We start from the raw sequence: 72,089 nt of genomic DNA, 5'->3' as shown, positions 1-72,089 counted from the left end.
CTAAGTACTATAAAACAGAGAAAAATAAAACAGAGTACGCATTACATGCTTAGTAAGTTCGTATAACGGAAACTAAACTTACCAATCCTATTTATTAAATCTAAGCATACAAAGTCATGTTTTCCATCAACTGGGCAAAATTGCCTAAACACATGCAGTCAATCAAACATGTTAGTCACAAAACTTTCATATAAACCAAGTAATCATAGATGAGCTCATCATACAATTTCCCTTCAAGACATTATTCATTTCATCCCATAATTCTCTTATTATGCCAAGAGTTGTGTCCGTTGAATCATTGAAATTTTGATGGATATTCAAGTAGTACACTCAAGGTGTACAATTCAATAACCCATCAATTCTTATTCAAGAGTACCCTTTAGGGCATTTAATCAAAGAACACACTTTCGAGCCACATTTCGTATTACAAGATTACCGGTTCAGGCTAAATCCTTTATGTGATGTATGCTCAGAAGGGCTCAATTAGGATTACCAGTCCAGGCTAAATCCTATAACATATGCTCGAGAGGGATTATATCAGGATTACCTGTCCGGGCTAAATCCTTTCTATAATGAGATCAATAGGATTGCTCGTCCGAGCTAAATCCCATCAGCAACAAATGCAGGATCTCATTCATTTCGGGAAAGCACATATATTTATAGGAATTCAATATATTCAAACGGAGCTTAATCCCCTTTTCACTATTTTAAACATGTATTCAATTCCTCATCATAGAAGTCAAACAATTCACATCAATATAAGTCAAATTCCATACAAACACAACACACAATTTAACATATTTACATGCTTTACATGAACTTACCTTGACACTTGTTCACGTAAATAATCTACTAATCCGAAACCTTTCGTTTTCCTCGATCTAACCCCGAATTTGTGTTATTCGGATCTATATAAATAACTTTAATCATCAATTTCACACATTTCATATTCATTTGGACTCAATTTATGTCTTAGGCAAAATTACCATTTTGCCCTTAACTTTTCCATAAATTCCAATTTTGTCCCTAGGCTTAGAAAATGAAATGTATGCAATTTACTCCCTATTCCAAGCCTAACTGAAATTTCAATATAAAATTTACAGCATATATTTTCTATAAATTTCATAATTTTTCATCAATTTTCACAACTTTACATTTTAGTCCCTAAATCATGTTTCCTTAAAAAATCACATTGTAAAAGTTATTTATCTATCAACAACCTTTCATTTTCTACCATAAAATTCTAATTTTTAGCATATACATCCATGACCTAATTTCCATACTTTGATAACTCTTCAAATTGATCCCTCAAATAGATAGATTAAGCTATCCCAGTTTCAAAAATATCAAAATTACTAAAAACGGGATAAAGAAACTTACCCAATTAAACCATGAAAGTTTCTTCTCTCTCTCCTAGGGTTTCCATGTATTTTTGGAGAAGAAGATGAGAAAATAAGATGATATTTCTTTTTCATCTTTTAATTAATTAAATTATTTCAATTTCCAATTTAGTCATTGTCCTTTTTCTAAATTTCCATGGATGAGTCACCAAAATATCTACATACTTTTATTTAATGGTCTAATTACCACATAAGGACCTCTAGTTTTGAATTTCATAGCTATTTAATCCTTGTAGCTACTAGAATTCAACTTTTGCATTTTATGCGATTTAGTCCTTCTCGTAATTAAGCACATAATCAATAAAGTTTTCTTATTAGAATTTTCACATGACATTTCTAACATATTACAGACCATGTAATAAAATAAAAATGAATTTTATTTTCGGATCGGATTTGTGGTCCTGAAACCACTGTTCTAATTTCATTGAAAAATGGGTTGTTACAACACCCCAACCCAAAAATGACATAGATAGATTCTTCTCTTTTCCCTAAACTTAGATTCGACCTTTATTCCTCCAAAAGCTTCTTCATCGCAAATATGAGCCAATTTGTCAAATTGTTTGAGTTTTTGGAGCTTGTGATGTTGTTTAAAGAATTGGTATAGTAAATAGAAGGCTAAGGAAGAGAGGAAGACTCAATTGAAATCGTGGTTCGATTCATAGCCAAAAAAGTGAGATCTAAGGTTTAAAATTTTAAATTTTTTACTTTAAATTTGTGGAGTACTTTAGTAAGTGTTTTGGTGAAACCAATGTATACATTGGGTTTATGGGGTAAAGAACTATAAATGGTTTAAATGACTTGAGAGTTTTCAATGAAATTTCTGGACTGTAGGAGGCAACCCTTTTGAAAAAATTGCAAAATTGAGGAATGTGAAAGGCCAGAGTTTGTTTATTTTCTCTTGGTGTCCACAACTTAAAAGCTTCGAGTCTCTAATCCTTCAGCATTTGAAAAATCTGGTTGTCCTATTTACGCATCTAGAACCATTCCTTCTTGCCTTTTCCTCTGTCAAAGTACTTTTCTTAGTTAAATGTCTCAAAATAAAGATGTTCTCAATTAAGCTGCTACTACTGCTGCAACATATCATCAACTTGGAATGAGCCATTATTTTGGGTTGTGATCAAATGGAGGAAATAATGGAACCAAAAGAAAAAGAAGAAATTAAAGGCATAAGGATTATGACATCTACCAGAATTGAAGAACATTTGTAGTACAAATAGAGTAATGCTTTATAATTCTCTCCAAAAGCTTGAGATATTGATTTTCCTGAGTTGGAAAGGATTCCTCTAAAGCTAGATATTTCCCTTGACAATGGCAAAGCTGATAAGAATACATGCCAAATTACATAACCCGTGCTCTATTTTTATGCTATTTTATTTTGTTGTTATTAGATTCTAGTAGGTGTTTTGTTTTGAATCAGTCTAAGTTATATTTGATGTAACAGAGTAGATTCTTTAGGATATACTTTGTATATAAAAACCATGGCCATCAATACAAAATGGTAAGGAAAAAGATTCACAGAAAATATTCTCCTCTTCCTTACCTTTCCTCTTTATGGTACCAGTGAACTTTTATCATAAGAGCTTAGGTTTTTTTTCCTTGCACTTGCCTATTTAATTAAATTTTTTTTGCTTATCTTAACTACTTATTCTTGAATATCTGATCAACTCTCATCTAATGACAACTAGAAATACGTAGGCTATCCTCCCAAACACTCACGAGTAGTCCTCTAACCTTGGTCACCATCCACAACTCCACCAAAGTTACCTCCACCAATTATCTCTATTGGAAAACCTAGATCAAATCCATCCTCATAGGTTGTAACTTGCAGAACTTTATTGAAGGTTCACATCCCTCTCTTCTTGCCACCATCATTATCAACAATATAATTCCCCCCAATCCTACATATTAGACATGGTTGAGACAAGACAAAGTTTTGTTTGGAGCACTGGTGGGCACGATTTCACCCAACATTGTGCCATACATTACTCAATCAAAAACATCTCGTGACACTTGGAAAGCCCTCGCCAACACTTATACTCGTCTTTCTCGTGGGCATATCAAACAAATCAAAGACAACTTAAAAAACATATCCAAAGGATCACAATCTGTCACCTACTATATGCAAGCTATAAAGACCAAAGTAGACGAACTTACCACCCTTGGGAAACCACTTGATCATGAAGCCTTAATTGAGAAAGTTTTGGACAGTATTGATGACACCTTCCAATATGTTATTGATGTAATCAATAGTTGTGACACAATCATCACCTTTGATGAAATCCATGAAAAACTCATCAACAAATAGCTGTCCTTATGCAATTCATCACCCTCACTAGGATTTCCAGTCTTTGCTTATCCCATACATACACAATCCTCAAACTAGCAGTCACTAAACAATCGTTCATTATGGCATGATTACTCTCCAACCGTGCAGTCAGCTCCCCATTAGTCTAATTGACTAATACACCCTTTTCTAGGCAAATGTCAGTGGTTTCGTGCTCAAAGTCATGTTGTTTCTTAGTGTTCTCTTTGTTGGAAAATCGGGTTCTAAAAACATAGTGAAAACAGGTTTAAGGGAAAACCAGTATTTTTATTTTTTGTTTCTAAAAACAAGAACTTGGTTGTGTTATCTAAAGTAATAAACACTTAATCAATATTGCAACTTTATGATTCGTCTAAGATGAACGCTTCGACCGAGTATTCTTCTATGCTATCCTTAAGGTCATGTCTGCTGAGTCTGGGCTCGCTTCGAATCAGAATTTTTTTCACAAAATTACTAATTGAGCAATTTTTTAATTTTTATAAACTTCTGAGGTGAAGTTGTAAATAACAAGAATTTCTCTAGAAATTTTTTGAAATAATTTCTTTCGAGAAATGTTTTTCTACAACTTGTCTTGAATTCAAATGAATGAGAATAATGATCCATGCTCTCTTTATATAGGGAGAGCTTAGAGAGAGTTCAACTATGATTAGAATTAATCACATTAATATTAAATTAATAAAACATTATCTAAATAAGTATTAAATTAAATTTAATATCACATATTAATATTAAATTAATAAAATACTATCTAGATAAATATTAAATTAAATTAAATATTAAATTTATTAAAATAATATTTTCTTTAGAGAAGTTATTTTGAAATCAAGTTACTTGGTAGAGTCCCACTAGGAGTCTAATTTTTCCATTGCTCCACCATTGAAGAACCACCACCGCTGACCATTCGCTGGTCACTGAATCACCACTATTACAGCCGTCACGACCAATAGCGCCACAGCCAACGCGATTCTTTTGGTACCATCGTCGTTTTTCCCGAATGGGCCTGTCCGATTCAACTATTACTGGTTCGGTCTGGACCAGTGATGCCCCGACTAGTCTAGTCCAGCCATTGGTTGGACCATCAGCCCAGTTTCATGTAGAGGGCCCGGTTCAATAAGTTTTTTGAGTTTCGATCTCAGTTTTTGGTTCTTGCGTCCAATTTTTTTTTATCTCGGGTCTAATTTTCAAGTTCAATTACCCATTGGGCTAATTGTTTGACTTGAAAATTGATTTAAAAAAATATCACATTTATTTTAATTAATTTGTTCAATTTAATCTTGCTCGATCAAAATTAATTTTCCCAAAAATCGCTGAGATTTTCTAAATTAATTTTTCAAGAAAATTCTATAATCAAATCCTCTAGTTGAACAATTCTCACGATGCCTAATTTAATTCCACATCGAATAAATTGGCTTAACTAAATTATTTTCAAAGTCGTAGAATTTTTTTCTAATTCAAATACAGTCCAATCAAGCTTTTGTTGAGCTAGCGGAGGGACCAATTGAACACACACAATTAGGCTTAAGTAATTGTAATTATGTCCAAAAGTATTGTTCCGATAATTCACAATTTACTTAACCATGGAGTCAGTCCACAAGAAGTACCATGATTGAAAACTCTTTATTATATACTCTTTACGAAAGCAATTCATCCAACTCCTTTGTCCAATGACCTTGTCATGTGTGTGTTACCATCATATGATATCATTGATTCCTTTAAGTTAAACCCGTTCACTCAATATAATCGTATTTTATCTCATTGTCACCATTGTGTCTTCTTAATGATTAATATGATTATTGCCAACAAATGACTGTGATAAATTGCTCGTTCGAGAACCAGCAACCCGTGGCCACGTTCCATATTTATCAATCCACACGATGCTAATAAGAGGATATCATAAACTCTTTAATCGAGCTAAGAATTCTACTGTTGCTAGTAAAGCCATGCCATACAAAAGTCATGTACCCAACATACCGACTATGGGCTCGATCATCTTTAGAGCATAAACTTCCTATTATATCAAAGCACATGAGTTGCATATGCATGGTCAGTGTCTAACTCAGGACTTAGGCAAGTCACAACATGAACGTCACAAGTGAATTAATTTACAAATGGATTAAAAATTAATTCAACTTGGGTCTAATCCAATTTATCATCCTTCCAATGAGTACATTTACGTCTCTACCCATAGAGTCAACTGCTCTGATAGCCAAGCTAGCCATCTCCCTAATTGGAATTGTAGACGACATAATAATCCTTCTGAGTATTTGAATCAAATACTAATTTTGATTCTTTTACAAGATTAAAAACTAGTTTAGATTATCTATTGAAATAAGTTATCTTTCCCGCAATGTAAACATTCTTACAGTGCCACTTATCATCAGTTTGAACTTAGACAATCAACAAGCTAACATTTGTGATCTACCACAAATTGATGAGGCAAATTAGGCTTTCCTGACATACTTAAGGATCTTATTCTCGAGAAAAATAGCGTCTTTTGCATCATTTTTTTATTATTTTTTTATTTTAAGTTAATAAGTGAAAATGTCTCATTTTTTCCCATATTGTAACCCAATTTGGCCAACAGTGCCATTGGGAGGCCTAACGTGTGATTGAGAGATGTAGGGACGTGTTGGAGGTAAAAAATGAGTGAAAACAGCACCGAAGGCAAGGGTATCATGATATCCACCCCTTGGAATTGTGATACCTCCAACATGATGGAAGATTGTAGACACCCTTTACTGGTGTTGTAATAGCCCAATTTCGGTGAAATCAGAACAGTGGTCTCGAGACCACAAATTCGAGCCAAAAATAAATTTTATTTTTATTTTATAATATGGTCCGTATTATGATAGAGATGTCGTGTGAACATTTTGATACAAAAATTTTATCGATTAAGTGTTTAATTACGAGAAGGACTAAACCGCATAAAATGTGAAAGTTGAATTGTAGAAGATATAAGGATTAAATAGCTATGGAATTCAAAAATTGAGGTCCTTAGATGACAATTAGACCATTAAAGAAAGTATGTAGATATTTTGCTGACTCATCCATGTAAATTTAGAAAAAGGGTAAGGACTAAATTGGAAAGTGAAAATATTTAATTAATTAAAAGATGATAAAAGAGATATCATCTTATTTTCTCATCTTCTTCCCCAAAATAATACATGGAAACCCTACGAGAGAGAAAAAACTTTCATGGCCAATTTGGGTAAGTTTCCTTGGCCCATTTTTAGTAATTTTTATTTTTTTGAAACTGGAATAGTCTAATCTATCTATTTAGGGGATTAATTTGAGAAGTTATCAAAGTATAAAAAATGAGTCATGGATGCATATGCTGAAAATATAAATTTATGGTTGAAAATGAAAGGTTGTTGATAGATAAACAAATTTTAAAAAGTGATTTTTGATGAAAACATGATTCAGGGACTAAAATGTAAAGTTGTGAAATTGAAGAAAAATGCTGAATTTTTATGAATACATGTGCTGTAAAATTTGTAATGTGATTTTGGTTAGACTTGTAATAGGGAGTAAATTGAACAACTTTTATTTTCCGAGCCTAAGGACGAAATTGAAATTTATGGAAAAGTTAGGGGAAAAATGCTAATTTTGCCTAAGATCTAAATTGAGTCCACATGAATGTGAAATGTGATAAATTGACGTTAAATTTACTCGTATAGATTCGGATGGACCAAATTCAGAGTTATAACGAGGAAAAAAGGAAAATGTCGGATTAGTAGATTTATGTATACAAACAATTGTCGAGGTAAGTTCGTGTAACTAAAGTGTATATATTTTTATGCTTGAATTAAATGTTGTGTTTGTAAATTGTATAAATGCCATAAATATGTGAAATGATCACATACTCGTTAAAGGCCGATAAATGAAATGCCCGATCAATTATAATGCCCGACAAATGATAAATGATAAAAATGTAAATTTTATGCTTGAGTTGAATGTGAACATTTGAATTGAATAAATGCATAAATAAATGAGATTGACCACATTCTTGATAATGCTTGATACATGCTAAATTCTCTTTGAGTAAATGGAAAATTCGATGGATATGTGATTTCCCAAAATGAATGAGGTCCTGCATTTGTTGTTGACGGATTTAGCTCAGATGAGTAATCCTATTGACCTCATAACAAAAAAGATTTAGCCTGGATGGGTAATCCTGATATAAGTCCTCTCGAACATATGTTATGGATTGGGTTTAGCCTGGATGGATAATCCATATCAAGCTCCTTAGAGCATATGTCATAGAAATGATTTAGCCTGAACTGGTAATCCTGTTGTATATATACGTGGCTTAAGAGTGTATTCTATGAAATAGTACCTTATAGGTATCACTGAACATGAGTTAACGGATTCCGATTTGTACACCTTGGGTGTACTACATGTGTATACATCGATGTTCTAAACAAATTCAACGGGTAAAAATCTTGACATGAAAGGACATGAATAAGAAATGAGTTATTACACATAGTTGTCTGAAATCCATGAAAATGATGCTACATGACAATTAACATATGAAAACATGAGATGATGATAATTGTTCATGGTATTCTTTTGATGAATATGTTCGTCCTTGGTTATAGACTTTTACACTTTAAGTGTACTACTACTTGTGTGACATTGCTATTTCGAGTAAAATGTGTAAAGTTTTGGAATGAAATAATTTTAACACAAGATGTGTTATATGAAAATATACTTGAGATATAGTAATGTGAATTATACATGTTGTGGAAAGCATATGTGGATGAGAACTTAATTGTTATTGAACCCGTACATATTTCTGATGTTATTATGGAATATATGACTAATAAGGGCAATGAGGATATGTATGGGGCTTGAGGTCGAATTGAATGAATGTGCCTTACATAGTTACCTCAAAATAGAATAAATGGTAAGTTAAGTACCATGTTATACGAACTTACAAAGCATTTTATGCTTACTTAGTTTAATTTCCCTGTTTTATAGTAAATCAGAAGCTCGTTGGATTGGAAGCTTGGCGGAGATCACTCACACTATGGTAAATCAATTATGGTTGTAATGGCATGTAAATATAAATGATGGTTGTAATCTAACCATTGGAATGGCTAGTATTGGTTTGTTTTAATATACTTGTAATGTCAAACTATGGTAGCTACATATATGTCAAGTAGTTGACCAAGTTATGTTTTACTTGAGGGCTTAACTAGGGTAAGATTATAGACATGTATTCATGAAATGATATGCCATGATGAATGATGGAATTTTCTTGATTTGAATGCTTGAAATGGTTGGTATTTGGATGTGTGATTCAAGTGTAGGTTATGAGTGTGATTTTTAGTGAGAAATGAAGCTAGGAATGACTTTATTTTGTCCACACGTGCAGGCAAACGGGCGTGTGTCTAAATCGTGTGTGACACACGACTGGATACATGGGCGTGTAGTTAGGCCGTGTGTCCCCTACTCCCTAATTTTGAGAAATAGAATGCTCAGAATTGAGCACACGGGTAAAGACACGGGCGTGTGTCTTAACCGTGTGGGCTACATGGCCTAGGACACTGATGTATGTCTTGGCCATGTGAAACTTGCACCTAATTTTGAAATGAATTAATTAACCACACGGCCTAGCACATGGGCGTGTGGCATGGTCGTGTGCACAAGTCAGAGAGTTACACGGGGTCGAACACGGCTTGTAGCATGGGCATGTCCCAGGGTCACACGGGCATGTCCCTTAAACTACACAGGCGTGTGAGCCCTGTAACTTGGACAATTTTTGAAATGTCACAAAAAATTCTTAGAGTTCCCAATTAAGTCCCAGCTCGATTCTGTAACGCTGGGGTTTTTGCAAGTGTACACAGTCATTATCAAGTAATAAGTAAGTATCGATTTATAGTCTCCAGAGGGATTGTATTTGTTCTAAGTCGCTTAATTTGTAAAATAATATTAACAATTTGGTAAATAAATAACACAATTTAGTTGAGAAGTGATAATTGAAATATATTAGACTAAATGCAATCATCCCTAATGCAAATTAACCTAAGTATGAAAACTATATGAATGAAATACATTTTAGCAAAATTAAACACAATTTGTAACAATTATAACATAAATAAACTAGGACCATTACTTTAATTAAACTCAATTTATTATCAACATGCTTAATAATATTCGTAAAAACATTTCATGGCAACTCTATCTTTCATGAGTTTGGAAACCACGTTAGGTCCTTTCGGAATCCTTTACTTAGTAAATATGCATTTTACTGATCCTTATTTACTAATGGGTTCAAGGCAACAGGGACGTGTTAGGTTTGAAACAGTTTAATAACATAAATCTAAAAACTATGCAGATAACAGAGCCTGGTTAGGGTTGTTATGCAACCTGCAATTTAATCGGGCTAGGATCTACATTGAGCATGCACATTTCAATTATGCGTCCATTAACTGTTGTCTGGTTAGGATCGCTCATCTAATTCTGGTGCATTTCAATCATGTTTGAATGAAATACAAACTTGATTTTAATTGAAAACATGACCGATTGAGGCACAAACATTATAAGCATGAATCTAATAAATATTATTTAATCAAAGCAATCATCCTAGCTTATATAAAATTAAGCTAACATTGTTGTAAAAAAGAACAAAGAACACATAGCAAACATCTTTAAATTAAATTAAAGAAAAGAAAGATTAAACCAAATTCAGAGTGGCTATCACCCAAAACTCTGATAAACGAGGCTCCTTCGTTCCTTTACTTCGCTCCTTTGCTGATGGCTCTCCAAGGTGGCCAACAAGGGTTATTTAAGAGGCTCAAATGCTAAAATCTTTATGAAAAGATGATGATAGGCATGGGGAGAAAAGAAGAATGCTAAAAATAGGAGTTTTCATTTTTTGAAGCATCTTCCATGGGTGGCCAGCCATAAATTGAGGAAGTTGAACTGATTTTTGCTTGATTTTTGGTCAATTTGAGTGCCACAACAACTCAGGACTGAGACTCGGTTAAGTGCAAATCTTCAGGTAAATCTCTAATTTCTTCAACTCTTCAAGGACCTTGTGCAATTAAACCAAAAATTGGTTTGTGGACAACCATATGCAGCCAAATTTTGGGTTGACTTGGTCCCCAATTTGGATAGTTTTGTATTCCAAGAAACTATCGGACACGCCCGAATAAATTAACAAGTTAGAAGACCAAAGAATTAAATTTGTTCAATTCAATTTAATTAATTAATTTAAAACCCAAATTATTAATGAAATATTTTAAAATGAATTATTAAATATAATTTTAAATTTTATTATTTAATTTAATCATGCATGGCCCACTTTATGTCCTAAAAAATATAATATATTCAAATTAATATAAAATAAGCCATTTATTGCATGAAAACTATATAATAAAGCATAAAATCACATTTTAATAATTTCTATGTCCTAATTTCATATTTTTAAATATTTCATTAATTTATTATACAATTACTTAGTTTTAACAACAATTTTAAGTAAAAAGGTGGTAAATGACATAGGAAAAATCCTATATATTTTTCTGTTTGCAGATTCTAATGCTCGTTTTGGGCCTTGAGGGTCATTTCAAGGACAATATGAATAATCTCTGTTAATGAATAGAAATTTTATGGGAACTATCTGAAAATGTTCTGAAAGTTTCAGTAATGCTCCGAAACTCTATTCCGTTGACGGATATGGGTTAGGGGTGTTACATTTAGTGGTATCAGAGCTACGGTTTAGTAGGTTCTTGGACTGAATGTAGCATATGTGAAGTCTAGAAATACATGTCATTATATAACCTTTGTTAGTGTGTTATCTCTCGACTCTGATGAAAATTATTTTGCAAATAGACAGAGATACTTTTCAACTGAGCTAATTTTGATACTGCTGAAAGTGATACACATGTACCTGAGTAAAAATGTTGCTTATGAAAAAAGCGAACTTATAAAGGTATGAAGTAAATGTTTTATAATGGACATGTTAATGATAAATGTTAAGTGATATGTGTGTATTTATGAAAGTTAAATTTTGAGGCTTACGATCTCTACACCCTTACCAATATAGTTTTATATGATGAAAATTCACAAGATTTATATTGATTAATGATGTAGTCAAAATGAGAATGGGTTAGCAAGTAAAGACGGTATTAAAAGAGATATCAAATTTTTCTGAAGATTATTCTGAATATGTGATGTCATTGTTAAGGAAGAAGTTATTAATGAGTAAATGACTTATCCAGATATGATATTTATAGAACAGATTAGCTGAAAATTTTTCCGAATTGACTCTTTCAGTTAATTGAATAATGTAAGATTATTGATGACTTTATTAGTCAGTGGAATAGTGATGAAAGTGCACAGATAATTGAATGCAGCTGTTATAATCAGGGATATTACAGCAATATCTTCTAGGTACTCTATAAGTTCTGTTATTCTCAGAGGCATATGAAATTGTGCATGTTCAAATGCAATATTTATTGTATTGAAAGGCTGGCTAATTATAATAGATGGAATTACTAAAAGTCTGGTTGATTCATGAGCGATATTGCTCTATTTTTCTTGGGTTTTCTAATTTATCATGATTGATATAAGATTTGATGATAAGGTTCATATGATATCATTTTCTACTTTTACTGGTTGAAGCCCTGAATTGCGAATATGCAAGTTATATTGTCTTTACCACAGTTGTTTCTACTAAGTATGCGTGATATTACTCTTCTGAATTTTCTCTGAGATATTATCAATCTCTTGATCATGTAAACATGAGTTACTTGTGAAAGATATTGTTTGATCAAAGGTAATTTCATTTATCACCGTTATAAATATTAACTCGATCATGAGGTATGGTGATAGAGATCACAGATCATAGAAACTGTGTTACTACATTGGTTATTATTGGGGCCACTTTCGATTTTCCCTCTTTTAAATTGAGGTGCACTATTGATGCTAAAGTGTTGCTTTATCTATACAGCTAAAAAGTGAGTCATATTATTGCACAATGGTTTAAAATCTATTTGATGGTTGTGAATTTGGAAAAAAAACTCAAAGCTTCAGTGTTAATAATTGAAATAGCTACATTGATGACCCAGTTATTACAGAAAAAAGGTAATATTTGAAGACCAATAAATATCAGTAAAGTCTGACTAGTTAGAAGCTTTGTTGACCGAAGTATTAATTTTGGTTTAGCTTGAATCGAGTAAGGAGTTTGTTATTACATAGATGTATTATTGAATGGGATTAGATTTTGTTTTGATGTAGTAAGGGAAGGTAATAGCCTGTACTTTCAGACAGTTAAAAACCACATGGAAAGAATTACTCGATATATAACCTAGAATTGCTAGCTATTGTTTTTGTATTGAAATCTGACAACATTACTTGTTTGGTGAAAAATGTCATATATTCACCAATTATAAAAGTTTGAAGTATCTGATGTTGCGAAAAGATTTGAATATGAGATAGCGTATATGGTTTGAAATGTTGAAAGATTATGATTTGGTAATTGAATATCACTCGGAAAGAGCAAATGTGGTTACAGATATTCTGAGTAGAGAATCTCTGTATACTTTGCAAGCCATGGATACCGATTATGATTGTCTGATAATAGCTCAATTTTAGCTGAGTATAAAGCTAAACCAATGATTTTACGATAGATCAGTAAAACTCAGAAAAGTAATAATGAGTTGTAAGTTAAATGAATACAGTGTGAAATAATTTTTGATTCAGAATTTCAGAATGGATCTGATAAATGTTTGTTATTCAAAAACAGAGTCAGTGTATTGAAGAAATTAGAGTTTATACAGAAAATTTTACATGAATGATCATAGTGGTTCTATGTCTGTTTATCTAGGGAATGATAAAATGTATAATGATTTGAAAAGGGTGTATTAGTAGCTAGGAATGAAATATGGTATTTCTGAATCTATATTTAAATGTTGGATGTATCAGTAAGATAGAGATGATACTTTCAAGATGGGTATAGTCAGTGAAAGTACTGAAATGGAAATGGGACAAAATTACCATGAATTTTATGTCAGGATTATCCCTTTCTATGAAAAAGAAAGATACTATTTGAGAAATTGTTGATTGTTTGAAGTAACCTGTACATTCCATTTTGGAATGAGTGGATTTTACACTTGATAGATTGCTTGAATGATCTGTTTTCGAGATTGCTAGATTATTTGATGTGCTAGCTTCTGTTATTTCTGATAGAGATCTACAATTCATATTCTGATTTTGAAAGAAGTTACAAGAAAATCTGGGTATAGGGTTACATTTTAGCACCGTGTTTCATTTTCAGACGGATGATCAATCTGAACATATAATTTAGATCTTGGAAGATATGCTTCGATGTTGTGCACTTGAATTTGAAGGTAATTGAGAAAAGTATTTACCTTCGGTTGAATTTGCTTATTGTAACAGTTAACAGTCAAGTACAAAATTATATTGTACGAGGCTTTATATGGTCTCTAGAACAACGAAAATGTACAAGTGTACACAATCGCAACAAGTAATAAAGGGACAAGTAAATGTCGAGTTATTGTACTCATAGGGACTATGAAACGAATTATTTATCAATGCTATTTAAAACACTTTGGTGAAGAAAAATATTTTGTTTGGAGAGGGTGATTAAAAGCTAAGATTTTAACTAATTAAATAAATCTCAAATGCACGATTTCAAAATATGAGTTTAATCAAGATGACATAATTGTGTTAGATCAATTACATTTCTTAACTTAGAATTATCAAACTCATGTTTATATTGTTACGAACAAATTTACGGCAACTCGGTAATTTGCTAACTTATGAACATACTCACCTACCAAAATCCATTCATCTCTTGACTAGATCCCTATGTCAATCCATCCGATTAAACAAATCTTTAATAGGAAAATATGTTATTGTACATACAAATTTATTATATCGAAATGATCTCTTGTACATATCCCTATGTCAATTCAAACGATTAATTAAATCTAATGCATGATTTCAAAATATGATTTAAATCAAGATGACATAATTGTGTTAGATTAATTACATTTCTTAACTTAGAATTATTAAACTCATGCTTATATTGTTACGAATAAATTCATGACAACTCGAAAATTTGCTAACTTATGAACATACTTACCTACCAAAATCCATTCATCTCTTGACTATATCCCTATGTAAATTCAACCGATTAAACAAATCTTTAATAGGAAAATATGTTATTGCACATTCATACTTATTAGATTGAAATAATCTCTTGTACATATCCCTATGTCAATTCCAATGATTAATTAAATCTAATAAGCACATAAAAGACTGTGTGAGGTAACAAGGTATCCCTACATTGAAACAATTTAATCACAATAATCTTTCAAGTTATGCAAGGCAAATGTATCGTCAGATACCGTTGCTAATTTAACCCTTAGCTACCTTAGATGATTAAACATGCACTGATTAAGTACTGTGCCCATTAATTACAATTTCAATCCGTTTAAATAATTAATTCAATAGCCACCTCACAATTGTAATGTAAGGATAACTTAGTCATGATTTTACTTAATCAAGCATCTTACCGAGGCCTATAACAACATAAACACAATTTTAAAAATGTTAGCAAACGAAATTCAATCAACCTAACACGAATTAAATTCAAGATAAATTGATTAAATTAACCATTCCAACAACATAAATATCCATAGATATGTTCATCATAACTACAACAAAAATTAAAGAGATAGGGAACAAGAATCAAATCCGGTGTTTTTCTGTGGCTTGACTACTTTGCTCCATTCTTCCTTCTCCGTTGTCCTTGTCGACCAAGGCTACTATGAAAACTTAATTGCTGCTCCAAATGGCTGATGAATTTCCCTTTTCCAAGAGGAGAAATCGGTAAGAGAGCAAGGGAATTTGGAATGGAAAAGAAGAGAGAAAGTGGAGAGAAGATAGAAAAGATGTGAATGCTTGAGATGTGTTTCAAATGATCAGTTTGAGGGGTTTTTTATAGCTGAAGAGGGTTGCTAAAAATAGATAAAATTAGCAGCCAAAGAGCCCTCCCTTGGCTGGCTAGAGATGTGGCAAGTTTGATGATTTCAAACTTGCTAAATTAAGCTTGGGGCAAATCTAGAAAGCCACCATTTGTGGAGGGGTTTGAATGCTATTTGAACAAGTCTTCAAGGGCCTCTTTGCAAGCTAAATCATCAGCCAATAATCTAATTTGGGTCAGCACATGGGGTGGTTTTGGGCTGTCCATTACTTGGTCGGTTCGGTTCACTCGGTTCGGCTTAACTGGACCACTTTTCATAATTTATTAATAATAATTTATTAACCCAAATTAAAATGGATATAAATTAAAATTAATTATATTATGAATTAATACACATATTTTTGGACCGTATTAGGCTGAAAATTAATTCGCCTTGATACTTCAAATTGCTTCTCGGTTTTGTGCTTCTAATAGTGTCTGCCGAGCCGTTTTTCACCCTTTTTGCAAATCTGTCGAAAATAACCAAAATTCATCAAAATTAATTAAAAAATTAATTAAAATTCAACATGTTCATATTTTAAGTAAACTTTAATTATTTTATAAAAATTAATTATTTTTTGACAGGAATTTTATCGAAACTGCATGAATTTAAGTTAAAAAAGGGCATGAAAAAGTGTGTAAATTTTCTTGTTTCCATACCCCAAACTTAATTCATTGCTCGTCCCGAGTAATGCAAAAATTTGAAAAGAATTTTTCGAAAAAAACCTTTGAAAAACTCCTTCAGAACAACATTGTTCCCAACAATCATGAATTTGTTATACTTATGCTCAAGAACAAGAAATTCTATACTTATGCTATCTAAATATACATATCATTCAAATTAATCTCAATCATTCTTATGATAGCAAAAAATTAGACTAAATGTTTCCTAATAAAGTCATGTTAACCCTTACCAATTTAATTTTATTTCCTTATTCAAGATTAAGCTGCAATCATTAAGTTTAACTTATGCCTTCATATGTTGCACGTAGCAATTTCTCTCCACTAATGTAGGTAGCATTGGAACTTGAATCAATAGGTCTTTAACAAGGTTGTAACATGGCTGGGCTTAGGGGTAGGTAAAAGATAGATAAATTTAGGCTCAAAACCCTAGACTCAGCTTATATCGGACCTTCGAAATAATTACCTTCAATACATCAACTTTCTTTGCTTTCACATGCTCTTTTGTACATCTTATTTTAAGAACTCATGCTTTTCTTTTTTTTTTTTTAATTCGAGCATTTTACTGTATGTACTATAATGTTTTAGAGCATTTGATACTTCTTTTCAACTCCCCCAAACTTATTTTCAAAGAATACTTTGAATAGTACTGAGTCTAGTGTTTGAGACAATTTTAAGATAGTTAAGAGAGAAGTGATAGCTAAATTTGCAAGGGTTCAAATAAAATTAGGCCATATACTCTCAAAGTTAGGTTTCAAAGGATAAAATTTCATCATGGTTGGCTTGAAAGGCTCAAACGGTCCAAACAACAGTTGCCTAAATCATTTTCAACGCTCCATGCTTCCTAGGATTTTGCCTCAAGAAACTACTAAGTCAATTCTAAAGACTTAAACTTTCAAGCATGCCTAACTTTCCTAAGGAAATAAAATTTTATGGTATGATTTGCAAGCTTTTTAAAAATACATTTATGTCATTATTAAGTTAACATAACAATTATTGAAATAATCAAACTTTATTTATATTGATGTTTAACATACTTAACAACATTTCAAATTATTGAACAAAATATAACCTAATCATAACTGAAAGAAAAATATATTCTGAGTGGAAATAATTTCAATTTTTTGGTCCCCCTACTTAAGACGAACAATCTCCTCACGTTAAAAGTGAATAGATACTATACACTAGGTAGGAGTCTAAAAAAGAGAAGGTAAGTCAATTTGACTGCTGAAGTACCAAGCTCTCTCTAAATCCATTCTTAGACATGTATATATATCTATTGCCACACTTTGTACTTTGCAACTTGTTCATTTTTATTTATGATTTCTATATCTTGTTTTATTATGTGAAAAATAAAAATCATAATAGAACCTAATCCTAAAACATTAAATAACCTAGGAAAGAAAATGAAATAAAGTAAAGATCCCCTCTTTTTATTTATTTGCATATCCCTCAGAATCTGACTCATCTTTTTCCTTCCTCGACATTGGAGTCCATGGTTCAAGTATAAAGTCTGGAAATTCATGCACAAAAATAAATAGGTTATGAAATATATATTTTAAATGTATCTCTGATTGGGTCATCCTGTATTATTGAGTATCTCCAATAATCTTGTTACTGCAGCTGCATGTGTTGCAGCATAGCCATTATACCAAACTGTTCACTTTGTGGAATGGTTCTAAATAAAGGGACTCTCAGCATCAAACTTAGGAAATTTGTTAAGGGTGGTTTCAGTTTTGGGCACGTGGGTAAGTAGTTGAGGGTAAGGTTTAAAGTTGAAGAGGGTGTCAGTTTTAAGGATAGTTTAGGTGCGGTATTTGGTGACTTCGAATGAAGGTGTTGGGGTGGTGATTCAAAGAGTTAAGAGCTGCAACATTAAGGGGTTAAGTGAGATGCACTTTTGGGCTACTTGGGAGTGGTGGTGGAGAAAGGTAAGGGCTATAGGTTTGTGTGGAAAAGGGTTGAATATTTCCTTTCTTAATAGTGTCTTAAGCCCAATGGCAGCTCTTTTTTGGATCCTAAGCTCCTATACTGAAAAAAAAAAAAAAAAACCCTCAAAGAAATTAGTGCTTGGGGTTAAAAGTTGACCCTTTATTTAACAAAACAAATACTTAAATTCTTTAGGCTACTTAGAAAAATATTTTTTTTTGAAAATTTACATTAAACTAAACTCCCAGGAAAGACTAGAGGGGTTACGGATGGTCCCGCTTAAGTTCCAATCTCCTAGACAGAGTTTCGATTAATTTAATGAACCAAAGAAATTCTTATCTAAGTCTACCATTTTATTCAAATGAGAAAAAAATAAAAATATAAAATAACGATAGAGAGAGTGAAGAGAACTCCCTCCATTTTATTCAGGATCGTCATTGACCATGGTGGTGTCAAATTGTCATACCAACCATAATCATCTAAGAAGTAATCATATTCTTTGCCATTAAATCTGTCCAACATCTTATTAGGGAAAGAAAACCCGTAATGACCTTTCTTGGTGGCCTTGTTTAACTTCCTGTAATTCCTACAAATCCTCCAACCTGTGACTCGAATATTTGAAATAATCCATCCAGTACCCTTTTTGTGCCTTTCCAAAATCACAAGTGCCTCTTCTTCTTGATCTTTGGTGAACTCAACTGAAATAATGACAGGAAAATTCAAAGTCAACCCAAATAGTCATATTTCAAATGAGGAGACAAAATCTTCAGTTCTAATTTAGCTGGCTCTTCAATCAATAACTTTGGTTGTGTATACTCCTGAGATGATAACTCTAATGATTCGAGTGGAACTTCTTGAGTGAATTCCTTCGAATTAGCTTCTAACTAAGCCAAACATTTCTTGTCTTCATCATCACTTGGCGAATCCTCCAGTAGATTATGTTCTAACAGATTGTTTAAAGAATTGAGCTCTAATTCTGTAGAAGCCAGTGATTCCATCTTCGAAATAGCAGAGTAGTCTTCAACTATATCTTGGGATTTAGCAGCATCGAGGTCATTAAAAGTCACCTTGTCATCAAAGATTTCTTTCAACTAAGTATCATTTTGCTGCTTTTGGAATCGTTGAGGATATGGCAGTGGTGGAATCTTAGCTTTAACCGAACAACTCTTCTGTGGAAATTTTTCTGTATCCGATAAGGGTGTTAGGTAATCAAAACTAATTGGTTTAGAGTTTACCTCATCAAGGATCATCGTATCTGTCTTTTGTGGAACAGGAGTTTCAACCTTCAGTTGAACTTTCTTTTTACCGTGAGCTACAATAGGCTTATCTTCAACCTTGATAGCTTTGGGTTCCCATGTCTTCCCACTTTTTAAAGTGACGGTTTTGCAATACTCTTTGCCCGTGCTTCTCAGATTTTCTATATTACTCAAACAAATACCTTGGGGTCTGCTTTTAAGCTTATTGGCTAGTTGTCCCACTTGGTTTTCTAAATTCTTCAATGTTGCTACTTGGCTTTGGATTAGTTTATCATTTTTCGCTATGTACGCCTTTAGCAAAATCTCAAGATTACTTGAAGATTCAGTTTGTGTGGGTTGTTGCACTTGTTGAGAATACTATGTTAGATAATTTGGTTGAAATGACATAGAATAGTCGCTATGGTCCACCCATTTATTACTCCACAGAGAAATTGGATGATTCTGCCATGAAAAGTTGTAATAATGTGGGACATTCCAATTTTGATTTTCCATGTAATATTTTAGCTCTTGATTCGATGGAAAATTTTCAAAGAAATGGCCATATTTATGGTATTCACAAGAAATATCCTAGAACTGGTTCAATTGCTGACATGTCAGGTTACAATTGAAACCATTAATAGTTATGTTCTTAAGCATAGAAGACATAGAGGATACATGGGATGCCAAAGAAGCAAGTGTGTCTGCTTTATGTATTCCTGTTGCTCATCTTTTTGAGGCTGCTCGATTGGTTGGCCATTGATAGTTATTGCTCGAAATTCTTTCAATAATATCGTAAGCATCGTTATAAGACTTAGAAAGAATGGCTCCATTTGCTGAAGCATCCACCATCATTCTAGTATGAATATTGATATCAATATAGAAAGACTCCATTTGAATGCAACAAGGAATGCCGTGATGAGGGCACTTTCATAATAACTCCTGGAATCGCTCCCATGCCTCATATAAAGATTCTTTATCAAGTTGCTAAAATGAAGTGATTTTATTTTGGATCTTGGCGGTTAAAGATGGAGAGAAATATTTCAATTAAGAAACGTTCAACCAACTCTTGCCATGTAGTTATGGAACCAGATGGTAGGGAGTTCAACCACGCTTGTGCTCTATCTCTTAAGGAGTATGAAAATAATCTCAGTCTCAAGGCATCCTTGGTCACCCTGACTGGTTTAAATGAGTCACTCACTTTCATGAATAGCCAAAGATGAAGATATGGATCTTCAATAGGAATCCCACTAAATTGACCAATATTTTGCAACATTTGGAACAAGATCGGCTTCAGCTCAAATTGTTGTGCCTCGATTTTGGGTCTCCTAATACCCGGATTGAGCTCGTTGAATAGAAGAATGGCATATTGTTGAATGGCATAGTTTCTATCATCAGCAACAATGATCGGATTGTGAGTACTATAAGCAAATGTTCCTCCTGGATTTTAGTTTGGATTTTCGAAATTCATATCTTCGGTCCTTCTTTGGTTCGCTTGTCTTCTCCTTTGTCAGAAAGTCCTTTCAATTTCAGGGTTTACGAGGAGTAAGTAAATGATTTAATAAATCCTCATAAACACCTAAAATAAATAAAAAATAAAAAATGAAATTAAAATTTAACAAAAAAAGTGGACCAAAATGCAAAATTAACAATTTCAACAAAAATGTCTTTTAAAACAATCCCAGGCAACGGTGCCAAAAACTTGGAACGACAGAAATGTGCAAGTGTACACAATTACAACAAGTAATAAGGTGAAAAGTAAATGTCTAGTTATTGTACCCACAGGGACTATGAAAAGAATTATTTATGAATGCTATTTAAAACACTTTGGTGAAGAAAAATATTTTGTTTGAAGAGGGTGATTAAAAACTAAGATTTTAAACTAATTCAATAAATCTCAAATGCACGATTTCAAAATATGAGTTTAATCAAGATGACATAATTGTGTTAGATCAATTACATTTCTTAACTTGGAATTATTAAACTCATGTTTATATTGTTACGAATAAATTCATGGCAACTTGGTAATTTTCTAACTTATGAACATACTCACCTACCAAAATCCATTCATCTCTTGACTATATCCCTATGTCAATTCAACCAATTAAACAAATCTTTAATAGGCAAATATGTTATTACACGTACATACTTTTTAAATTGAAATGATCTCTTGTACATATCCCTATTTCAATTCAAACGATTAATTAAATCTAATAAGCACATAAAAGACCACGTAAGATAACAAAGTATCCCTACCTTGAAATAGTTTAATCACAATGATCTTGGAAGTTATGCAAGGAAAATGTATCGTTAGATACTGTTGCTAGTTTAACCCTCAGCTACCTTAGATGATTAAACATGCACTGATTAAGTACTGTGTCCATTAATTACAATTTCAATCCGTTTAAATAATTAAGTTGTGAAATTGAAGAAAAATGTTGAATTTTTATGAATACATGTGCTGTCAATTTTGTAATGGGATTTTGGTTAGGCTTGGAATAGGGAGAAAATTGAACAAATTTTATTTTCCTAGCCTAGGGACAAAATTGAAATTTATGGAAAAGTTAGGGGCAAAATGATAATTTTGCCTAAGATGTGAAATGTGATAAATTGACGTTAAATTTACTTGTATAGATCTGGATGGACCAAATTCAGAGTTATAACGAGGAAAAAAGGAAAATGTCGAATTACTAGATTTATGTACACGAACATTTGTCAAGGTAAGTTCGTGTAACTAAATTGTATATGTTTTTATGCTTGAATTAAATGTTGTGTTTGTAAATTGTATAAATGCCATAAATATGTGAAATGATGATATACTCGTTAAAGCCCGATAAATGAAAGTGCCCGATCAATTATAATGCCTGACAAATAATAAATGATAAAAATGTAAATTTTATACTTGAGTTGAATGTGAACTTTTGAATTGCATAAATGCATAAATAAATGAGATCGACCACATGCTTGATAATGCTTGATACATGCTAAATTCTGTTTGAACAAATGGAAAATTCGATGGATATGTGATTTCTCGAAATGAATGAGATCCTGTATTTGTTGCTGGCAAGATTTAGCTTAGATGAGTAATCTTATTGACCTCATAACAGAAAAAATTTAGCCCGGATGGGTAATCCTGATATAAGTCCTCTCGAACATATGTTATGGATTCGGTTTAGCCTGAACTGGTAATCCTGTTGTATATATGCGTGGCTCGAGAGTGTATTCTCTGAAATAGTATCTTATAGGTATCACTGAACATGAATTGATGGATTCTGATTTGTACACCTTGGGTGTACTACATGTGTATCCATTGATGTTCTAAACAAATTCAACGGGCAAAAATCTTGACATGAAAGGACATGAATAAGAAATGAGTTATTACACGTAGTTGTCTGAAATCCATGAAAATGATGCTATATGACAATTGACATATGAAAACATGAGATGGTGATAATTGTTCATGGGATTCTTTTGATGAATATGTTCGTCCTTGGTTATAGACTTTTACACTTTAATTGTACTACTACTCGTGTGACATTGCTATTTTGAGTAAAATGTGTAAAGTTTTGGTATGAAATAATCTGAACTCGAGATGTGTTATATGAAAATATACTTGAGATATAGTAATATGAATTATACATGTTGTAGAAAGCATATGTGGATGGGAACTTGATTGTTATTGAACCCATACATGTTTCTAATGTTATTATGAAATACATGACTAACAAGAGCAATGAGGATATGTGTAGGGCTTAAGGTCAAATTGAATGAATATGCCTTACATAGTTACCTTAAAATAGAATAAATGGTAAGTTAAGTACCATGTCATACGAACTTACTAAGCATTTTATGCTTAGTATTATTTCCCTGTTTTATAGTAAATGGGAAGGTTGTTGGATTGGAAGCTTGGCAGAGATCACTCACACTATCCATCGACCCATATCAATACACTATGGTAAATCAATTGTGGTTATAATGGCATGTAAATGTAAATGATGCTTGTAATCTAGCCATTGGAATTACTAGTATTGGCTTGTTTTAATATACTTGTAATGTCAAACTATGGTAGCTACATATATGTCAAGTAGTTGATCAAATTATGTCTTACTTGAGGGCTTAACTAAGGTGAGATTATAGACACGTATGCATGAAATGATATACCATGATGAAAGATAGAATTTGCTTAATTTGAATGCTTGAAATGGTTGGTATTTGGATATGTGATTCAAGTGCAAATTATGGGTGTGATTTTGGGTGAGAAATGATGCTAGGAATGACTTTAATTTTTCCACACGGGCAGACACACGGGCTTGTGTCTAGACCGTATGTGCCATATTATCGGATACATGCACGTGTAGTTAGGCCGTGTGTCCCCTGCTCCCTAATTTTGAGAAACAGAATGCTCAGAATTGAGGACACGGGCAAAGACACGAGCGTGTGTCTTGGCCATGTGAAACCTGCACCTAATTTCGAAATGAATTAATTAACCACACAGCCTAGCACACGGGCGTATGGCATGGCCGTGTGAACAAGTCAAAGAGTTACACGGGGTCGAACACGGCTTGTAGCATGGGCGTGTCCCAGGACCACACGAGCGTGTTAGCCCTGTAACTTGGAAAATTTTTAAAATGTCATGAAAAATTCTTAGAGTTCCTGGTTAAGTCCCAACTTGATTCTAATGCTCGTTTTGGGCCTTGAGGGGCCATTTAAGATAAAATATGAATAATCTCGGTTAATGAATAGAAATTTTATATGAATTATCTTAAAATGTTCTGAAAGTTTTGTTAATGCTTTGAAACCCTATTCCAGCGACGGATACAGGTTAGGGGTGTTACAAGTGACATGATATCCTCTTTGGGTATCACGATATCCACCCTTCAAAGAGGACCTTAAGGCTCAACACTACTCGAGAGGTATCGCGACATCGCCTTCGTCAGGGGGACAAAATTAGACAAAAAGGGTAGTCTTTGTCCACTCGTTCCACTAATAACATTTGAAAAGAGTTATATTTCAAGCCCCTAGATTGAATTAATTGTTTGTAATTAAATAAATATGTTTGTATTTTTAGGATATTTTTAGAACATTTCATAACAAAGCTTGGATGGTGATATAAATGTTATTATTTATTAGTGGAGAAGAAAATTGTTGGTTATTTTGGGTAACAGGTGCAGGATGAAGAAAAGAAGAGAGAAATGAGAAAGAAAATCAAGGTAGTGAAAGAGTGCTATGGCAAAATGTTGGTTAGATTATCAACAAGAATGCCATGACAATTCCAAGAAGATGACGCAACACTCAGTCCACGTCACTCTCATCCAACTGTACTTGTACAAGATAAACCACCTTAAAAAATAGGAAGCAAATGTGTGTGTTGAGATGGAGGGACCTACCCTATACTGGAGGAAAGAGAAAATAAAGGAAGAGAAGATGATTTTGGGGAGAGAGGAATTAGAGAGTAGTTTTTCTCTGCATCAAATTCTCATGAAAAATTTTAGAGAAAAGAGAAGAGAGGGTAGCAGCTTACAGAGCAAAAAATCATAGATACAAGAAAGGGGAAGAGAAATCTGCCTTGGGTTTTGCATCAAATCTCAGTATTAAAGTGAAAGCTGGAGTAGCGAGAGCTTCTTACAATTCTACCTTTCTTTTCTAATTTGAAATTTGTGATTCGTAAACTTGAATGATGATGTTAAATGGTTTTATTTTGGATTTGAATTTCCAATCCATGAGCTAAATCTCATTGGGTTGGAATTATTTGGGTGAATTTTTACTATCTTTAATGCCCATGGTTTGATTTTGGGTAGATTACTGTTTCATTCAATTTGTGATTATTTTAAATACATGCACGCAAGCTCTAGACATAGATGACTGTATGGTATGTTGTTAGATCTGATTTAATTCTAAAAAGATTAAATAAATTGGATTATTATCGGTTGATATAGGCGAGTATTCGAAGGAATATTCGCAACACTCTAGACGTAGAAGTTACGATCTGTACAGGGAAAGAAAAAACAATCTAGATATCATTCTTGAGTTCTGTAGACATACAAAAACTCAAAATGATAGCTTAAAGTCTGGCTCTCGAAAGAAGTAGACTGCAATAGTGAATCCTTAAGCAGTAGAAAGATCAAGATTTTTCCATGGTATTATTAGGATATAGAAATAAAACCTGAGTAATTCCAACCTTTATTATTCAACAGTATAAATCCTCCCCACTTATTCTTTGAGAATTTCCACAACATTTCGATTGCCCTAGCATTTTTCATTCATAATTGATTTTATTTATCCATTGATTAATTCTCTTTATCAATTTGTCATCTGTTTCTTTTTCATACTTTTAATTAGTCAATTTCATAGTAATAGCATAACCATTTTTTAATCAATTCTGATCCCTGTGGAGACGATACTCACTCATCATTTTATTACTTGATTCGTCGTGTATACTTGCACATTCGTATTACACATTCACATGCGACATCCACCAATCACCCAAGGCTTGTTAGGGGCATTTTTGGCAACAAAAACTCATCAGAAGACAGCCTAAAACAACCACAATTAGATTAGGAGGAGACTCACACACATTAGCTTAGTTTTATGTTTAGTTTTCTCTAGGTTCTCTCTCAATTTTTCTGCACTTTTTCTGGGGTTTTTATTTCCTCCTCTTATTCCTTAGTTTAAATTTTATTTTTCTACATTTACTTCTTGTTCTTGATGTTTTTAGTGTTAGTTAAGTTAGTTATCACTATAGGTTAGGTTTATTTGCACTTTTAGTCTATATACCTTGGTTTTAAGACATTTTTAGCTTTAGTTTAATGTATTTCAGTTTCTTTTGCTTCAAATGTAACAACCCATTTTTCAGTGGTGTCAAAAATAGTAGTTTCAGGGCCATAAATTCGATGAGTGAGTCTGTAAATAGTATAATTTAATATTTACGAGTCAAATATAATATTATTATAATTTTTATTTGATAATTTATGTTATTGGAACGAATAATTAGGATCAAGTGGTAAATCTTTAAAGTCAAGTGGTTTTTAGAAAATAAGGTATTGAGACCCTATTTCTATAAACCGAGCCCATAAATATTTTATTAAATACTTACGGAGTGTTATTAGGGTCATATTAAAAATTGGTTAAGAAATTTTAATGTTTAGATAGTTAATTAATTAAAAAGGACTAAATTGTAAAAGCTGTAAAAGTTGAATCTATTAGTTGAATGGATCAAATAGCTATGAAAAGATGAATTAATGGACTTGAATGGTAATTATACCATATTTGAAGTTGGTGGATATTCATGGATAGGTTGCATGGTAAATTACATGAATTTTAAAGGTTACATTAGTAATTAAATAATTAAAACTAAAATAAACCTAATAAAAATAATCATCTTCTTTATCCTTTCTTTTCATAACCGAATAGCCATGGATAGGTGGGGAATAACATTCGGCCAAGCTGATTCTTGATGCATGGTATGTGATTTGATCCCACTTTTATTGATTTTTATGTTTTCGAGCTCGTATTAGCTTAATCTAACTAACCTGAGGTCAAATTGTAAAACTGTTAAATATTATAGATTATGCCATGGATGATTTTGATATGTTTTTGAAATTTCATGGTAGATTGTTAAGCTTGGTTATTAAATAGATATATTTTGTTAAGTAATTTTTGATGATTTTAAGGTTTAGGGGCTTATTTATGAAAATGGTAAAATTCAAGAAAAATATTGTAAATTGATGATAAATATGGGCTATTATAAGACTAGGTAAAAATTGGCTAGCATGAATTTTAATTAAAAGTTGTTAAATTGCAAGTTTCGGGTTTAGGGACTAAATTGTAAAAAGGTAAACTTTGAGGGTTTTTTGTAAATTTTCATTATTAAAGGTTATAAGCTAAATTAATTATTTTAAATGCTGGAATGAGATTAATTGAATGAAAGTATTTATCTACATCAAGAAACGACTCAAACAGACACTTATTGTGGGAAAATCAAAATAGCGAATTATTCGTTGGATCATGTTAGGGCATCGTTTTGGTACAAGTAATTTTTTATAGAGATTAAATTTGTCATTTGATGTTCTGGATGAACTACTATGTATAATTATGTGAATTATAATCTTGATTTCTTTAATGATATTATGAATATTGTTGGAAGGTTAGTTGATTTAATGTTGTAATTTGTAAATGTGAAACTCATGGTGGAATACAAAAATGTTATAAGGCGATTGAAATAAAGGATTTGAGATGTAAAAGACCCATTTGAACCTTATGAATATTTAGGATATGAATGACATGTCATTAGGGTCATACAGTTTCGGGTGTTGGTCTTGAATGTCCTACCGATGGCTGAGGTTTTGTATTTATTGTGGATACTCCATAGCTCGTGCGAGCAGCATCAAGTAGCTAATATTCTGATCCACAGATCGTGTGAGCAGACCCATTTCACAGCTCGTGTTAGCACTAATGGAAAGGAAAGGTTACGGTTACATGAAATGGCACACTATGTGTGAGCATTCCTGAGTGTCCAATGTTATTCTATACGGTTCAACGGGTAATAAAAGGTTAATGGAAAGACTGGTATAAAAACTTAATTTACTAATGTTCATATGAAATGGAAAGATACGTATGCACATATGAAATGAAAACGATGAGAATTTATCGTGTGACGGGTGAAATAAGCATGGAATTTATTTCTTAATATATGTTATGTTTCATAGATGTTATATTTACTTATCATCCACTAACTATGTGGACTCAAATCTGTAGAATGTGAAATGGATATATATTTATGTATGATGGATGATATATAAAACCTAAATGCTTATTAGGTATATGCCATGATTTACTATGCTTATTATGTAAGATATATGAAATTTAAGGTGTGAAAGGTATTGAAAATGAAAGTACATAGTATATGATGCATAGTATATGATGAAAGTGATAGATGATTTGAAAAGCCTGAGATGTTATATGCCTTATTTGGTTAAATTTATATGTGCAATGCTTCACCTACTAATCTTGTGGGATGTTGTGTATAGGATAAGGAGATTTGGACTATGGCTAAATGGAATCATTTATAGTTGTTTAATTAATGCACTTGGTAAGTTTAAGTTCCTTATACGAACTTACTAAGCATTAGTTGCTTACGTAGTTATTTCCTTTGTTTCGTCGATTATCGAAAGCTCGATTGGTTGGAAGTTTGTCAGAGATCTATCACATTATCAAGCAACCACTTCGGTATTTTTTTGTTTATTTTGGCAAATGGTTATAAATAGTATGTAATGGGGTTATAAGTGTAGTATTGGTAATTGGTTCATTTTTTTTAAATGGTGTTAAGTTCATTCATTTTCATATCTTTCGATGAAAGCTTAAGTGGTGTGTATTGATATGAGATTTTGTATGCCCTCATGTGAGTAGAAAGAATATGATTGTATGATATGTTTAATATGGTTATTTGGCATGTATAGGACTTTTTATAATGGAAGTGTTTGAGTATGCTAATGATCAATTTGCTATGAGTATGACTTTTATTTATACATCTTGATTTTGTGGACTTATGGTGTAGTTCATTGTCTATATATTAAAAGCCATATGAATAAGGTGTTTTTTGTATGTTTTAAAGGGAATGTGAATGGTTTGACAATTGATGTCATTAGGTAGCTAAATTTACTTTTTTTTTTTTGCTTAAGATGTGGCATTATAGCCTTGTTTTGGTTAAATTTGATTTGGTATAGATGAGTACCTTTGAATGACATATAGGTTAGGAGAATTAGGTTGATTGAATTGGTATGTTTATGTGTATTTGAAAAGTGTTTTTGTCTATTGAATGTGTGCATAAATAGAGTGAATGATTGAGTAAGTTTTGGACATAAAATGGCTTGTTTTTAGGGTCAAATGGTAGAACACACAGCCTGGGACACGGGCTGTCACACAGCCTGGCAACACGACCATGTGTCACTTATTATTTCAAAGTCAGAGAGTTACACGGTCTGGTACATAGCCTGCGACACGGTCGTGTGACCTAACTTAGTGAGTTACACGGTTTAAGACATGGGCTGGGACACGACCGTGTTTCCCTTTGTTTAAGCACCACACGATTTGGGCTATGTCACACGGCCTAGCCACACGGCCGTGTGACCCTTTTTTTCAAAGTTTCTAACTTTTTCCCAAATTTTCTAAATTGTTTCAAATTAGTCCCAAATTATTTCTAAACTATTTTTACGGCCTCGAAGGCTCGATTTAAGGCCCAAATGTGTATGTTTGTTAGATTGGTAATGAGTTATAAATAATTAATGTTAAATGACTGTGTTGTTTTGATTTGTATGGTAATGCTCCATAACCCTAATTCGACGACGGAGACGGGATAGGGGTGTTACATTAAATCCAATTTGTTCCTTTTATGTTTATTGCTTTAGATTTTCTTGTTGAATGCCTTTAGTTTCATGTTCTTTAAGTTTTCTAGCATAAAAATCCAAACTTTTATGCTTTCCTTAAGCTTTACTTTAATGGTTGCTTTGTTTTTCTTTTCCATGTTCATTTCTTTTACTTTGAACATGAGTAGCTAAATCTCAAAAAGGGGTTGATTGATGGAGACATGGGTAAGTTGAAATCTTTGGACAAATGACTAAATCAATACAAATTAGACTATATTGAATAGATTTAAAAAATTACAAAGTGACTCCCCTAAGGAAATATCTAGACAATTGAGATTGGAAGGATCTTTTTCCACACTCGAATTAACCTGTGAGATTGGAAGATAAATTGGAGCTATTTTTCAAGTCAGTAAAATTGAGATTGGAAGATAAAATGGAGCCATTGTTGCATGCATGAGATATTTTGTTTAAACATTAGATCATTTTGTCACTCATTTTGCCATGACATACAAATGCTAAATGACTGTTAGACCATGAGAAGTATATTGTTTTTTATGATGTTCGATGAGGATAATAACTCTTCAAACTGTGAAAATTGTGATAGTTGATTAGGTATGTTTAGCTTAGGATAGTCGTGTGAAACTTGTTGCCTAAAAGTAGAATAACTTAAGTATGATTGCAATTAGTCTATAGTAGGTTTCTTTTAATACACTTAGAAGTCTTGAAACTAAGATCAGTAAATTAGCATTGTGTAATAATAAATACCACGAAAAAGCTAAGGGTAAATGAATAATTAAAATAAAATTTAAAAAAGCACTATAAAGCACTCCCATGTTTGAAATTGTTGAGTAGGCCAATAATTCTTTGCTTGCTATTGTATTATTGATAAGAAAAGCAAGATCAAATAAGAGTGAGTAAAAAAAAAAAAACAGTTTAGGTGCATTCCATTGTAGTAGTAGGCTAAGTAGCTAAGTGGGTAGTTGTTTGCTCCATCTATATGTTTAGTCAAAAGCCTTAGTTTCATGAGTAAATTACATTTAAATTGTGATGTGATGTAATACCCTTAGCTTCATGAGTGAATTACATTTAAATTGTGGCGTGATGTAATACCTGACAATCTAGAGTATACTCCATTGAGATTATCAAGTAAAGAAATCATGTGACAAGATGAATTCCCTTGAGAAAATTTTATATAATGCAAGGACATAATAAGTATTAGAAGAAAAACTAAGTTTAGTGGAATGATAAAAAAAGTACATTAGGAGGTACTTGCTATAGTCAGAATTGCATGAATATTTAGGAACTTTTATTTTTTTAGGTAACATTTTCTTCACATTGTATGCTAAACAAACATATAAAATTTGAACCATTTTTTTCAATAGAAGACTACTGAGAATGGAGGTATAAAATATTTTCGTTTGTTTTAGCAGTATAAGAGGCAATTGTGTAATTATGACAAATTCATGCATACATGCATCTATACATTTTCTGTTTGAGAACAAGCAAGAAATCAGGTTTGGGGGTGTGACAACTCTTGAAAAGAGTTATATTTCAAACCGCTAAGCTTGATTAAATGCTTGTACTTAAGTATATATATTTGTATTTTTAGGATTATTTTTAGAACATTGCATAATAACGCTTGTATTGTGCCTTAAATGTCATTTCATGTTACTTTTACTGTTGGGAAGAAGGAAATTGGTTGTTGTATGCAACAAGTGCAGAAAGGATGAAGAAAAATAGAAAAAGGAGGAAGAGAATGAATAAAGTGAAATATTGTCATGGCAAAAAGTTGGATAGATTGCTAACACAAATACCATGGCAATTCTAGGAAAATGCTAATGCAACACTCAATCTACTCTCCTCTTAAGCTGCTACCTTCTCCTTTTTCTTTGGAATTTTTCACGAGTTTTTTCGGAGAGAAAATTGCTCTCTAAATACCCCTCCAAAATCTTCGTGTCCTCTTTCTTTTCTCTTTTCTATTTTATAGGGTAGGTCCCCCTCCTTCAGCACACACTTTTCTCCCTCTTTTTTAGGTGGGTTTATCTGGTACACATCTAGCTAGCTGTGTAACGCCCCAAAAATCCCGAAACCCAAAATTCCCAAAATCCCGAACTTTTTTTTGTTTTTCAGTTTTGATAAAAATTGTGTTTTATATTCCTAGCCAAGTGATAATTATAGTAGATCTTAATTAAGGTTTGAGTTCGAGCCTAGAGGTAAATGAAATTATAGTTTAATTATTAAAATGACCTTGTTGGCAAGTAGCTGGGCTTTTAAATAAAGTTAGGGGAAAATAGTATTAAAAAAAGAGCCTTGTGGAGGAGTGGCTAAATGACGCCACTTAGGGTGTAGGGAGGTGGTGTTAATAGCTAGCAAGGAGATCCAAGGTTTGAATCCTAGCTTAGTGTTTTTAGAAGTTTAATTTTGGCCTTCTAGAAGGATGGAAGTGGCATGAAAATGGACTCCAAGGGAAGTGTTTAGGAGAGAAAACTAAGGAAAGGATCAAGAGGTTATCAGGGAGAAAAATGAAGAGATGAGAAGGGAGAAGTGATGGAGCCGAATGGGGAATTGGGCATGGGAAAATTCGGCTATAAGACTTATAAATAGGTGCTGAATGCTAGGGTATGAAGTTAATGCCAAATTTCCTTCACCCTGTTACCAGAAACTCTTTTCTCTAAAAGCCGAAAACCCTCTGCTTTCTTTTCTTTTTATTCTTCCTTGTACCGAATTATATTCCTCCTCTACCTCATTTTTGACTTTTCTTTCTTTTTCCTTGGAGTCGAATAACTCTCTTTTACCATACAAATCGCACGGACAGAAATCTTCTTGGCCGAATACTCTTGGTGCCGCCAGTACCCTTTCTAATCGGTCAAGCCTAGTGTAAGTGCTTTGTTCTCATAATCGGGTTTTGCTAAGTACTGAGTATATTATCCCTCACTTCTTCTAATCGATTTTGGGTAGGAATAGGTAACGAATCTCAGTCCTTGGATCTCTGCCGATTTGCTCCTCCGGTGAGAGACTTTGGTAAGTGCTCTTGATCTTGGTTGGCCAAATGTTCATAGTTAAGGCAAGGGGACTTGTGTTGGATATGAGTCATCTATTATTCCGATTTAATAGTTAAGTTTAATGCATATCTAAGGTGTATGTGATCAAGGAGAAGCTATTTGGGATTTGTGTTCAAGGTAAGGTTAAGGTGAGATTCCGGCTTTTGGTAAAGTATTAGATAAGTATGTAGGATTACTCTTTGAGTGATATCGATTGTAGGTTTGGGCTAAGGAGATCGTATCACACTTGCTTACCAAGTGTGTACATACACTGCACACACACTATGAATCGGTAAAAGCCAAAATGCCGAAATGCTGAAATGCCGAAAAGCCGAAAGTTTGGCTACGGTGGTCTTGCGAGTGCGCGAACACTCATAAGGGGCAGACCAATAGGTTGCTTGAGACCCAAGGGCGATTTCATGGACTTGGGTTGTGATTTGGCCATACGGGCCAGAATGGGAATGTGACTGGGCCTAACGGGCCATATAAATGTGATTTGGTCCCAATGGACCATATACAGGTGATTTGGGCCTAATGGGCCATATGAATATGATTGGGCTTAATGGGCCAGATACATGTATGTGAATTTGTTTGGGCGTTGTAAGGGGTTTTGGGCCTAGTATATGATAACTACATAAGACTTAATTAATTGAGACTGTGGACAAGTTATAGGGTTAAGGTGTGGCAATGGGTATATGCATGTTTAGGATTGGATCTAGGAAGAGCTTGGTACTTAAGCGGTCTTAATGACCCACCTCCTTTTCTCTGGAATCCTACCTGGTGCATAGTATTTGTTCATCTTAGTTCACGAGACTGGTTCATAGCCAAGGTAAGTGAAAACCGTAATTAAGGGAAAATTACCGAAATTCCCCTAAGGGCGAAAATGACCAAAATACCCCTAGGTGTAGAATGTAAGTTTTATGGATGTGACATGCATTCATATGATATTCTGCTTAGGTTGCATATGGGTGGGAATTATGGAACGGAGGAAGTATATGAGAATTGTATGGTTGCTTGATAACTGTGGATTCACCGATGGCTTTTAAAGCCCAATATGTAAATAAAGGTAGTTCCGCAACCGGGCTACCATGGTGTGTGGGCTGGGTGGGTCGATATTTATATCCCCACATGGTGTGACAGGGGACGGAGCTAATATGTAGCGGATGGGTAATTTGGATGGGATTGCATTGCATGATTGATGAATGATGTTTTTTTTTGAAAGCTTGTTTTTCGTCGAGGGTTGTACACACTGAGTTTGCGAAAACTCACCCCCCTTTTATTTTATTTTTAGGTGATGCTCAGTAGAAGGTTCGATGTTTGGAGGGACTCTGGGTGGCCAGCTAGCAAGACAACTTGGACTTGTTTCTCTTTTAAAAGCATATAAGTTCTTTATTTTATTAAGTATTTTTCGGATCAGAATGTAATAAGGCTTCCTTCTTATTATTATTTGGATTATTATTATTTTCATTGTAATTACGAGAAGTTGAACATGGGATTCCTAAATTATAGTATGTTTTTTATGTTTCTGCAACTTAATTTTTAGATGATAAAGTTTTCTTAAATCAAATGTTTCAAACAAGGCTTTCGCAACTGAAAGATGTGTTTATTTTTAAGTTAATTAAGGTTTCTTTTGTTTAAGAAGGGTTTTCAGTGAAAACATGGTTTTCACTAAAACACTTCAATGTGACACGCCATATTCAGCCATAACATTTGGGCTGGGTTTGGGGTGTTGCAGGCTGACAGTGACAAGGATTGAATGTCGCGACAACATTTTCCTAGAATTGCCATAGCATTTGTGTTGGTAATCATCCAACCTTTTGCCATGGAAATATTTTACTTCCTTCATTCACTTCCTCATTTTTCTCCTTTTCTTTATCTTCATGCACTTGCTACATACAGCAACAAATTCCCTTCTTCCCAACAGTAAAAGTAACATGAAATGACATTTAAGGCACAATCCATATGTTATTATGCAATGTTCTAAAAATAATCCTAAAATTGCAAATATATCCACGTAAGTACAGGGATTTAATCAAGCTTAGAGGTTCGAAATATAACTCTTTTCAAGAGTTATCACACCCTCAAGCCTGAGTTCTTACTTATCCTTAAGCAGAATAAGTATGAATGAATGAATTTTCCATAACTACACAATTGCCTCTTGTACTGCTAAACCAAACAAAACATATTTTATACCTCCTTTCTCAGCAGTCTTCTGTCTAAAAAAAATTGGTTCAAATTTTATAGGTTTGTTTAGTAAACAAAGTGTAGAAAATGTTACCTAAGAAATAAAAGTTCCTAAATATTCATGCAATTCTGACTATAGCAAGTACCTCTTAATGTACTTAGTTTATCTTTCCACTAAACTCAATTTTTCTTCTCATACATATTCTATCATCGCATCTCTAGGGAATTTATCTTGTCACATGATTTCTTTACTCGACAACCTCAACAGAGCATACACTAGGTTGCCAAGTATTACATCATGCCACAATTTGAATGTATTTTACTCATGAAGCTAAGGCTTTTGACTAAAAAGATGGATAGAGCAAACAACTACTCCCTTAGCTACTTAGCCTACTACTACAGTGGAGTGCCCCTAAACTATTCTTTTTACTCACTATTATTTGATCTCGCTTTTCTGATCAATAATACAACAGAGTAAATAGAGTATTACTAGCCTAGTCAACAATTTCAAACTTTGGAGTGCTTTATAGTGTCTTTTTGAAATTTATTTTATTTATTCATTTAACCTCAACTTTTTTGTGGTATTTATTATTACACAATGCTAATTTACTGATCTTGGTTTCAAGACTTCTAAGAGTATTAAAAGAAACCTACTATAGACTAATTGCAATTATATTTAGGTCATTCTACTTTTAGACATCAATTTTCACACGACTATCCTAAGTTAAACATTCCTAATCAACCATTACAATTTTCATAGTTTGAAGAGTTATTATCCTCATCAAACATCATAGAAAACAATATACTTCTCATTGTCGAACAGTCATTAAGCATTTGTATGTCATGGAAAAATGAGTGATAAAATGATGTAATGTTCAAACAAAATACCTCATGCATACAATATGTGCAACCTACCCCCAAACCTAAGGGATGCATTGCCCTCAATGCATGATCAGACAAAAAATTTCACTTATGCTAAAACAAATAGATATGTAGAAAATGCAATGAAAAAAATTATAAATGCATGAAAAACACATGTAAAAATGAAAAAAAATATGCAAATTAAAAGTAAAAACAAAAGCTTGTAAAGGATTTTGTGTTACTTTAGTTGAGTTGGGTGGATTTCCTGGCATCATGCTTGTAGCATTGCTTCTGTTTGATCAAATTAATTGGCATCTCTTCTTCATCATCATTTGATTTCGTGAGATCATTAATCAGTTGATTAATATAACGATCTTGCTCTGATATGGGTGCAGTGGTTTGAGGTGTAGTAGTAGGTTCCTATGGTACAGAAGTTTGATTCATGTTATCTCATTGCTTATCTAATTCAATGTTAACAGATTCTATTTCTTTTCCTCCCCCTCTATAACGCCCGTTTTTTATTGGTGTCAAAAATAGTGGTTTCGAGGTCATCAAATTTGACGAGTAAGTTTGTAAATATTATTATTTAATATTTATGAGTCAAATATGATTTTAAAAAGGTTTTTAATTTGATAATTTATGTTTTATAATCGATTTATTCAGTTCAAGTGGTAAGACCTTAAGATCAAGTGGTTTTAGAAAATGAGGTATCGGGACCTTGTTTCTATAAACCAAGCTGTAAATATTTTTATAAATATTTACGGAGTGTCATTAAGGTGGTATTAAAGTTTTGTTGAAAAATTTTAACGTTTCGATAGTTAATTAATTAAAAAGGACTAAAGCGTAAAATATGGTAAAATTTGATCACTCTTTAATTTGAGTGATTAAATGGTTTATTGAATAAAGGAAAATGGACTTAATTGGTAAATAAACGATTTATGAATTTAGTGGACAATATTGGGTAAGGATTCGGTGTTTTATTTAATTTTTAACCAAGATAAAATGGTAATTTGATAAATTAATTAAATTAAACAAAACATAAGTAAAAAATAATGGTTTTCTTCTTCAATTTGTTTTCTTCATCACTGAATGTCAATGGAAGCATGAAGAAAATTTTCGGACATGGTGAAATTTCATGCATGGTATGCGATTTTAGCCCCGTTTTTTATTTTTAAATTTTTATGTTTTTGAGATCGTTGCAACTAGATCCAGCTAGCTTATACCTTCGATTTTGAAACTGTTAAAGATATTGAATGTTGCCATTGTTGAATTTATATGAATTTAGATATTAAATGATGAATTTGCAATGTTGATTGGTATTTAAAAGTATTTTGTTAGATGAATTTTTCGATTAGGGACTAAATTGTTGAAATGGTAAAATACAAGGATTTTTTTGTAAAATTATTACAAATGTGGGATGTTTTGTGTGCCATGAATATTCGGCTGATGTGAATTGACATTAAAAATGGTTAATTTGCATGTTTTAGGCTCACAGACTAAATTGAATAAAAGTAAAATTTTAAGGGGTAATTTTGTAAAAATGTCAAAAATGATTAAATTGCATAAAATAAATTGTTTTACTATCTAAATTAATGAATTGAATGAAATTATTAATTTAGATCAAGATCGAGTGGAAAATCGAGGAGAATGAAAAATGACCAAAAATCCCCTATACTTTGATATTTCAGCAATTTAGCTAGATAAGTTCATTATACAATTATTATTAATTGAATTGAATGTTTCATACTATTTCATTATTGGTTAAATCTTGAATGTCATTTAGCAATGTTTTAAGAAATAGAAACGTAACATTATTTAGGCTCTGTGTCTAGCAGGCTCTGTGCCGGTGTATTACATTGGGCTCTGTGCCTAGCAGGCTTTGTGCTGGTGATATTCGGGCTTTGTGCCTAGCAAGCTTTGTGCCGATGATATATCAGGCTTGGTGCCTAGCAGGCTTCGTGCCAGTGTATTATATCAAGTTTTGTGCCTAGCAGGCTTTATGTCGGTGTGTTATATCAGGCTTTGAAATTGGCAGTCTTCGTGCCAATGTATTGTACAAGGAAGTTGTACTGAAAATATTATTTCCATTATTCGGTGTTATTTCATTTGATTCAATAGGTATTAAAAGGAAGGGATGGGTAAGTATTCAAAAGACTTATGTCATGAATTTATGAAAGGAAGGTAATGTTCAACGAAAGTATGTTTATGTTCATGAAATTGATATTCAAACGAAAGTATGTTTATGTTCATGAAATTGATGACTCAAGTGATGTTATTCATATATATGACTTACCTTATGATATTTCGAGTGAGTTATGAATATATGCACTAACATAAGCTTGTGTCAAGCTTGTGTAATTGGTCTATGTTTATTCTTATGTCTTGTGTTATGCAAATGATACGAGTAAGGAAATGTAATAAAATGGTATTCATAATTGAGATGTAATGTGATAATGTAAATGCATTGATAAGTTAAAGGGTTTACTTATATGTGAGAAATTTACTTAAGTTATGGATGAATTTATCTAGGTTGTGGATAAATACACTAATTTGTGAGTTGATAATGACTTTTAAGCTAAATTAAGTAAATGGAAGGTTTGATAAATCTTGTGGCATTGGTATAGGTTTATGTTTACGTTATAAAGTTCATTATTGAAATAGAACGTTATTTTTAAAATTATATGAGCTTACTAAGCATTCGTTGCTTACATTGTTATTTTTCTTTTACTTTTAAGATTATCGAAAGCTTGATCGATTTGGAAGTTCATTGGAGATTTATCATACTATCCAACGATTATTTCAGTAGTTTTTAATGTTTTAGCAAATGTTATAATGGCATGTATAGGTGGACTTGTATTTGATATTTGTTTAAATTCTTAGACATGGATTTTGGCATGTATAAATTGGTTGTTTGGTGCCAATTTGATGATGGTTACATTATGATAGTTTGGTACTTATAATATGTGAATGGTATGGTACAAATAGTTAGTTTAAGTTGAAGTAATATAGGTTAATTTATGATAAGCTTGAGATGAAAATGATTTAGGGGGTGATGAATGAAAGGTGTTAAGTATATGTATATGTTTAAGTAAATTAGTATGTTTGCTTTTGAGGTGACTATATGGCATATTGGTTGAATGATATTTGATCATTTGAATTGGTCCTTTTATGCATATTTGAATATGTTTTGATGCCTTGGTCATATGTACAAATTGTGTTTACGTGTATACTTGAGGCGGTGAAGGGAATGGCTCGATTTTGGCCAATTTCTTATCCACACGGCCTAGGACACGGGTGTGTGTCTCAGCCGTGTGTAACATATGGTCATCTGACACAGCCGTGCGTCCCCTGCAGTTTTTTTTAAGGTTGCATTTCGAGAGTTACAGGGCCTAGCATATGGGCATGTGACTTGGCAGTGTGACCCAAGTTAGAAAGTTACACGGGCACGAACATGGGCTGGGACACGACCATGTGTCCCTACTTCGATTGTCCACAGGGCCTGAGACACAAGCGTGTGTCTCAGCCGTGTGAGTCACACGGCCTAGCCACATAACCATGTGTCCTCTGCAGTGTGAATTTTTCCATCTTTTTGCATGAAGTTTTAAATGTTTCCAATTTAGTCCCGAATCATCTTTAAAGTGTTTCTAAGACCTCAAGAGTTTGAATTAGGGATTTTATGCATGCGTTTGATTAGAATTTGCAATGATTACAAAATGCTGAGAATGAATGATTTGAGTTACATTTTTACGGTAATGCTCCGTAACTCTATTCTGGCAACAGATACGGGTTAAGGGTGTTACACTTTCTTTTCTTTGTTCTTCTTTTCTGTAGGGGTTAGATGTGTGGTAGTATCTGTCATAGCTTCATCCTCAGTTTTATCCTCTGGATCTAATAACAACTCTTTGGGAAAAGTAGGGAATGAAGACATGGGACTGGTATATTTTTCTAAAGAGATTTCTTGATGGCAGTATCCCTCCTTCTGACATAGCCCCAAAATAAAGCCATTTCTTCATGAGCCCTGCTTAAAGCAGTACCTGTCCTCAGTTGTTGGCTCTCCATCAAACGAAATTGTTGTTTCAACATCTCAAGAGCATCGAGCACTTGCTGCTCGAAATCATTGTGAGAGTGGATGGAGTGGCATGGATACCAGTAGGTGGAGAAGAGGTTGATGCAGAGCTAGAATGCTGTGACATTTCTTCCCTTGAATATCTCATGGCAATCTGTTTAGTGATGGCTCCTTTGTTAGGGATTTTTTCCTCATTTGCTTGGATAGGGACATTGTCCCGTTGGCAAAGTGTAGTAATGAGAGATGGAAAATTTAGGGCACCTGCATTCTTTTGTGTACAACGATGAACTTCTCTAAAAATAATTTTTCCAACATTTATATTTCTTCCAGTCATAATAGAGTGCAGTAACAGCATGCGATCCTTTGAAATAGTATAGTTGTGAGTTGAATGGCTAAGGCGAGATTTAAGAAAATTACACCATACCTTACAATGAGGCTTTAAAGAAACATGGTCAATGATGTAGCAGTCATTCCTAGAAACTATCCATTTTGTCCCTTCCACACATAAATCCTCAAGAACTTGATTGAGTCCTTGTGCTATTATTACCTTGGCAAATGGAGAATATTCATCAGGGCCTTCAAGTAAACCATATAGTGCGTTGATGGAATATTCATTGAATAACACCGAAGAACTACAGACATAAATGAAAGAATTATCTAGAGAGGTTAAATGGGCATAAAATTCCTTTACAACTTTCGTGAGAACATCCTCAGGATGAAGGAAAAAAAGTTGCCATCTATGTTTCTCTACCACAAAAGAAATTGCTTCAATGTATCCCATAAAGGTTGCATTTTGAAAATGAAAGTCTTTTTTAATACAAAAGGGTCACTTTGATGTGTTTGTGTTGTACTTTTCTTCAGCGGCTTTGCTAAAAAATGTTCTCAGAGGCATAAAGGTTGATGAAGATGGCATACATTGAGCCATTTGAGAAGAAATAGTAACTGTAAAAAGAAAAAGTTAAGACATTTACAGTTATGATGGAAAAATTGAAAATGGTGAAAAAGAATAAATTGGAAATAACTTGGAGAAAGAAAATGAATCGGCTAGGGTAAAAATGAGAGAGAATATAGCAGTGACGTGGAGGATAAGATTAGCCCCAAATTATTGCTTAAAATGGTAAATTAAGAATTAGGTAGGAAAAGAATAAATAATATAAAAATTAAGCTAAAAATTTGCAAGTATACTAGGTAGGCCAACTATTACAAAGCTTGGGCCTAAATCTATCTGTAACAAAAGAAAGAAATAAAAATTAATTAAATTGATAAAAGAAAGAAATCGAAAGAAATTTAATTAAATAAAACTAGGCAAAAGAAAACACTAAGCAATTCGAAGAGCAATGGAATGTTTATCACAAAGTATGGGAGCTCCCTAATAATGCTTCAAACTTTAGCCATTGACTTTGAAATTAAAGTGAGTCTTGCAATCTGTGACTTCTACGGCTCCATGAGGGTAAAAATACACTATTCGAATGGGCCAAACCAACGAGACTTCAATTTTCCAAGAAACAATTTTAGCCTGGAATTCAACAGTAACACTTGTTGTCCAGGTTCAAATTGTCATGGAAAATTTTTGTTATCATGCCATCGCTTTGTCTTTTCTTTGTACAGTTTGGCATTCTCATAAGCTTGAGCTTTGAGTTCCTCCATCTTATTTAGCTCTAGTAGTCGGTCATTGCCAGCATTATATGCAATCCGTGTTAAATTTCTTAATTGCCCCAAATGCCTTATGTTCAAGTTCAACAGGCAAATGGCAAGGCTTTCGATATACGAGCTTGAAAGGCGACATTTCCAATGGCATCTTGAATGCAGTACGATATGCCCACAAAGATTCATCCAATTTGGATGACTAATCATTGTGAGTGAGATTGGCTACTTTCTCCAAAATTTGCTTAATTTCCCTATTAAAGACCTTCGCTTGTCCATTTGTTTGGGGATGATATGTTGTGGCAATTTTATATTTAACCCCATATCTATTCAAGGTAGTAGCAACCAATTTGCAGTTAAAATGAGAATCTTTATCACTAATCAAAGCATAAGAAGTACCAAACCTGGTGAAAATGTTCTTATGTAGGAACTTTAGTACTAATTTGGAATTATTCGTAGGGCGAACGACAACTTCAATCCACTTGGAGGCATAATCTACAGCCACATGTATGTATATATTGCCCCAAGAGGGTGGATATGGACCTATAAAGTCGATTCCCCACACATCAAACAATTCAACTTCTAGAATATTTTGCAATGGCATTTCATACCTCTTTGATAAGTTCTCAGTCCGTTGAGAATAATTACAAGCTTGGCACAATTCATGTGCATCTTTAAACATTTTTTACCAATAAAAGCCAGATTAAACAACTTTTGCCGTAGTTCACATTCCCCCAAAGTGTCCTCCATATGGTGCTGAAAGACAGTGGTGTAAAATACTTTGAATCTCATCATCTGTAACACATTTCTGAATTATTTGATTTGCAAAATGTTTGAATAAAAATGGCTCATCCTAATAATATTGCTGAGCATCATGGATAAATTTTCTTCGTCTTTGACTGTTGAGCTCAGGTGGTAACAATCCACTTACTAAGAAATTGACAATATCGACATACTAAGGTAATGACATGGAAACCGAAAGTTGCTCATCTGGAAAATCCTCCTTAATGAGTTAAATATTGTCATCTTCATTTCCTACTTTAAGTCTCGACACGTGATTAGCGACTTGATTCTTTGTGTCTTTCATATTTCGAATTTCTAGATTAAATTCTTGTAGCAGTAATATCTACCGAATTAATCTTGGCTTGGTGTCTTTCTTGGTCACCAAATACTTAATCGTAGAATGGTCCATATAAACTGTAACTTTGGTGCCAACTAAATAGGATATGAATTTTTCAAATGCAAATACCACAACCAATAGTTCCTTCTCAGTAGTGGTGTAATTCAACAACGTATCTGTCAGGGTCTGACTTGCATAGTGGATGGCATGAAATACTTTGTTTTCCTTTGCCCAAGTACTGCTCCTATAGTTAAATTACTGGCATCACACATAAGTTCAAAAGGTAATGTCCAGTCTAATGCTATGACAATCGGTGTTGTTACCAGTTGCTTTTTCAATTCTTCAAATTCTTAGACACAAGGCTCATCAAAATTGAAAGCTCTATTATGTTTTAATAATGCACGTAGGGGTTTGGATATCTTCGAAAATTCCTTAGTAAATCGTCGATAAAATCCTACATGGCCAAGGAAACTTCGAATACCTTTAACTATAGTAGGTAGTGGTAATTTTTCAATAAACTCAATCTTCTCTTTGTCTATGGAAATCCCTTGTTGTGAAATTTTATGTCCCAGAACAATGCCTTTACAGACCATGAAATGACATTTTTCCCAATTTAGAACAAGGTTAGTCTTTTCACACCAACAAAGAACTAGCTTTAGGTTTTTTTAAATAACCTCCAAAAGTATTGGCAAACATCGATAAGTCATCTATAAAAACTTCCAAAAATTTCTCCAGCATGTCCGAAAATATTACCACCATGCAACGTTAGAAATGTTGCAGGGGCATTGCACAATCCAAATGGAATTAGTTTGAAATCGAAAGTTCCATTAGGACATGTAACATGGTCTTTTCTTAGTTAGTAGGAGCTATGGCAATCTGGTTATACCCCGTATAACCATCCAAAAAGCAATAAAAAGGCTTTTCTCGCTAATCTATCTAACATTTGATCGATGAATGGCAAAGAAAAGTGGTCATTCTTGGTTGCTTTGTTAAGCTTTTGATAGACCATGCAAACTCTCCATCTCGTGATAGTGTGAGTTGGAATGAGTTCGTTCTTATCATGGCTAACCATAGTAACACCCTATTTCTTGGGTACACATTGAACAGGGCTCACCTACGAACTATCAAAAATAGGATAGATTATTCAAGCATCAAGCCATTTGATAATATCCTTTTTAACAAATTCCTTCATAATGTGGTTTAGCCTTCTCTACTGCTTAATAGAATTGCCATGACAATCCTCCAGGAAAATCTTATGCATGCAGATGGCCAGACTGGTTCCCTAGATATTTGTGATTCTTCACCCCAACACTTTCTTAAATCTCTTTAAAACTTCTAACAATTGAACCTCTTGATAAAATGTTAATTCTACATAGATAACTATTGGCAACGTGTTGTTGTCTCCCAAGTAGACGTACTTCAAATGTAATGGCAAAGGCTTCAACTCCAAAGTAGGATGGTCCTTTATAGAAGGTCAATGAGGTTTAAAAGAAAACACTGATAAATTTAAAAATTCAAAACTCCTCATTGCTCCATTTTCAAGTTGCTTAGCCTCCATCAGTTCACTATGCTCTTCAATTAGCTCCTCTTCATTCAACTCAACTGAGTCTGCTTCATTATCAGAATTGTTGCAACAAAAATTTTTCAATCCTTCCTACACTGCTGTGTCAATAATCCTAATGGCGTGACAATCTTCATCTATATCTTCACACTTCATGGCATCAAAAACATTAAAGGTTATCTGCTGGTCATTAACTCTTACTATTAATTCACCTTTCTGTACATCAATTAATGTTCGACCAGTGGATGGAAAAAGTCTCCCTAGAATAATTGGTACCTCTTTTATTAGCTTCACATTCCAGAATAATAAAATCTACTGGAAAAATAAATTTATCAACTCTTACCAACACATCTTCAATTTTCCCTTTTGAATGTGCATAAGAGCAATCAACTATCTACAACATGACAATTGTAGGTCTCACCGTCCTAATTCCCAATTTCCTGAAAATAGACATCGGCATTAAATTTATGCTTGCCCATAAATCACATAACGCGTTGCTTATATAATGATTTCCATTTGAGCAAGGAATATTAAATTTCCCTGGGACTTTCAATTTCCGTGGCAGTTTGTTCATCAACATTGCTACGCACCCTTCAGTGAGAGCAATAGTTTCAAATTCCCATAGTCTGTGCTTCTTTGACAATATGTCCTTTATGAACTTTATGTAATTGGGCATTTGCTTCAATGCTTCCACTAGTGTTATGTTGATATGAAGTTGCTTCAGGACATCCATAAATTTTTTAAATTGAAAATCTTATTTCGACTTATGAAATTACTGAAGAAAAGGTGGTGGTGACTTTCATTCAACTTGTTGAGGTTGTTTTACCATGGCATTCTTATTGGCAACACGAGCTGATTTAGCTTCAACATTTTTTTGCTTTCTCTTCTCAATTATAGATTACTCCACTACTGGTTTTGAATTCGCCTTATGTGTGAAATATGAGCTATCTTTTTCAACAGCGACATCATTAACAACTTTAGATAGCTGAGTACCACTTCTGAGTGTAATGGTTTTGCAATGATCCTTCCATTAAGATCTTGAATTTTTAGTATCACTCGGCAATGCTTCTTGTTGCTTGAGCTTAATGCACTGGAAATTTGCTCCACCTGGTTTTCTAAAGCCTTTAAAGATGCAACTTGACTCTATATTACAACATCATTCTTGGCCATATATTCCTTCAATAGATCTTCCATAGATAAAGATGATGATAAAATTTGTTGAACATTTTGCCATGGCATAGGTTGATTGTATCAAAGTGGAGCACCTGTGACATTTTGTTGAACAACATTACTGAAATTTCCTAGTCCTTGATTACTCCAACTGAAATTAGGATGTTATTTCCATCCTGAATTGCATGTTTTGGGATATGGGCTATTGTTTCAATTGAAATTTCCCATGTAACATACTGATGTAACAGCCTGATTTTGGGCCTAGTCAGAACAGTGATTTTGGGACCACAAATTCGACGAGAAAAAAAGTATTTTTATTATATTATTATTTTCTACAATTTCACGGAATGATTTTGTGAAAATTTTGTTCGAAAATTTTGACGTTTGGGCACTCAATTTAGTCAAAAGGACTAAATTATAAAAATTGAAAAAGTTGGGTTCTACATGTTAGAGGTGTCCAATTGTTATGAAATTTTAAATTGGAGGTCCTTAAATGGTAACTAGACCATAGGTTATTTTTTGGACAAAAATGGACATGAAATAGGTGAAATAGAATATTTTTAAGTTAGGGGCATTTTGGTCATTTAGTAATTAAAATGAATTAAAAATAAAATAAAAGCCAAAATTTCTTGTCCATCTTCTTCTTTGGTCAAATTCTACATTAAGAAACCATGGATAGGTTTTCCAAGCTTCCAAGCTCGATTGTAAGTCTGTTCTCGCCCCGTTTTTAATAATTTTTACGCTTTTGAAATCCTCGTAACAAGATCTACCTATTTCTACCATTTATTTGAGTTATGAAGGTCTAGGGTCTGAAACATATTATAAATTTATACATTTTGATGTTTAATGGTAGATTATGCTTGTTTATCGTTGGAGAAACAACTTTTGCTAAGTGATTTTCGGTGAAAATGCTTAAAAGGTCTAAATTGTAAAAGTCATAAAATATGTAGTAAAAGTGTGTTCTAGTGGAAATTGTGGGCCGTTATAGTTATGAAAATGGTTTGGCTAGGCTTAAAGTACAAAGAAATTGAATAAATTTCATTTTACGAGCCTTGAGGTAAAAGTGTAAATATGATAAAGTTTAGGGGTAAAAAAGTAATTTTTCCATAATATGATTTTTGGGTAATAATGAATAATGTGACTAATAAATAATCTAAATGTGATATTTTAGATCAATGAAAATGAGGTTTGGACCTAGAACGGGGGAAAACGCGTATTTGACAGGTCTTTTTCACCATTTTTGGTATCGAGGTAAGTTTGTATGTTTAATAAGCATTTAATTGTACATGTATAAATGTTTAATTGATATAATTGCGATAAATGCCTTATTATTAAAATGAAATACGAATGCTATGGAGTACGGTATTACGGAAATGACCATGAGATTTTATGATACACTGTGCAATGATATGATTTAAAATATGTCTATGATACTTGATGACATTGTCATGAGCTGTAATTTCATGTGTAAATGTGATTATCTTTATTATTATCATTATGAAGAATTATGTGATTAATCATTATCATGAGTTATATGATTGGTCCTCTGGACAAGTTCAACAAAGACGTGTAATTAAGTAAATCCTATTTGAACCTTAGGAATAGTTTAGGATACGAGTGACATATCACTAGGAACTATGTGATCTGAGCTCATAAGTTGTGGTCTGAGTTCATGATATATGTGACACATGTTATGGCGGTCTGAGTACTGGTCTTGTATGTTCTACCGATGCTGGGTAGTCCGGTATGTGTTGCGAATACCTGATAGCTTGTGTGAGCAGCCCGTGTAGCTACATCCTGACCGACAGCTTGTGTGAGCAGACTCGTGAGTAGCTCGAAAGCGAACAACATGTGATATGTGATATGTGATATGAGGTAGTGTTGGCTATATATGGGGCACTTAGGTGTGAGATTCCGATTCATCCGATGGTATTCCAAGTGTTCAACGAGTAAATTATCGAGTAACTTGACGGAAAACCCGAGGGGTAAGTCAATGGGAAGAATAAGTATATGGTTATGTTATGAGATAGTACATGTACGTAGTCAAAACTCATGAGCATTAAGCTTGGTATGTGGTAAGAATTCAAATGAATGAATTATGTCTATGAGAATGATTTTTTATGATGACCTTGTGATTATAGGTTTATATTTATGACATAAAAATATATGGTGAATTCGATTGAGAATCATGTGTAAGGCTTTTAGGCTAAATTGAATTAAGACATGATGTGTTTATTCTTTTAATGTTGTGATTCAATAAATAATAAAAAGAGAGAAAGACCGGCATAAAAGCCTCATAAAAATGGATATGAAAGTATGGATAGCTAAGAGTTTTAGACTATTGAATGATGTTAAGCTATATGAATTGGGAAATATGAATATATATAATTAATATGCACTTTTATTATGATTGCTGAAATGAATTGTCAAGTGTTGAAGTGTTTTATTATGAGAATTTATGTTTGCTTGACTAATGTCTAGACAAGATAAATTTATGTTTATAGATTAAAATATGAGCATTACAATTGATTAATGTGTAACCACGAGAACATATTGATGAAATTGGTAAATGGATGTAAATGATTCGCTTATTATTTTCATACGGACTTACTAAGCTATATAGCTTAACCCCTTTTCTTTCCCACCTCTCATAGGTTTATTTAGCTAGCTTGGGTTGGAAATCATCGGAGATTCTATCACACTATCAGGGTATCATGTTGGGTAAATGAAGGCAAACCTTTGAGTTTATGGCAGGTATAGGGACTTAGTCATTTTGTGTATGTGTCATTATGATATGGCCAAATGTGTTGGCTTGTAATGAATAAGAATTTGATTTGTATGAAGCCATATAAATTGGCTTATATTGGCTAATGGGTTACAAGCATATTAATTACTCATATGCCTATGCCAATGTCATTGTGTGATGTGGTTTATAATGGTATGTTAATGAAAGTTAGACAAGGGAATCATGAAAGAGTAAAATTAGCATTAAAATAGTTTTAGACAGCAGCAGTAGTACAACTTTGAAAAATCACCAAAAATTTTGGAAACCGAATTAGAGGTTGAATAAAATATGAAATTAAATATTATTGAGTCTAGTTTTACATAGAAGAAATGGTGTACGAAAAATAATTTCATTTTATGACATATTTGAATTTTAGGGAGACAAGGTCAGAATGATTTCGGGTTCCCCTATTCTAGATTTGGAAAATCATTAAAAATTGTATAAAAACAATTGGGAATTTAAATTTATATGTCTAATTTTTTAATGAGTCTAATTTCAATAGAAATAAATGAAAACATCATTCGAATCCCGTACTAAGAGATAATTAATCTTTAGTGAAGAAAGGTCGAAACTGTCAAACAGCAGAACAGGGATGAATTTGAAGAATTAACTATACTTATTGGCCAAACCATAAATTTTTAAAATTTTATTCTTGGAAAATATTTGAGTCTAGTTTTTGAAAAATCAAGCAGATCTTAGTTTAGAGTTATGTAGCTCAAGATATTAATAATTTAGTGACTATGACTCAAGTGGACAGTTTTGTTATGAATAGTAAATAATTGTTTTGATATGTTTAAGCCTTGATTGTGGTTGTGTTGGTAGCTTAATTGTGCCATTTTAAGTTCCATTGAAAGTGTGTATGTGAGTGTGCAAATGAGGGTGGCAAATGGTTTGGTAAATAGCCATTTCCTTGGCCACATGGGCAGAGACATGGCCGTGTGTCTCAGCTGTGTGAAAGACACAACCTTGAGACACGGGCATGTGACTTGGCCGTGTGACCCCAAATTGTGCATGACGTCATAAACAGAGAGTTACACAAGCTGATGACATGGGCGTGTCCCAAGAAACACGAGCGTGTGCATGACCACACGGCCTACCCACACGGGCATGTGACTCTCCAAAGTACAAAAATTTTCTAAGTGTAGTAAAAGTTCCAAAAGTTTTCGGTTTAGTCTCGAACCACTCCCAACATATGTTTTGGGCCTCGTGGGCCTGTATAAGGGACGATATGGATGTGATTGTATAAGGTCCAAATTTTATGGCTCGATTTCGTATGAATGTTTATGTTTAAGTTCGGTAACACCTCAAACCCTGTCCCGGCGTCGGATACGGGTAAGGGGTGTTACAACTGAAGCTGGGTTCGATGGGCATTCATCAAGAACATGATCTTACCCATATTAAACACATGTTAATTTTTCTGCTTTTGTTTCCTGTACTACAGTTGGTCTCTTCAATGCTTTAATCATATTAGTAAGGGATGATACCTGAGTAGTTAATGATGCGATCACATCAAGCTCCATAGCTCCAGCAACTAATCATTGTTAGATGTCCTTTCCAGAATTTCATATGCCTCAATATATGATTTATCTAGTAAAGTCCCATTGGAAGATGCATTAACTACCATTCGTGGATGTGTATTCAGTCCATTGTAAAAAATTTCCATCTATGTCCAGTGTTGGAAACCATGCATCGGGCATTTTCTAATTAATTCCTTGAATCATTCCCAAGCTTTATACAATGTCTCATCCTTAGATTACCAAAAATATGTAATATCATTCTTCAATTTGGAATTCATGTTTGAAGGGTTGTATCGCAACAAAAACCTCTGACAAAGTTCATTCCAAGATGCCACCGTTCCTAATAGAAAAGTATTCAACCATGCTTTGGCACAATCTCGCAATGAGTAACGAAATAGCTTGAGTCTCAGGGCATCTTTAAGAGCACCCTATTTCCTGAATGAATCATAGACCTCCAAAAAGAGTCTTAAATGCAGTCGTGGATCTTCAGTAAGTAATCCACTAAACTGTCCTACTGTTTCAACTCGAAATGCTGAGCTTAAATATGTGGCCTGACAATCCCTGGATTCAAATCATCCGAGATTGGCACTACATGTTCTCTAATGGGTCTATCTTTATCATCTATCACACAAGGAATACCAGTGTCCCTACCATTCGGATGTAATGGATCTTCTCTACCTGGATCATTTCCAATCCTTACCATTTCTCGCAATTTTAGGATCAACATATACTTTGTGTTCTTGGGAATACCTCTACTCATAAATTAGCGGCAAACCTGAAATAAAATGAAAAATAACTAAATAAGCTAAAACTAACAAAATTAAATCAATAATAACAACCAAAATTCACCAATTTGTTGATCCCTGACAACGACACCAAAAACTTGTCGCGTGTGAATATGTAATTTGAATGTGTAAGTATACACGTCAAATCAAGTAATAAAGTGATAAGTGAGATCATCTCCACATAGATCAAAATAGGTAAAAATATGGTTGAGTTATTACTATAAACTATACTAATTAGGCTTATGGAAAAGTAAACAAAATAATGATTTAAAGTGAAGTATTAATGTATGAAATATAAAAATCAAATAATGAATAAAATGTTGTGGCAATTTACGAGATAAAGTTGAGAGGATTGGTGCTATTGAATGGGAATGTTGGAATTAATTGGATTATATCTTAATAACATGATAATTTCATGGAAAAATCTTGACCAATTTACTATTTAGAGTATATCTACTGTATTCTGCTTCCTTTCAGAGCTAGAATTAAAGCTATCATTCTAAGCCTTTGTATGTCTACAAGTCTCAAGAACAATACCTAACAATATTCTTCCTTACCCTATACAGATAACAACTCTATGTCTAGCGTCCTACAAGTATCTGCTTGAGTACTCATTCATATCATTCAATGACGATCCAACTTATTTAAACTTTTCAAAATTAAATCAAGTCTAAGTATATACCATGCATTCATCTATGTCTAAAGCTTGCAGGAATATATTTACAATAATCCAAATAGAATAAAACAGTAGATCTACTCAAAATATCACTATGATTATTAAATAAATATATCAAGATAGATCTAGTAATTCCAACCCAAATGAAATTAGCTCATGAGTTGGGATTTAAAATCCAAAATCAGAATAACATTCAAAATCATCATTAACAGTTTAGAAATCACATAAATTAGTTAACATAATGAAGGTAGAACTGCAAGCAACTATCACCACTCCAGCTTTCTGTAACATCCCGATTTTGGGCTTAGTCAAAACAGTGGTTTTGGGACCACAAATTCAAGGTCGAGAAATTATTTAATTATTATTTTGGTGTTATAGCATGATTATGTTAATGCCTGAAAAATTTGGTGAAGTAATTTTAGCGTTTGAGAGCTTAATTGCAAAAAAAGGACTAAAAGCATAAAGGGAAAAAGTTGTGATTTGCTAGCAAATAGTGTTAAATGGCCATGGATTAGAAAGTAGGGGTATTTAAAGTGCAAATAGACCCTAGGATGGTGCTTGGCTGGCCATGAAACAAGGAAATTAAAATAGTAAAATGTTAGGTGAAGTTTGGTGACTTATTTGGCCAAAAAGAAAATAAAATAAAAGAAAGATGATATCATCCCTTTTTCATCTTCTTCTCCATCGAAAAACACCGGTAAAATAGAGGTTTGAAAGCTTGAAAATTTCAGCAACTTGTCCCCCTCACAAGTAAGTAATTTTGATGGTCTTTCTTGGTGATTTTTGTACTTTTAGAATCCTTGTAGCATGAGCTTTCAAATGAGGGGACTATTTTGCAAAATGGTTAGAAGTCTAAGGTTTTACCATGAGACTATTCATGTTGTTTTCTGAAATTTTATGGAAGAAAATGAATCATGGTTGTGAAATAAACAACTTTTGTGAAGTAGTTTTCATGGAAACCCTAACTAAGGACCATTTTACATAAGTTGTAAAATAGGTAATAAATGTGTGAAGTAGTGAGAATTGTAGGTTGCTCCTAGTATAAAAAGTATTCAGGTAGACTTGATTAATGAGAAAACGTGATAAAAATTGATTTTCGGGTCTAGGGACAAAATGGTCATTTTTCCCAATTATAAATTGTTGAGTACTTAGATCGATAAAATGATTAAAATTGTGAATTCTTATTATTTTAGATCAAGAAATACAAAATCTGAATCTAGACCGGGGGAAGGCCAAGCAAGTAGATTAAATTGTCTAGTCGCCTACATTTTGTAATTTGAGGTAAGTTTTATGTTAATAATGCAACTATATTGCTATGATGTATGATTGAATAGATATTGCATGAATTGCTGGATTGTGATTATGAGAATGCATTTGAGAAATTAATATAGTAAAGACTTCCGGTTGAACATTTGGACTAGACTTAGATATTCGTACCATGAGATTGGGTGGTATGTGAGCCAGTGTAAGACATGTCTGGGACATGCATAACCACATTATGAAAGCCAGTGTATGACATGTCTGGGACATTCATCGGCATTGAGACGAGAGCCAGTGTAAGACATGTCTTGGACATGCATCGGCGTTGAGATATGCAAGCTAGTGTAAGACCTGTCGGGGTTATTGAGTATCTGGTAATATTCCAAATGATTCAACGAAAGATTTATGATTTGTATCAAAATGAGAAAAGTTATGACCATGTGGTGAGTGGTACAAGTACCTACTTGAAATGTATGAGATGTGGGATCAATATATGCCATACGAATTGTATTGGATGGTGATGAGTAAGTTGTACTTATGTCTATTTATTGTATTCAGAGGCAAACTATGAAATGTTATGAGCATATTGTTGTATGATAATTAGTTGATGTTTATTTTCATGCAACTTACTAAGTTTTATGCTTACCCTATTTTTCCTTCCATTTTCTTATAGTGTCGCCAAAGTAGCTCGAGGATCATCGCCTATGTCAGAGAAGCCAGTCACACTATCATCTGAAGCACTTGGTATAGTGAGTTCTTTTATTTTGATTTTGGCATGTATAGGAACTTTTGTTTTATTTTAGTGTCACACTATTTTGGGGCCCAATGTGTTGGCTTGATTTAGCATTTGACTCATTTTGTATAAGGCCATGAAAATGGCTAATATTGAAAGTTGTTATATGAATACAAGAAGGTATGTCATGAATGAGAAAATTGTTGGTATAGTTAAGCATGTGAATTTCAGTGTATGGATAGCAAAGTACATAAATTAGTCGCTTAAACATATGTGAAATGTATATAGGTCTTAGTTATGGTTGCTTGATTGGGAAATCATGTTATGATGGACTTTGGTGTGATGAATGGTATTGGATTGTGTTTCAGGGTGGAAAAAGGCTTGGTAGATAGCCTTATATTGTCCACACGGGCAGACACACGGACGTGTGTCTAGGTCGTGTGTGACGCATGGTTGGCCCCATGGGCGTGTTGTTCGGCCGTGTCCCTGCACGTAAAATTTGCAAGTCAGTATGCATGTTAGTAAATACACGGACAGAGACATGGCCGTGTGCCTCAGCCGTGTAGAGGACATAGCCTCTAGCCATGGGCGTGTGCCTCGACCGTGTGGAGGACATGACTTTTGGCCACGAGCATATGCCTCCTCTGGCCATGGGCGTGTGCCTCAGCCGTGTGGAGGACACGGCCTTTGGCCATGGGCGTGTGCCTCGACCGTGTGGAGGATACGACTTCTGGCCACGAGCATATGCCTCGACCATGTGCCTCTATTTGGTTGCTGGCGTCAAAAATAGAATGTCAAGGTTTTTAGACACGGGTGCCTCAGCCGTGTGCCTCTATTTGGTTGCTGACATCAAAAACAGAATGTCAAGGTTTTTAGACACGGGTGTGTCGTGGCTATGTGAGGGACACGGGCCATGGACACAGGTGTGTGTCAGGCTATGTGAAAACCCTTGTAGGTTCGAATTTGGAATTTAATTCACACGAGTTTGGACACGGGCGTGTCCACTTATGCTTAGGCCGTGTGAACCACACGGGCCATCAGCACGACCATGACATAGTCCTGAGTGGTTTCCAATGGATGTTTGGGGTCTCGTAAGTCCATGTTAAAAAAATTTAAACATAGTTCAAAAAAGTTTTAAATTTGAACGAGTCTTGGTGACTTGAAAATGTGATATGTACGTGTTCAAGTTTAGTAACGCCTTGTATTCTGTCTCAGTGTAGGGCACGGGTGTGGGGTGTTACACTTTCACTTCGACGCTATTGAATCATGCAGGACCCAAGGCTAATTGCTCATCCCTTTCTTTGTGTCTTTGCTCTCCTCTTTAGCTGTCACCCTTTCCCTTTCCTCTGGAATTTTTCACGAGTTTTTTTGGAGAGAAAACTGCTCTCCAAATCCCCCTCTAAAATCTTCATGTCCTCTTTCTTTGATCTTTCCTCTTTTATAGGGTAAATCCCCCTTTCATGGGTTTATCTGGTGGATTTATCCCTTTTTCTCCCTCTTTTTTAGGTGGATTTATGTGGAACATGTCTAGTTGGCTGAGAGTGACGATGATTGAGTGTTGAGTCAGCATTTTCCTCAAATTGCCATGGCATTTGTGTTGGCAATCCATCCAACATTTTTCCATGACAATATTTCACGTTATTCATTCTCTACCTCCTTTTTCTCATTTTCTTCATCCTTCCTACACCTGTTGCATACAACAACTAATTCCCTTCTTCCCAATAGTAAAAGTAACATGAAATGATTTGTAAGGCACAATGCAAGCATTATTATCCAATGTTCTAAAAATAATCCTGAAAATGCAAATATATCTACCTAAGTATAGACATTTAATCAAGCTTAAAGGTTCGAAATATAACTGCTTAAAGAAAATAAATTCACCATTACAACTTTTACACATACAATTTACTTATCATCTCATTCGTTGAAAACCTCATGCAAAACATTGTACTTAAAGCTTTACTGTTCATTTACTCTCATAGTCTTACTTTTTCAGCACTTAACATGCAAAGTTGTAACACTTACCTAAAGATGGAATAACCATTGATTAGTCCAAGAATCTTAGCTTCCACTTACATAAGAAGAGCAACCAAAAAATAACATTTAAAATTTAAGAAAAAGAAAGAATTAAAGAGTCGTTCTCAAGAAAGAAGATAACCTTATTGCAAACCCTACTCACACACATATTTATAACTCAACGCACTTAGTGGAACTTAACAAGTGTTACACGTTTCAGAAGTTGCCTTCTTAAAGGTCTACATAATCTGGAAGAACATACATGGGAGTATTTCCTATAGGTTATTTGACCAGTCAGTTTAGTTGGTTTGCTACCAGATCTAGTTACCAAAACTTGCTCTTCACAAAACTTAAACTAATTAGGCGTACTATACTTTTGGCGGTATCTTACGTATGCCCTACTTTCCTTTATCGAATTCTTTCTTTTATTGAAAAAATCATCAAATACTAAACCTTGATTCTATTCCATGGGCATATACTCAATTCGCCAGAACATAAGTTAGCCAGAAGCTTATAACTAGGCGAACTAACTATCTGATTGTGCTAGAACAGACACTTTACCTCTACTCGCATTCAACTTGGACCATAAACATTTGGGGTGTGACATTTCTATGTATTTGAAAGATGAGTAAATAAATAAATTTAATTTCACTATTATATCTTTTATTTTTCTGTCTTTTATGTTTTGCTTACGTAGTGAAATTACGACAAGCAAATTAACCAGCTTTGTACATGTGCATATAAAACTAAGAATTTATAAAATAGTTATTAAAGCATAGTTTTATTACAAGCGTATAGGTCAATTGTAACATTTATAGTGTTATAATGGAACACTGAGGTATTCCAATATCGAGCCCAAAAGAAATGGCAATTGAGCGATAACTAGCATATAAATAGAGTCGAAGTGGCTAGTAATATGATTTTATAGTATGAAAAATCATAACAAGAAAATTAAATATGCTAAGCTAAGGAATAAATTGTAAAGAGTATAAAACTAAGAAATTAAACTGATAAATAGCTAATGGTGGTTGGTTGATTTCGATGTGTTTCACTAACCCTTAAACAAGGGACATAAACCCTAGCTTAAAATAATGGTAGAAATAGTTTTATCATGCTTCAAGGATCTCAAAAATATAAAAAACATAAAAAACTAACAGCAAAATGACTTACATGTAGGGTTTATTTTTCTGAAAATTTTAAGCTTCCATGGAGGATTTTCTTCTTCAATTTTCGGTGGAGACAAGATGGAGAAGAAAGATGATCATTTTTCTCTTTATTTTATTGATTTAGCTATTGTCATTAAATACCAACCTTACCAACATTGACTTTTTGACTTTTCTTCTCCATGTACATCCATTCACACATATAGTGGCCTATTTATTCATTAAGGACTTCAACTTTTAAGTTCTATAGCTATTTGACACATTTACCTAATAAAACACAACTTTAGCACTCTACGCGATTTAGTCCTTTTTCACCAATTAAGCATTCAAACGGTAAAATTTCTTATCACAACTTTTACACAATCATATTTTCATGCTATAGACCTCAAAAGAATATTAAATTAAATTTTATGGCCTCCGATTTGTGGTCTCAGAACCACTTTTTTGACTAGGCCCAAAACTGGGATGTTACAACTCTCCCCCTCAAGGATTTTCGTCCCCAAAAATCTTACCAGTAAGAAGGTTTGGGTAATGGCTCCTTATTGTTTCCTCGGGTTCTCATGTGGCCTCTTCAATCCCATGTCGTTCCCATAACACCTTTAAAAGGGTAATACTTTTATTTATTAATTGCTTGACCTCCCGAGCTAAAATTTTATTTAGATCCTCACATAAGTCATATCCGGTTGTATCTCCACCTCAGTAGGTGGAATCATGAGTGAAGGGTCAGAACGGTATCGGCGTAACATAGACACATGAAACACATCGTGAATCTTTTCCAACTCAGATGGTAAGGCTAACCGATAAGCTACCGATCCTATTCTTTCAGTCATCTCATATTGTCTGATAAAACACGGACTCATCTTGCCTTTCCAACCAAATCTGAGAACTTTCTTCCATGGGGACACTTTTAAAAATACCTAATCACCGACTTGAAAATCAAGTTCCCTTCATTTTAAATCAGTGTAGGATTTCTGTCTATCCGAAGCTGCTTTCAAGCAATCTTATATCACCCTTACTTTCTTTTCAGTTTCTTTGACTAAATCGACCCCATGAATCTGAATCTCACTGAGAGTGCGTTTGTTTGCCTGTATTTGATTTTTCGGAAAATATTTTTCTCATTTTACGCTGTTTGGTTGCTTGAAAATATTTTACACGGTAAAACATTTTCAGAAACACGGGTAAAATGGGATGCTTTTGGGGGAAAATGACTTACAGATTTTTTTTCCGTAAGACATTTTCCAAAAGCTCCCCCTTGGTCGCTCTTCATACGTCCTGCATATTCCTTCTTCTTCATCTGTCCAGGTACTTTCTCCTCCTAGTTCTTATGTCTTATTCTTTAATAAATATTTCATTTTTTTCCTTAGCTTTTCCATATCTTCTCTTCTTAGGGCTGCTTTTTTCAGTCCCCCTTTGTGCCGTTCTTCATCTTCTTGCTTCTTCTTCGTCAAGGTATTTAACATCTTCATTCCTCCTGCTTCTTATTATATGCTTACTGTTTGATTCAACTATTTCTTAACGAAAATATTTGTGGAAAATCAATTGATTTTCAACCCATTCCTAGAAATTTTCTAGATCTTATCAGATTTAGGAACAGAGAAATTATTAGCATGTTTTAACAGAAAATTTACACCTGATTTTAATCCACTCAAGAGGTAACAACGTTAGTACTAAATTGCTGCTCAGCTAAGGGATTGCATTATTCTTTCATGCTTTCAAGGATAAATCCCTCTTTTTCCCGTTTCTTTCTCTTTTCCCGATTAACACCTCTAAATCCTTTCTTCAGCCCAACACCCACCGACCACCACCATCATCGTTAACAACTCCGGTCACCACTGACCCATCATCATTCACCAATCACCATTGTTGCTTCTTGACTGCCAACCCGAAGGTAACACCACCAATGGTGGATTTTCTTTCTTTCAACTGCTTTGTTTTAAAGCTCGCCTTTGAAAAAAATGGGTTTTGAAGCAATGAGATTGGTTGAAAATGCATTTGAAAATGTAGGTTTCCATTTGTCTCTTAAATCTGAAGAATTTAACTGATTTAGTTAACTGATCCTACATTTTAATCATTTATCCATTTATAAATCAACTATAATACTGCATTTTACCTTTTGCTTTTGCTTTATAGTAGTTTCCGTTTCATATAGTAGTAGTATCAACCAAATGGAATCTAAATGTTTATATGAAAGGAATCAATTAGATGAGTAAAGAATGTTATAGTGAGAAATTATGTCAAAACAACATACTAGTTAAGTCATGTTCTTTAGAGTTGCACTTTAATTTATATGTCTCCACTGCTTTGAAAAATCTTCCTTATTTGATGTACTGAATTTCTTACTCTCTTGATACAGTAGCTGGAGATGAATTCACTCTTTTTTTCCATATAGATGTTACTATGCTAGTATATCTTAGAGAGAGATCTAATATGTAAGATAAATCTATCCCTGAATTCTTGCATGCTCCTCGCTTAGTAGTCTACCAGCTAGCCTTTTCTCCTTTTCTTTAATATTTGCTTTTATTCACTGAAGCCTGTGAGTTTATCGCTTACAGAGAGCTCAAAATAATATGGTCTATGTTTACCTCAGTGACCTAGGTCTGCAACAAGAAATTAGTCTCTTAAATTGAAAATGTAGGTTTTCTAGAATTAAAGAAAGAGTGCTCTTACCATTGCATCATAACTACGATATAGCGCTCTTACAATTGAATGTACAGGTTATTTACAACATGTCACCCTCAAAAAATTAAAAGAATTGTGATGTCTTAGAGTTGTTGGCTTTTGGGAGTTGGGATAATTAAACAACAGATGGAAGATATTTAACATTTATATTTTCCTCTCTCCAAAAACAGCAAATTTATGAATTTAAAGCTCATCTCTTGTTATTTATTAGATTGCCTCAATCATTTATTGCATGAAAATGAAACATTCAATCAAAGAAAGGAAGAGGCAGAACTAGTCATAGATTTTGATATCAATGGAGATCAACTACAAAGCCAAATCACCAAGAAGTAGTAATAATTTTATATCGTGAATAGTAAATCTAAGATCGCAAGCTAATAATATTATTATAGCATGCACATGATGATATTAGACATGTCTTAACTACAAGGACCTTATAATTAGTTGCTTAATGTATTATCTATAGGTACTTTGGATGTTAAAGTTATGCTTAATGTATTACTTGGATATTGTTAAAGTCATGTTCCTAAAATAAAGTCAATATTGTATTGTCTTTTTCATTTCAAATATCAAAACCATTAAATCAACCGTAAGGTTTAGCAATGGGCATTTTGCATTTTGCTTCACCAGTTTATTAACTAAAAAACTAGTACAATAGTGAGGATAATAAAAGCTCAAGAATTGGCTTGCTGCACTTGATGGACATTCACTGGTTAATTGGTTTTGAGGATATTTTGTATAAATATAATGATAGCACCAATACTACTGATTGATGATTCTTTGAAGATTTTTTTTAAAGTTGGTTGCTCATGTAGATGAGCCTTTTTACGAAAGACATTTGAAGTTTATGTTTCGATTTGATTTAAAGTTTGTCTTAAAAGAATTAGCTATTTAGGATTGGTAAAGTTCAAACTTATGCCTTGATTAAGAAGCTTTAAACATTTGCTCTAAAACTGATGGATTGATTAAATTGGTATTAATACTGATTATATAATTTAGCTTTGAATATAATTGGACCTAATTTGCTCTAAAACTATTGGTAGCTTATAATTGTCCCATTATATTGATCTTTAGTAATATATGTGATCTTATGAAAAGTTTACGTATTTTTTTGTAGTAATCAAATGTTTGTGTGGTATTATTTTGTGTAGATGGATCGTAATCGAGATCAAAATGCAATTGTTGCAGCCGTGGCTTCAGTTTTAGCTTTTGGGGTTCTCTGGATTAAAACATTAAAAACTAGGAAGGAAATTACTTCTCACCCTCGTGTGAATCGAGATTATGAAAGAGAAAATTATATTAATAGTATTTTATATAGTGGTGACCAACATTGTATTGATGTGATAAGGATGAGACCAATTGCATTTTTAATTTGTGTGATATTCTTAGTAGAAATAATTTGTTACAATCAACTAAATCGGTGAATATTAGGGAGCAAGTAGTTATATTTTTACATATAATTGGTCATAATGTAAGGTTTCGAGTGATAGGATCTAGATATTATAGATCAATTGAGACAGTTCACCGTTACTTTAGGGTTGTATTGAGAGCTGTTTTAAAGTTGTATAAGCTAGTTATTAAATTACCTGATGAGTCAACTCCTAGTGAAATTAGAAACAATCCAAGGTTTTATCCTTATTTTAAAGATTGTATTGGAGCATTAGATGGAACTCATGTTCGTGCATCTGTTCCACTTAGTATTCAAGGAAGATTTCGTAGCCGTAAAGGGGGGACGACACAAAATGTTTTGGCTACCATTACTTTTGATTTGAAATTTTCCTATGTTCTAGCTGGTTGGGAAGGTAGTGCACATGATTCTCGTATTTTAAGTGATGCACTTTCACGCCCAAGAGGATTAAGAATTCCAGAAGGTAAGAATTAACATTAAATACCAACTAGTTCTAGTAAGCTCATAATTTATTAGTAATATTATATTTTGTAAAATTGTAGGTAAATATTATCTTGTTGATCTTTGGATACGCATCCAAATGGATATATTACCCCTATCGTGGTGTCTCGATATCATTTAAAAGAGTTTAGTGATCGGGGCCTGAAAATGCAAAGGAACTCTTTAATCTTCGTCATTCATCATTGCGAATCACCATTGAACGTGTTTTTGGGATTTTGAAGAAACGGTTTCGTGTATTAGATGCTGAACCATTTTGGAATTTTCAAACTCAAGTAGATATAGTTTTGGCTTGTTGTATTATTCATAATCATATAATGGGAGTTGATCCTAGTGATTTACTTAATCAAGGATTATTTGAGGAGCCTGACTCTGATTTGATAATACCAACTCTTACGGAGCGAGAAGAAAGAGAAGAAGCAAGAGAATGGTCTGCTAAAAGAGACGAAATTGCACAAACTATGTGGGTTGATTATATGACTAGAAATATTAGGTAGTTTTAGGGTTTTGGGGTTATTTTTTCTATGTTATGTATGTTTTAGTATTAAAATTATTTTTTTTGTTAATGTTGGTTGGATAATGATATTGAACTTTTAGTTTGTTGGATTTTGAAATTATTATGTCTTGAATTTGTTAGATATTGAATTTATTATGTTTTAAGCTTGTTGAATTTATTATGTTAGATATTGAATTTATTTAGTTGGATAATGATATTGAAATGATTGACAATGAAAATTCTTAATGTAGAATGGGTAAGGGCAACAAAGAAGGGACCTCCAAGCAATTCAGGTGGACAAAACCGATGGAACATCTTTTTCTTGAAATTCTAGCAGAGGAGGCTCGAAAAGGAAATAAGCCTTCTAATTCTTTCAAAGCGCTTCTATTAATCGAGTTGCCAAAGCTATTTCGAAAGATTTCAAGTCCATTGCGATCGAAGCATGTGGAAAATCATTTGAGGACTGTAAAAACCAAAGGGCGATTATATGCACAATTCGGGTGAAAGTGGTTTTGGATGGGATGATAACTTGAAAATGATCACATGTGATAGAGCGACATATGATGCAACAGTGATGGTAATATATGTATATATATATTAAGTATATTTCAATTGTTTTTTACTTGTTATTCTAATTGTGTTTATCCAACAGGCACACAAGAAGTATGAACCATTTTTGAATAAAAGCATTGATCATTATGATGAAATGGCTTTGGTTGTTGGCAAAGATATGGCAACAGGGAGTTTTGCCAGAACATTTGCTGATATAGATTTGGATGATGATAATCAAGATTCAAAGGCTGTAGATTGCAAAATGAAGAGGTTGAAGAGGTAAGAACAAAAGTATCTTCATCCGCACATCTAAACGTAAAAGAAAAAATACTCAAGAAAGTGACATTGATGAACAAATTAAATTTATGGGTGAACAACTTGGCAAAATTGCTAATGCTTTGGAACAATTTATCGCGGATAAGACACCACGACTTTACGAAGAATTGATGTCGATGGAGGAGGAAGGATTTGATGATGACTTCGTGTTCGTGTTTGACTATTTAGTGAGTCATGAATCCGAGGCCAAAGCTTTTTAGTTAAAAGTAAGAAGCATAGAAAATTTGGCTTCAAAAATTTTCGCAAGGTTGAAGATATTGATACTTTTAATGTGGTGTAATACTATAGATATGCACTTGGACAATGTTGTTATTATGTGGTGTACTACTAATTATGCATTTGGATAATATTATAATTTCTACTATTAATTGTGGTTTGGAAGCTAATTTATAATTATTTAACTCTGGTGGTCTCAATTTACTCTCGATTAATATTCTAGCTTATAAATCTTTTGGTTGTAATTAAATTTAATTTGATATAGATAAATTATATTCAATTTATTTATAGTTTTATTTGATCATTATTAATGGAAATAATTATCATTATACCTCTTAAAAATATAAAATGGACGAAAATATTTGTTTCACTTCATATTATTTTACAAATAAAGTCAGAGAAATTTAACCAAAAATGATGATAATAAATTATTAATAATTGAGTATTATTATATATTTAATTTAGCTAATTTATTTATAAATAAATCATTGCAATATATGTAAAAACAATTTAAAATATAAATTTATTAATATATATATATAAATTTATTAATATATGTAAAAACAGTTTTTCCGGAAAATATTTTCAAGAAATCTGCCAAACAATAGAAAATATTTTACACAGATTCATCCAAACACCAGAAAAGTAAATAATTTTCCAGAAATCATTTTCTAGGAAATCATTTTCCAGAAATCATTTTCCGGAAAACATTTTACCTGCAAACAAACAGAGCCTGAGTTCAGTCCAATATAATGGTGTTCGGAACTTACGCCCATACAATGCCTCATAAGGTGCCATTTTCAAGCTCGACTAAAAGCTATTATTGTAAGAAAATTCCACCAATGACAAGTAATTTTCCCAACTACCTTGAATTTCGAGAACACAACACTGGAGCATGTCTTCAAGTATCTGTATTACTCTCTCTGACTGACTATCGATTTGCGGATGGAATGCGATACTAAAATTTAACTTTGTGCCTAAAGCTTCATGTAGCTTTTTCCAAAACAGTGATGTGAATCTCGGATCCCTATCAGAAATAATCAACAAAGGTACTCCATGAAGTCTCACAATTTCAGAAACATACAACTCGGCTAGCTTATCGAGTGAGTAGTCGGTACATACCGGAATAAAGTGGGTCAATTTCGTTAATCGATCAACTACGACCCAAACAACATCTTTATTTCTTGGTGACAACACTAATCTCGTCACAAAGTCCATGTAATCCAGTCCCATTTTCACTCGGGAACCATCACAGGTTGAAGTAAACCCGAAGGTACTTGGTGCTCGGCTGTCACTTGCTGACAAATTAAGCATTTCAACACAAACTCTAAGATGTCTCTTTTCTTACCCGGCCACCAATACAATCTCTTCAAGTCATTATATATCTTGGTACTACCCGGATGAATTGACATACAACTACTATGTGCCTCGTGAAGAATTTTTCCAACAAGCTCGTCATCTCTAGGTACACAGATCCTATCCTGGAACATCAAACAACCATCGGAACTAATCCAAAAATTTGATTCAACACCCATTCACATTGAGCTCTCTTGGTTTGCAAATCACTATCACTTTTCTGAGCTTCACAGATCTCTTTGAGAAATATTGGACTAGCACTCAAATCTACTAGAATCGAACCATCATCGTACACCATCAACTGAGTATTCATAGCTCTCAAGGCAAATAAGGATTTCCTACTCAAGGCATCAACGACCACGTTCGCCTTGCCTAAGTGATAGTCAATCACCAAATCATAATCTTTTTTCAACTCTAGCCACCTCCGTTGCCGCAAATTCAAATCTTTTTGAGTCATCAAATACTTTAGACTCTTGTGATCGGTGAATATCTGACACTCCTCACCATACAAGTGATGTCTCCAAATCCTTAACGCAAACACAATGGCAGCTAGTTCTAGATTCTGTGTCGGATAATTTTTCTCGTGTGGTTTCAATTGCCTCGAAGCATAGGCTATCACTTTGCCTCCTTGCATAAGTACACAACCCAATCCATTTAAAGATACATCACATAAACCACAAACTCTTTTCCCGGCTCGGGTTGCACTAATACAGGAGCCTCAGTCAGCAATGTCTTTAATTACTCAAAACTCTGTTGGCACTTTTCTGACCATTCGAACTTGATATCTTTTTGTCAAAAATTTTGTCATCAAAAGGGAAATCATGGAAAATCCTTTAACAAACCTTCGGTAGTAGCTGGCTAATCCCCAAAAGCTTCTAACCTCAGATACGTTCCTTAGCAGTTTCCAATAAAAAATGGCCGAGATCTTACTCTGATCAACTCGGATCTCATCATCTGATACAATATGCCTCAAAAATCTGACTTCTCTAAGCCAAAACTCACTTTTGCTAAACTTAGCGTACAACTTCTTATCTCTCAAAGTTTGCAAAACAGTTCTTAGGTGGTTGGCATGTTCAGACTCATCACGAGAATAAATTAAGATATCATCAATAAACATCACAACAAATTTATCCAAATAAGGTTAGAAAATTCAGTTCATTATGTCCATGAAAACTACAGGAGCATTCGTTAAACCAAAAGGCATCACTAAAAATTCAGAGTGATCATACCTCGTATGAAATGCAGTTTTTGGCACATCTGAGTCTTTAACTCTCAACTGATAATAGTCAGACCTTAAATCTATCTTGGAGAATGTTATGGCTCCCTTCAATTGGTCAAATAAATCATCTATCCTCAGAAAAGGGTACTTATTCTTTATTGTCACCTTGTTGAGTTATCGATAATCAATACATAGCCTCATTGAACCATCTTTCTTTTTCACAAATAAAACTGGTGCACCCCACGGTGAATAACTAGGTCTCGCAAAACCTTTATTTGTCAATTCTTGCAATTAGGTTATCAACTCCTTTAACTTAGTCGGAGCCATCCTATAAAGAGCAATCAAAATAGGTGCCGTACCTGGAACTAAGTCAATACCAAATTCAACTTCCTTAATTGGAGGCAATCCAGGCAATTCTTCCGGAAACACGTTCGGATACTCAGAAACTACCGTACTAACTCAATCTTCAATTTCGACTCTTTTTTATTCATCACAAAAGCAAGATAAGCTTTGTAACCCTTCCTTACAAACTTCTGAGTGGCCATAGAAGAAATCACTACAGGCGAGCTATTCGACTCATTTGATTCAACCCAGAGAATATCACCATTTTCACATTTCAGTTCAATAAATTTTCTCCCACAATTTATTACTATATCGTGAGCAGTTAACCAATTGATACCAAGAATTACGTCAAACTAATCAAATGGAAAAAGCAAAAGGTTAGCTAGAAAATAGTGACCTCTAATCATCAATGGACAATTCTTACATACTTTATCAACTGACACGTATTTTGCTAACGGGTTTGACACTTTTATCACAAATTCTGTAGATTCAACAAGCATGCTCATACTAGACACCAATTTCACACAAATATAGGAATGGGTAGATCCCAGATCAACCAAAGCAATAATAGTAGCATTATAGATAGAAAATGTACTCGTAATCACATCCGAGGATGAAGCCTCTTTGCGAGCATGAACGACGTACGTCCTTGCAGGAGCTCTGCCTTCGGGTCTCAGAGCAGACTTTTTAGGGGCATTCTTACTGCTCGCTCCACTACCTGAATTTTTCTGCGATCTACCTTGACTAGCAGTGTTACCTGATCTTACACTTTGGTATCTCTCCTTTTCTGCCATCTCGGGGCACTCTCTAATAAAGTGGTCTAGGGAACCATACTTGAAACAGGTCTTGTCGCTCCCTCGACACTCACCGAGGTGACGTCTACCACATTAGGGACATTTTGGTCTACTTGGTTGAGCATTACCAACACTAGCAATCGAGGTGGTCTAGGCCTTAGCACCCGAATACTGTATACCTCTATTTCTATTTGAAAACTCAACAGAAGCATTGGAATGAGGATAGAAGTCCCTAGACTTCTTCGATGTGGACTGAAATGACTAGCCCATGATATTTTCTTTGAATCCCTAGCATCAGACTCGGCCTTTCTCTTTTCTTTGGCTAGTGCCTCGGCCTTACAAGCTCTTTCAACGAGTATAACGAACTCCTTCGACTCAAGCATACCAACAAACATCCGAATGTCTTTGTTTAATCCATCCTTAAACCTCTTGCACATAATGGCTTCGGTCGACACATATTCCCAAGCATACTTGCTGAGTATCAGAAACTCACGCTTGTATTCAGTTACGGTCATTCTACCTTGCTTCAACTCAAGGAACTCTTTTCTTTTCTAATCCATAAATCTATGACTGATATATTTTTTTCGAAACTCTTCTTGGAAAAATTCCCATGTTACCCTTTCTCTTGGTACAACTGAGACAAGTGTCTTCCACCAGTGGTAAGCCGAATCTCGAAGTAGTGATACAACATATTTCATGCATTCTTCCGGTGTACATGACAATTCCTCAAAAACCTAGATGGTGTTTTCGAGCCAAAACTCTGCCCGATCCAGATCATCATCAATGTTAGCTCAGAACACTTCAGCTTCTTGCTTTTGAATTTTATCCACAGAAGGTCTATTCAGTCTCATAAAATCCATGCCTTGGGGTGCTACAGGAACAGGCTAAGGGATAGGTGGGGGTAGAGGGAGTTGAGCATTCGGGTTCATCCGAACGAACTCCATGTACCAAGCATCCATTATGTGGAGAAAGGCTTTCTGAGCCTCTTCTCTTCCTCCCTAAATAACTGTGGGAGGTCTACTTTCTTGCGGCACTATCTCTTCAGTGGGACCAGGCGCGTTACTTTTTATGTCGTCGGCCACAGCTTGATTGGGATCCATTACTACATAAAAAACACAATTAAAAGGTCAGGAGTCGTCACACTATCACAACGTATTTATGGCATGTATAGCTAGACTAGTACACACGCTAAACGTATTTAGTCCAAGAATCGACTAAACCATAGCTTTGATACCACTAAATGTAACACCTCTTACCCGTACTTGACGCCGGAACAAGGTACGAGGCATTAATTTACTTGAATACAATCAAACACACACAAAACTAGACCATAAAATTTCATTCTAATTAAGGTCATTCAAACATATACTTAACATCCCTTATACAGGCTTACGAGGCCCAACATGCATCTGAAAAGATTTGGGACTAAACCAAGAACTTCTAGAACCTTTACAACACTTAGAAAAATTCTCATGTTATGGAGAGTCACACGTCCGTGTAGGTAAGCTGTGTGGTCTCCCACGGCCATGTGACTTGGAACACGCCCATGTCCTCAGCCCGTGTAACTCTCTGAATATGACGTCATCAACCAAACAAGGTCACACTACTGAGGAACACGCCCTTTTCCTTAGGCCGTGTGGTGAATTAAATTACAAAATCAGGTGTAGACTTCACATGGCCTGGGCACACGCTTATGTTCTCAGGCTGTGTCTCTTACATGATCGAGACACACGGTCGTGTCTCTATCCGTGTGTTTACTACTGGACATTCTATTTTTAATTAATTAGCGTGCAGGAGACACACGGCTAGATCACATGCCCATGGGGCAAGCCGTGTGTCACACACGGTCTAGACACATGCCTGTGTGTCTACCCATGTGGGCAACTTTAAGACTATTTTCCAAGCCAATTGCTACCCTTATTTGTACAAACACATAAATAGCTTCAATGATACCTTAACACTCATAAACATAGTTTATGCATGACAACTTCCCATCACATTATACTTGTTTAAGGCTCCCTAATATGATAAATAAAACCTTATTAACACGCATATAAGAATAAGAAATATTTCTTAGACATGTATGCAAGCATTTTCATACCATCTTATACACACACACAACATTCATCAACATTTAATCATCAATAACCACAAGCCATATCATAATAGAATTGGCACATACATACATGGATGAATAGGTTTAGAACCCAATAATCATTATGATGCCATATCTCATGGCCATACATAAAATGAATCAACTATCATTGTAAGCCAACACATTTGGCTAGACCAATATGACAATAACAAAAAGACCAAGTCCCTATACATGCCATACTCAAAATGTTGAGACTAACTATACCCAAAAGGTCTAGTTGATAGTGTGATCGAGCCTCTGACATCCTTTGATCCCTGAGCAAACTTGGCAATACTATAAGGAAAAGGAAGAGAGAGGGAGTAAGCATAAAGCTTAGTAAGCTTGCATGAAATTAATAAGAAATAAACATATGCATTTTTATACACAACATAACATAACTTAAATCATCTCATCCTCAATAACCATCATAGTCATACCTTATCTCATTCAATTTACATAAAGTTCAATAGAATTCAAGGTCCTAATTCCTTCATTCTCATCTTACCGAACTCTTATCATTTTGTAATCTCAATAACTACATGCTTGGCATACATACCTGTACCCTTTCAACATGATCATACCTCGTCATTTCCTTGACCACTCCTTGGACTGCCCACTGAACCACTTGGAATACTAAGGACACCCAGAATTACCAAATGCAATAAGATGCCAATGTCATGTCCCAGACATGGTCTTACATGAGATCTCACATCGAAGCCATATCCCAGATATGGTCTTATACGAAGTCTCATTTCGATGCCATGTCTTGACGTGGTCTTACACGAAATCTCATATTAACGTCATATCCTAGATATGGTCTTACATGATAACTCATACTGATGCCGATGCCATATCCAAGATATGGTCTTGTACAGGATCTCATCAACCCAAATGTCATAATATTTGTACCCTAAGTATTCCTAAGGTTCAACCGACTTTTAACACCTTAAATCTTTATCGACAACACCAATAACACTCATGAAGACAATTACGCAATTCATATAACATTTAATGCTAAATGCATACTAAAAATTTGTATCAATCACACACAAACTTACCTCGGTACAAAAATATGGACAATCAATTCAATTTAGTCCAAGATTTTGCTCTTTCCCCAGTCTAGGCCCGGACTCTATTTTTCTTGATCTATAATAGTAAATTTCACTTATTTAGTTACCACATTATTCAAAAAAGCCCATAAATCATATTTGTTCAAAATTATAATTTTACCCCTAAACTTTCACATTATTACAATTTAGCCCCTATGCTCGTAAAATGAAATGTGTCTATTTTCTTGGTTACCCAAGCCTAGCCGATTCATATTCCCTCTTATAAAAGCCCACATTTTTCATCAAATCACATTTTCAACACCTATTTCTACATTTTTTTACAAACAAGTCCTTTTTGGTGTTTTCATAAAGAATCACTTAGAAAAAGATGTTCATCTAACCCCAAAATTCCATACTCCTTCATTAATCATCAAAATAAATGCATGACATACATGGGTAAATTTTTTAACATAAACTTAGCTCAAAATAATAGTAGAAATAGTTATATCATGCTTCGAGGATCTCAAAAATATAAAAAACATCAAAAACTAATATCAAAATGACTTACATGTAGGGGTTTATTTTGCTGAAAGTTTTAAGCTTCCATGGAGGATATTCTTCTTCAATTTTCAGTGGAGACAAGATGGAGAAGAAAGATGGCCATTTTTTTTCTTTATTTTATTTATTTAGTTATTGTCATCAAATACCAACCCTACCAACTTTGACTTTTTTACTTTTCTTCTCCATGTACATCCATTCACACATATAATGGCCTATTTATTCATTAGGACTTCAAATTTTAAGTTCTATAGCTATTTGACACATTTACCTAATAAAACACAACTTTAGCATTTTACGTGATTTAGTCCTTTTTCACCAATTAAGCATTCAAACGGTAAAATTTCTCAACAAAATTGGACACAATCATATTATGATGATGTGGACCTCAAAATAATATTAAAATAAATTTTATGGCCTCGGATTTGTGGTCCCAAAATCACTGTTCCGACTAGGCCCAAAATTGGGATGTTACACAAGACCAATGAGTGAGTTTGTAAATATTATTATTTAATATTTATGAGTCAATTATAATATTATATTGAATTTTGGTTTAATAATTTTTATAAATTGAATGAATAGTTAAGTACAAGTGGTTTGTCTCTACAGTCAAATGGTTTTGGAAAACGAGGTATCGGGACATCATTTCTGTAAACCGAGCCTGTAAGTATTTTTTATATTTTTACTTAGTGATTGTATAGGTGTATTGGATTTTGGTCCAGAAATATTGATGTCTGAATAGTTAATTAAGAAAAATGAGTAAATCGTAAAAACCGTAGAAGTTAATCGCTATATATTTATTTATGCTTAAAGGTTATAAAATCATAATTAGAGGGTTTTATGAGGCAATTAAACCTTATTATGGTGGATGGTTATTGAATGATTTATGCATAAAATTTTATGTTATTTTACATTAAAATAATATTAATATGTAATAAAAATAAAATTAAGTTTAAAAAGCCATTTTATTTTCATCTTTCTTCAATCTTCATTGCCGTAACTCCATGATAGAAGAACACAACAGATTCGACCAAGTTTGTTTGATTGTATGTAAGCCCTTTTGTTACCCGTTTTTAGTAATTTTTATATTTTGAAATCGTTGTAGCTTAATCTAGCTAACCCAAGGACTAACTCGTAAAAATATTAAATGTTTGATTTATGAAATTGATGAATTTTTGATATTTTTGAAGTTGAATGATAGATTATTAAGCTTGAAAGTTAAATAGGACTATGTTGTAAAATGATTTTGGTTAGTATTAAGTTTAAGAACTAAATTGATAAAATAGTAACATTACATGAAATTCTTGTAAGAAATTGATAAATGTGGTTTTTATAGGAACTAAATAGAAATTGGCTTACATTGATTCGGTTAGATTGTGATGGATTTGAATGTTTCGGGTTTAAGGACTAAATTGAAGAAAATGTAAACATTTAGGGTAAAAGTGTAAAGTGATAATAAAAGGGCTTATATACATAAGTTGAATTGTTTAAATTGTTTTAAATGTTTAATTTAATTAAAATTATTATTTAGAGCAAGAAACAAATCAACCAGGCAATGATCGTGGAAAAAGAAAAGTTAATGGAATAAACCTCGATGTCACATTCATAGCCGTTTTTGACTAGGTAAGTTCGTAAACTAAGTTGAACTAATTTAATTTTTGTTTTTGTGTTATAATAGATATTTATGTATGTAGTGATTGAGTTCATTTGTTTAATAAATAGTAAGAAATGTAATGAATTAAAGGTTATGTTTGAAAACGGAAAACTACATTGATGAATTCTTGTGATGAAATAATTTGTTTATAATTAAATATTATAGATGTGAAACATGACCCATATGAACCTTGTGAATACTTAGGATACAAATAACATGTCATTAGGGTTATTTATCGTTTCGGGTGCTGGTCTTGAATGTCTTGCCGATGGTTGAGGTCTTGCATTTATTG

At 33.6% G+C, this 72,089-nt stretch overlaps 2 non-coding genes across 2 annotated transcripts; both read left to right on the top strand.

Moving 5' to 3' along the window:
- The first annotated feature begins 20,473 nt into the window (after positions 1-20,473).
- On the top strand, positions 20,474-20,580 carry LOC128295953 (small nucleolar RNA R71). The gene has a single exon (XR_008286501.1). It is a non-coding gene; the product is annotated as a small nucleolar RNA R71 (small nucleolar RNA).
- A 29,455-nt stretch (positions 20,581-50,035) lies between these two features.
- LOC128296227 (small nucleolar RNA R71) lies at positions 50,036-50,142 on the top strand. Its single transcript, XR_008286776.1, has one exon. It is a non-coding gene; the product is annotated as a small nucleolar RNA R71 (small nucleolar RNA).
- The last annotated feature ends 21,947 nt before the right edge of the window (positions 50,143-72,089 follow it).

The sequence above is a fragment of the Gossypium arboreum genome, chromosome 7, assembly GCF_025698485.1.
Source record: "Gossypium arboreum isolate Shixiya-1 chromosome 7, ASM2569848v2, whole genome shotgun sequence".
In the NCBI taxonomy this organism is placed as follows: domain Eukaryota; kingdom Viridiplantae; phylum Streptophyta; class Magnoliopsida; order Malvales; family Malvaceae; genus Gossypium; species Gossypium arboreum.
The sequence above is the reverse complement of the archived record's forward strand: the minus strand, read 5'-3'. Positions and strand labels throughout refer to the sequence as shown.